This window comes from Amblyomma americanum, chromosome 7, assembly GCF_052857255.1.
Source record: "Amblyomma americanum isolate KBUSLIRL-KWMA chromosome 7, ASM5285725v1, whole genome shotgun sequence".
NCBI lineage: Eukaryota > Metazoa > Arthropoda > Arachnida > Ixodida > Ixodidae > Amblyomma > Amblyomma americanum.
The window spans coordinates 78,945,726-79,017,814 of record NC_135503.1 but is presented as its reverse complement, the minus strand read 5'-3'; the positions used below and the strand labels follow the sequence as shown (position 1 = coordinate 79,017,814).

General features: G+C 48.0%; 1 protein-coding gene and 4 pseudogenes across 1 annotated transcript; 1 reads left to right on the top strand and 4 right to left on the bottom strand.

Annotated features, from left to right (window-relative positions):
* Positions 1-5,850: 5,850 nt before the first annotated feature.
* Positions 5,851-6,642, bottom strand: LOC144097845 (uncharacterized). Its single transcript, XM_077630460.1, has one exon. The coding sequence runs from the start codon at positions 6,640-6,642 to the stop codon at positions 5,851-5,853; it is 792 nt and encodes a 263-aa protein (XP_077486586.1).
* Positions 6,643-25,848: 19,206 nt separating this feature from the next.
* On the bottom strand, positions 25,849-32,160 carry LOC144097844 (palmitoyltransferase ZDHHC20-B-like; annotated as a pseudogene).
* A 2,714-nt stretch (positions 32,161-34,874) lies between these two features.
* On the bottom strand, positions 34,875-39,669 carry LOC144097843 (palmitoyltransferase ZDHHC20-B-like; annotated as a pseudogene).
* A 12,553-nt stretch (positions 39,670-52,222) lies between these two features.
* LOC144097260 (uncharacterized) lies at positions 52,223-55,435 on the top strand (annotated as a pseudogene).
* A 1,594-nt stretch (positions 55,436-57,029) lies between these two features.
* Positions 57,030-59,718, bottom strand: LOC144097842 (uncharacterized; annotated as a pseudogene).
* Positions 59,719-72,089: the final 12,371 nt, after the last annotated feature.

The window sequence follows — 72,089 nt, the reverse complement described above, 5'->3', positions numbered from 1 at the left end:
GAGCATGGCGTCTAGCGTGGTCGTGGCATCCCTGCCATGGACGAGCCTAAAAGGCGTCATCTTGGTGGTCTCCTACACTGCGGTGTTGTAGGCGAAGACGACGTAAGGCAGGATGACATCCCAGGTTTTGTGTTCGGCATCGACATACATGACGAGCATATTGGCGATGGTTTTGTTTAGGCGCTCGGTCAGTCCGTTGGTCTGCGGATGGTATGCAGTGGTCCTCCGGTGGCTGGTTTGGCTGTAACGCAGGATGGTTTGCTTTAGTTCCGCCGTTAATGCTGTTCCTCTGTCCGTGATGAGCACATCGGGTGCGCTGTGTCGAATAAGAATGCGCTCCACGAAAAATTTGGCGACATCTGCTGCTATTCCGTTCGGCAGGGCTTTCGCCTCGGCGTAGCGGGTCAGGTAATCGGTCGCTATGATGATCCTCTTATTTCCAGATGTTGACGTTTGAAAAGGGCCAAGCAAGTCCATGCCGATCTGCAGATAGGGCCTTGAGGGAGGTTCAATGGGGTTTAGAAATCCTGCTGGTCGTGTGGGAGGGGTCTTTCGTCGCTGACAATCTCGGTAGGTTTTCACATAGTGTGCGACATCGGCAGACAGTCGGGGCCAGTAATACTTGTCTTGAATGCGGCGGAGGGTGCGAGTAAACCCGAGATGTCCAGCTGTCGGCTCGTCGTGTGAAGTCTGTAGAACGTCTTCGCGGAGACAAGCACGTACAACAACGAGGTAGGCTGTTTTGCTCGCTGCAAAGTTTTTCTTCACAAGGACCTCATTCTGCACACACAAGGAAGATAGTCCTCGCTTGAATGAAGCGAGGGATGAAGAAACCTTGCCTTCCAGGTACTCGATGAGGCGTTTAAGGTCGGGGTCCTAGCGTTGCTGCTGAGCAAAAGAGCTAGGGCTGATGAGTCCCAGGAAGGCGTCCTCATCGTCGTCCGGCGGCAGTGTATCTACAGGGGCTCGTGAGAGGCAATCGGCGTCAGAGTGCTTGCGTCCAGACTTGTAAACGACGGTGACGTCAAACTCCTGGAGACGCAGACTCCATCGAGCGAGTCCGCCAGAGGGATCCTTCAAATTTGCAAGCCAGCACAGCGCGTGGTGGTCGCTGACAACCTTGAACGGACGTCCGTACAGGTAGGGGCGGAATTTCGATGCAGCCCAGATGATGGCAAGGCACACCTTCTCAGTTGTCGAATAGTTAGCCTCGGCCTTGGAAAGGGAACGGCTAGCGTATGCGATGACTTTTTCCAGCCTGTCGCTTTTTTGAACGAGGACGGCGCCTAGGCCCATGCTGCTTGCGTCGGTATGAACTTCAGTATCGGCGTTTTGATCAAAATGGGCGAGGATCGGTGGGGACTGTAAACGACCCTGAAGTTCCTTGAAGGCTTCTGCTTGCGGCGCTTCCCATTTAAACGGCATGTCTGCCTTCGTCAGTTGCGTCAGGGTCTCGGCAATGCGCGAAAAGTATTTCACAAATCGTCGGTAATATGCGCACAGTCCGAGAAATCTGCGCACTGCTTTCTTATAGGCCGGCGGTGGAAACTGCAATAGCAGCTGTTTTCTGCGGGTCTGGGCGTACTCCCTTCTTGCTAACGATGTGGCCTAGAAACAGCAGCTCTTCGTAGGCAACGTGGCATTTCTCTGCTTTCAAGGTTAGACCATACGACTTGATGGCGTCTAGTACTGTTCGAACACTTTTGGGGTGCTCTTCAAAGTTTGAGGCGAACACAACGACACCATCTAAATATGCGATACAAATTTGCCACTTCAGGCCTGCCAGCACTGTATCCATTACTCGCTGAAACGTCGCTGGTGCGGAACAGAGACCAAATGGCATCACCTTCAACTCAAACAGCCCATCCGGAATGATGAATACTGTCTTCTCGCGATCTTTTTCGTCGACCTCAATTTGCCAGTATCAGCTCTTGAGGTCCATCGATGAGAAATATTTGGCGTTGCAGAGGCGGTTCAGTGTGTCATCGATGCGGGGGAGGGGGTAGACGTCCTTCTTGGTTATGTTGCTCAAGCGGCGCTAATCCACGCAGAATCGAAGTGCGCCGTCTTTCTTTCTCACTAGAACAACCAGTGCCGCCCATGGGCTGTTTGAAGGCTGGATGACGTCGTCGCGAAGCATTTCTTCGACTTGGTCCCGGATGGCTTGTCGTTCTCGAGGTGACACACGGTAGGGGCTTTGACGGAGAGGTCGGACGTGTTGGTCCGTTATAATGCGATGCTTGGCAAGCGGCGTTTGTCGCACGTTCGGCGATGTCAAAAACACTCACGGTAGCTTTGTAGCAGATATCGGATCTCGTCTTGTCTGTTCCGGGGCAGGGCTGGGTTGATGTCGAAAGTGCGCGAGTACTCTTGTTCACTCGTATCTTCTGCAGAGGGGTCGGAGAGGGCGAAGAAGTCTAGTACGTCGAATATTTCCTTGAAGAAAGCAATCGTCGTTCCTCTGTTAATGTGCCGTTATTCTTCGCTGAAGTTAGTCAGCAGTACTTCGGCCTGGCCATTGCGGAAATGTGCGATGCCTCTTGCGATGCTCATTCCTCGGTCTACAAGCAACTGCATGTTGCCCTCGATGATGGCTTCAGCGTTAATGGCTTTCGTGGCGCCTACGGTCACGGTAACACTTGAACGGGGTGGGACGCTCACTTCTTCCTCCAGGATACTCAGTGCAACGTGATTTTCTTGAGTTTTTATCGAAGCGATGGCTTCATCCGTCGAAAGCGTGATCAGCTTGGATCGCAGGTCGATGATCGCCTGATGCTCATTAAGGAAATTCATACCCAAGATCACTTCGCGGGAGCATTGCGGTTGCACAACAAAGGTCGCAGGATAGGTATGTCCTTTGACAGTCACTCGCGCTGTGCATCGTCCTGATGGCGTAATGAGGTGGCCCCCTGCGGTGCGAATTTGTGGGCCGTCCCAAGCCATTGTGGCTTTCCTCAGCTCTGCAGCGAATGTTTCATTCACAACCGAGTAATCGGCTCCTCTGTCGACTAGAGCGGTAACTTTCCGGCTGTCGATAGTCACTTCTAAGTCGGAGGTCCTGGCTCTTGCATTGCATGCCGCTCTCGGCGTCAGGTCATGACTTCGTCGCTTATGCGTGTCGCGGGTGGGGCGTGTGGTCAAAGCTCTCCTGGGTTGCGGAGCCGTTTTCAAGGCAGTTTGCGTCGTGGTCGGGGTTCTCATTGTGTGCGACGTCGGTGCAGCGAGTGTCGATTCTTCATGCGGCATCGCGGGTGCAACGTCTTCATGGGGCGTGTTCGGTGGAGGTTCTTCGGCGTTTCGCTCATGAGCAACCTCACCTCCAGAGGTTTCTGCCTTTAGTTTCCCTTACGGGGGCTGGGAGACCTTCCTCGTACCGCGGCTTCGTAGCTGCGGCGTGGCGACGCAAAGCGCGAGGTTGACGCCGATTGTGAGCACGAAAAGCGGTTCGGCGTAAACTCCTCTCGACGCAGGTACTCGTCGATTTCCTGCGGACGTTGTCCGAAGCGTGGTTGTGGGGCGTTAACGGCAAATCCTCGAAGACCTATACGTCGGTACGGGCAGTGACGAAGAATATGGCCGGCCTCACCGCAATGGAAGCACAACGGCCGGTTGTCAGAAGACCTCCAGGCGTCGCATTTCCTGGGGCTTCAGTGTCGGTCATAGCCTGGGCGGGCGGGCGCTAGGAGGCGGCGTTGTGGAACCAGTGGCTCATCTCGGGGAGGACGTGTGGGTTGTCGTTGGGGCTGAGCAGTCCTTACTGCAGCGGCGTAGGTCATGGCCTGGGGATCTGTGGCCGTCGGTGTGCCAAGTGCCTGTTGCACTTCTTCCCGCACCACATCCGTCAGAGTCGCTGCTTGTGGCTGTGGGGAGGATGGCAGCAATCGGCGTAGCTCCTCTCGGACGATTTCGCGGATAACTTCCCGCAAGCTGTCGCTGGTGGTGGCCGTCATGTCCGAACGGATTGCACAGGCAGTGGAAGGGCGATTGTACTGCCGAGCTCGGACGTCGAGATTCTTCTCAACCGTGCAGACTTCTTGCATGAATTCCTCGACTGGTTTTGGCGGCTGGCGGATGAGGCTGCCAGAGAGTTGTTCTTTTACGCCGCGCATTAAAAAATGAACTCTTTTTTCCTCGGTCATCTCGGGGTCGGCGCGGCGAAATAGGCGCTTCATCTCCTCGACGTAACCGCGGACGGGCTCATTCGAAAGCTGGATTCTGGACTCGAGGAGTCGTTCGGCTCTTTCTTTCCTCACGACATAGGTGAATATCTTCAGTAGTTCTCTCTTGAATAGCTCCCATATCGTTAGGGACAACTCGTAGTTTTCGTACCACGTGCGTGCGGAGCCATCCAATGAGAAAAACACGTGTCCAATTTTTGCCGCATCATCCCACTTGTTGAATGACGCCACGCGCTCAAATTGGTCCAACCATTCTTCAGGGTCTCCGCCTGGGATCCATTAAAAGTTGGCGGCACCCGCGGCTGCTGCATTATGATCGGTGTCGACATCTTCGGCGAGGTTGCGGTGCTCGTAGCAGCGTCTTTTCGCTGGCTGGTGCGGTCCGGCCGTTTCCCGAACTCAGGCTCCTCTTCCTGGAGACGTTGGCTGGCTCGCTGAGCTGCTGGCTCGTCCTCGCGTGCGAAGCGCTGAGGGCTGGCTTCTAGATGTCACGTAGTGGTGACGGCAGTCGAAGCAGCGATGAAGACGGACAAAAGGGTCTTCTAAAAGAAAACTGTTTATTGGGCTGACCTGCACCCAAAAGGGACTGAATCACTCGGCGGCGGCGAAGCGACAAGCGTGTTCGGCGGTCGTCGAACAGGACGCCTGCCGCTGTCAGCCGTGCTCAATTTTAAGCTGATAGCGAACTTTCGAGATAAAGCGTGCAAAGTTACTAGAACATTCCGGAACAACGTAGAATCAGCTCTGCCTGGCTGCGATCAATCGAAATAAATCTAATCGCGTCTTGCGTCGCAAACAAAGCGATAAAGTGGTGCGGCGGCAGATTTGAAAACGAACAAACACTGAAATATTCGCGGCAATGGAGTCTACGCTACACCTACATCCACATCAAAACGAAAACAGCCGTTCCTTTTCGGTGAGTTCGTCGCATGTTTGAGTGGACTATGGGGTGAATTTTTAAGTCCAATTTTCTTAGCGATAAATGCGTTTGTTCATTCTTCGCAAACGCCGACAAAGAAAGGGGCAAAGTATCTCTGTTTTTCAGGCAAGAATATTTGGATCAAGTTATTCTCATTGTCCGTTTAAATGATGCCACGTTCACTTTGTACTTGCGCTAGTGCGAATCCATCGCTTCTTAAGAGCCTCGGCGAGGCAGCAGTTCGAACACCGCTGTCTTGATTAGTTCCCGAGCAGCACAGGTAATCAGCCCAATATTGGAAGTATAATGTCAAATTCCGGTCTTAAGAAGGCCAGAGCAAAACCATCCAATTACTATGTTGGCCCGATTGCCTGTGCCGTATGGGGTGCGCTCTCAGATGTTTGGGACTCCGGGCCGAGGGCTACTAGTGTATTAATACTGGAGGTGGTGGCCAAGCACTGCACCCGGATGGCCAAATCCTGTTCTGGTGAAAGAGTGCTTCATCTTTGTTCTGTCTGTGAAGCTTTCTAATGATTTTACCATTCGCTAGCTCAGCGTTATTGGTCCCTGAAGAATCCGCACCATACATAGCGATGGCTGGGCCAAGACAACGTTTATTGCTTTTGAAGCGTGTTAATATGGGCGTTGTGCGAAACGGTTAGAGAAGGAGTGTGAGGAGGACAGCGGCGATAACAGTTGCCGTAAGTCTGAGTCACGACGTAATCTGGCGTGACGTCATTCCGATGTAGCATCTCATTCACCCTGCGGTACATAGCTGTCGGGGGGTTTTCGTGTCCGACTCGACCGGCGCAGTGCGAGCGTTGGGGTGCTTGGGGCAGCCTCGCGTATTCCTGGCCCCTGTCCCGGTGTCCCAACTACTTGGGGGCTGGCGGTTCCATCCTGGCGCTCAGTGTCATCAGAACCGTCGTCCAGGTCATGTTCCCCAACACGTGGCTTGATCTGGTCGGTGTGTCGACGAATGTTCTCTCCCTCTGGACCATCGGCGTTCACCATGCGAGTGCCGTCCGATGACGTGATTCGGGCTGGAATCCATGGATCGGCTCGCCCGAAGCTCTTTACCCAGACAGGTTCCCTCGGCCGCAACACACCAAGAACGTGGCGGTCAACTGGAGATTGCGAAGCGAGAGGCCCCGTTGGTGCCACTGCGTTGTCCAGTCTGGAACGGCGCTCATAGCCCATAAGGAGTTGCGCTGGGGTACTGCCCCCGGATTGCGGCGTCCTTCCGTACTTGTGCAGGATCCTTGCCAAGCGTGTTTTCAAAGACCCATGGACGTTCTTCTTCAAAAACACTTTAACAGTTCGCACGGTGCGTTCCGCGAGCCCGTTGGACTGCGGATGATACGGTGCAGTCCGGAGATGTGTAATGTTATTCAGCTTCATAAACTCCCGGAAGTCAGCACTTGTAAATTGCGGGCCATTATCAGAAACCAGCGTCCGGGGCAATCCCAACGTGCTGAACAAGGTGCGCAGGCTTATATGGTGGCGTGGGTTGTGGTGCTTTTCAGGGGTACGGCTTCGATCCATTTACTATGTGAATCCACAACGATCAGAAGCATGTGTCCATCAATCGGCCCGGCAAAGTCAATATGCAGCCTGGACCAACGCTCCCCCGTTTCTGGCCATGCGACCGGGGAGTTCTTGCGGGGCATAGGCGCTGCCTGTACGCATCTGGGACACGACTTAACCATGTTCTCAGTCTCGTTATCAATCCCGAGATACCACAGCAGGGAGCGGCCTAGCCGCTTCATTGAGCAAATTCTTTAATGGGAATTATTCAGTAGGTGTAACATTCCCGCTCTTGCGCTGTTACGCACGATTACGCGATGGCCCCTGTATAGAAGCCCATGGATCCACGTTGCAGCGACGAAGCGATGCAGCGATGGCGTAGAGGTAGAACATCCGCCTCGCGTGCAAGAGGACCGGGGTTCAAATCCTGGTGCCGCGCAATTCTCCACCGGGTTTAAAAAAAAAAATCCGCGTGTCGATGGAATTGCATAACCAGGCCTGGAGTGCGGCCTGATCTCGGTGACCAGAACCGACAACGCACTCTCTCACCAGAGCAGGATTTGGCCACCCTGGTGTAGTACTTGGCCACAACCTTCTATGATCAAGCCAATTAACCCTCGGCCCTCAGTCCCCAGCGGCTGCAGAGCAACTGACCACGGCGGCGGTCAGACCTGTGACGCAGCGGAGGGTGCTAAGAATCTCTGGCTCCGGACAGGCCGCCATTGGAATCTGAACCTGGCAACGTTTAACGCTAGAACTTTAGCCAGTGAGGCTAGCCTAGCAGTGCTGTTCGAGGAACTAGCGGGAATTAAATGGGATGTGATAGGGCTTAGCGAAGTTAGGAGGACAGGTGAGGCGTATACAGTACTGAAGGACCGACACATACTGTGCTATCGCTGGTTAGAGGATAGACGAGAACTAGGTGTGGGATTCCTCATTAATAAAAATATAGCTGGCAAAGTAGAGGAGCTCTACAGTATTAACGAGAGGGTAGCAGCTATAGTAATTAGGCTGAATAGGAGGTACAAGCTGAAAGTGGTGCAGGCCTACGCACCCACATCCAGCCATGATGACCAGACCGTTGAAAGCTTCTATGAGTACGTAGAATCAGCAATGAATAGAGTAAAATCGCAGTGCACTGTACTGATGGGCGACTTCAATGCGAAGGTGGGCAAGAAGCAGGCTGACGACCACGCGGTAGGTGACTATGGGATCGGCTCTAGAAATAGCAGGGGAGAGTTATTAGTCGAATTTGCGGACAGAAATAATTTACGGGTCATGAATACCACCTTCCGCAAACGAGAAAACAGGAAGTGGACCTGGAAGAGCCCCAATGGTGAGATTAAAAATGAAATCGACTTCATACTATGCGCTAAACCTGGCATCATTCAGGATGTGGCCGTCCTCGGAAGGGTGCGTTGCAGCGACCATAGAATGGTAAGGTCTAGAATTAGCTTAGACTTTAAGAGGAAACGGAAGAAGCTAGCGAAGAAGAAGACCATTAACGAGTTAGCCGTAAGAGGGAAAGCACAGGAGTTTAGGATAGCGCTGCAAAACAGATACTCGGCTTTAACTGAGGAAGATGATCTTGATGTTCATTCAATGCACGATAACCTGACATCAATAATTACGGAGTGCGCAGTAGAAGTAGGCGGTAGGACAGTTCGAAAAGATACCGGGAAGCTATCTCAGGTGACGAAAGATCTTATTAAGAAGCGCCAAAACATGAAGGCATCTAACACTACCGATAGAATAGAACTAACGGAGCTATCAAAGTTAATAAATAAGCGCAAGGTAGCCGACATAAGGAAGTTTAATATGGAGAGAATTGAGCATGCTATAAAGAACGGAGGTAGCCTAAAAACAGTGAAGTGGAAACTAGGCATAGGTAAAAACCAGATGTATGCATTAAGAGACAAGCAGGGCAATGTCATTAGCAATATGGATAAGATAGTTAACGTAGCCGAAGAGTTCTACACAGACCTGTACAGTAGCCAATGTAATCAGAGCGCTAATCAGAAAGACAGCAGTGCACAGCAATGCGTCATCCCGCCAGTAACGAAAGATGAAGTAAAGAAAGCCTTAGAAGCAATGAAAAGGGGAAAAGCAGCTGGGGAGGATCAGGTAACAGTAGATCTGTTGAAGGATGGAGGGGACATCGTGCTAGAAAAACTAGCCACCCTGTATACGCAATGCCTTATGACCTCGACTGTACCAGAAGCTTGGAAGAATGCAAACATTATCTTAATTCATAAGAAGGGAGACGCCAAGGACTTGAAAAATTACAGGCCCATCAGCTTACTATCAGTTGCTTACAAAGTATTTACTAAGGTAATCGCTAATAGAGTCAGGGCAACGTTAGACTTTAATCAACCAAATGATCAGGCAGGCTTTCGTAAAGGATATTCTACAATAGATCATATTCACAGCCGTGGTAAAAACAGCGCAGCGACGACAGACACAGAGAAGACAGAAGAAGACGGACAAGCGCTGACTAACAACTAAAGTTTATTGGAAAAAACACAGGTATTAATACACTCCTAAAACAACCAGGGAACACGCCCCTCTTAACTTCCTTCTAATCGTGCGAATCTAGATACTTAATCTCACATTCGTGAAGAAGCACTGACGGTGTGCTGACGCATGCATCACCATTCGCGTGGATGCGATACGCCTCACACAGTTCCCTTGTTAATTTATCCCTGTGCCTGCAAACAACTTTTGTCTCATGGAAAAGAGGGTTGCACATTTTTTTGTCGGGGGAACCTGGGATATTATTCAGGGGGCAATCTCTAAAATGTAATGCAAGGTTGGACGATGGGGGGCCATTTAACGAGGTATGATGCTGACGAAGACGGGTGTTCACACATTTTCCCGTTTGGCCAATGTATTTCTTGCCACAGGAAAACTCAATGTCATACACTACGCTTTCAGCGCATGACGTAAACTTCTTTTGGTGGTTTATTTTGCAGGCTCTACTCCCGGTTGGTTTCTGTTTTTTAGCCTTTGCTTTCCTATCTATTATGGCACAAATTTTTCCAAGCTTTTGCGGGGCTGAGAAGAGCACTTGAATTCCATATGTGGCGCCTACTCTTTTTAAGTTGTGTGACAAACGATGAAGATATGGTATAACCGTATGCCTCTTCATGCCTGACGGCTCTGATGGATGGCAACTCTTGAAAGATTTTAGTTTCCTCAGCAATTTATTGCAAGCAAGCACGATTACCTCTTCCGGAAATCCTGCCAATTGTAATCTACCAACCTGCTGATTAAAACTATTCTTCATTCCATGCACACACGATTTCGAAAGTGCTGATCCTAAACATGCAACGGCTATGCCACTTTTAACTAATTTAGAATTGGCTGAGCGATAACTAAGCAAGGGCTTCGCTGAGCGCTGTTGAAAAGACCAGCAGACATGATCAGGATTCAGGACCAATCTTAAGTCTAAAAACTGTAGCTCGTTGTTCTCCGGGAGTTCAAAGGTGAACTTTAAACCTTCTCCACAACTAACAAAAACCCTTAGTATTTCTTCTACATGGCCCTTGAAATTTGTAGGCTCTACAAAAATTAAATAATCATCAACATACCTGAACACCTGTTTTAAACAATCACTGAACTTAGAATTTATCGCCCTGTCAACGTGACACAGAAAAATATTACTTAACACCGTTGCTACTTTTGAACCTATGCATACCCCATCTTTCTGAGCAAACAGTTTTCCTTCCCACTCGACAGAAGTCGATTGCAGGTAAAAGGTCAGAAGTTCCAAAAACGACTCCACAGAAACACCACAATCCGAAATAAATCTCTCTTCGTCATTGTCATTAGTTATGGCTTTCTTAATACACTGCAGGAGCTTATCTTGAGGTAGGGAATAGAACAAATCCTCCACATCGATGCTAAACATGCCACTCGAACCCGGGTTACAGCTTTGCAAAAACTCAACAATGGTGACAGAATTCGGGACCAGAAACGGATCATCAATCACAAGACTACTAAGGTGCTTTTGCAAAAAGCTTGATATCGAATGCTGCCAGCTTTTATGCTCCGTAACTATACATCGGAAAGGAATTTCAGGTTTATGCGTTTTCGCAGAGAAGAAAATATCTAGATAATTTTTCTGCGAACTATTAACAGAGCGCTGTAGTCCTATCAGATTCATTTCCCCCAGTAACCGTATTGCTTCTTTCTTTTGTCTATTGAGGTTAATATGAACTTGCTTAAAGTTCTTTGCGATAGATTTCCCGGCTCTTTCCCTGAACAGATTCTCTGGGATAACAACGAAATGTCCTTCTTTATCCGATACCAGCAACCGAAAGTCCTCTGACGAGAGAAAGTTTACCAGTGGAGCAAAGCTCAACCCCTGCACGGACCCTCCAACTGTCCCCTTCAAAGCCTCAACACACTCCGCCACGCACCTCGGTTGTTCCTCCTTCCGGGCCTGGCAAGACTCACTCCTTCCAAGGGACAGCAATTCTTTTCCTAGGGATGGCTGGACACAAAATTTCGGGCCTCGCTGCAGAACCTTTCGGAACCTTTCTGGCACCTGCTTGTCGCCCAGGACCAATACCTTGCCCTCAGAACACGGAGGCTTCGTCTTCGCCTGTAGCCAAGGGCGTGAAGAATACCAGAGGAATTCCGTGTGTTGCTTCGCTAGGTCACACCAATCACGAAAGCGCCGCACTCTATGCTTGTCACTGCCACATGCCGCCCAAAGGCAGTCCTTGTAGAAGCGGTGCTGGTGCCACCATTCCGATGCAATTATGCGGCACATTCGGCGACTGTGTCCTTACGACGGAAGCAGGGTTCCGCACATCCCAGCCATCCCTAGGAAAAGAAGAATTGCTGTCCCTTGGAAGGAGTGTGTCTTGCCAGGCCCGGAAGGAGGAACAACCGAGGTGCGTGGCGGAGTGTGTTGAGGCTTTGAAGGGGACAGTTGGAGGGTCCGTGAAGGGGTTGAGCTTTGCTCCACTGGTAAACTTTCTCTCGTCAGAGGACTTTCGGTTGCTGGTATCGGATAAAGAAGGGCATTTCGTTGTTATCCCAGAGAATCTGTTCAGGGAAAGAGCCGGGAAATCTATCGCAAAGAACTTTAGGCAAGTTCATATTAACCTCAATAGACAAAAGAAAGAAGCAATACAGTTACTGGGGGAAATGAATCTGATAGGACTACAGCGCTCTGTTAGTAGTTCGCAGAAAAATTGTCTAGATATTTTCTTCTCTGCGAAAACGCATAAACCTTAAATTCCTTTCCGATGTATAGTTACGGAGCGTAACAGCTGGCAACATTCGATATCAAGCTTTTTGCAAAAGCACCTTAGTAGTCTTGTGATTGATGATCCGTTTCTGGTCCCGAATTCTGTCACCATTGTTGAGTTTTTGCAAAGCTGTAACCCGGGTTCGAGTGGCATGTTTAGCATCGATGTGGAGGATTTGTTCTATTCCCTACCTCAAGATAAGCTCCTGCAGTGTGTTAAGAAAGCCATAACTAATGACAATGACGAAGAGAGATTTATTTCGGATTGTGGTGTTTCTGTGGAGTCGTTTTTGGAACTTCTGACCTTTTACCTGCAATCGACTTTTGTCGAGTGGGAAGGAAAACTGTTTGCTCAGAAAGATGGGGTATGCATAGGTTCAAAAGTAGCACCGGTGTTAAGTAATATTTTTCTGTGTCACGTTGACAGGGCGATAAATTCTAAGTTCAGTGATTGTGTAAAACAGGTGTTCAGGTATGTTGATGATTATTTAATTTTTGTAGAGCCTACAAATTTCAAGGGCCATGTAGAAGAAATACTAAGGGTTTTTGTTAGTTGTGGAGAAGGTTTAAAGTTCACCTTTTAACTCCCGGACAACAACGAGCTACAGTTTTTAGACTTAAGATTGGTCCTGAACCCTGATCATGTCTGCTGGTCTTTTCAACAGCGCTCAGCGAAGCCCTTGCTTAGTTATCGCTCAGCCCATTCTAAATTAGTTAAAAGTGGCATAGCCGTTGCATGTTTAGGATCAGCACTTTCGAAATCGTGTGTGCATGGAATGAAGAATAGTTTTAATCAGCAGGTTGGTAGATTACAATCGGCAGGATTTCCGGAAGAGGTAATCGTCCTTGCTTGCAATAAATTGCTGAGGAAACTAAAATCTTTCAAGAGTTGCCATCCATCAGAGCCGTCAGGCATGAAGAGGCATACGGTTATACCATATCTTCATCGTTTGTCACACAAGTTAAAAAGAGTAGGCGCCACATATAGAATTCAAGTGCTCTTCTCAGCCCCGCAAAAGCTTGGAAAAATTTGTGCCATAATAGATAGGAAAGCAAAGGCTAAAAAACAGAAACCAACCGGGAGTAGAGCCTGCAAAATAAACCACCAAAAGAAGTTTACGTCATGTGCTGAAAGCGTAGTGTATGACATTGAGTTTTCCTGTGGCAAGAAATACATTGGCCAAACGGGAAAATGTGTGAACACCCGTCTTCGTCAGCATCATACCTCGTTAAATGGCCCCCCATCGTCCAACCTTGCATTACATTTTAGAGATTGCCCCCTGAATAATATCCCAGGTTCCCCCGACAAAAAAATGTGCAACCCTCTTTTCCATGAGACAAAAGTTGTTTGCAGGCACAGGGATAAATTGACTAGGGAACTGTGTGAGGCGTATCGCATCCACGCGAATGGTGATGCATGCGTCAGCACACCGTCAGTGCTTCTTCACGAATGTGAGATTAAGTATCTAGATTCGCACGATTAGAAGGAAGTTAAGAGGGGCGTGTTCCCTGGTTGTTTTAGGAGTGTATTAATACCTGTGTTTTTTCCAATAAACTTTAGTTGTTAGTCAGCGCTTGTCCGTCTTCTTCTCTCTGTGTCTGTCGTCGCTGCGCTGTTTTTACCACGGCTTAAAGATGCACCAACTAGCTCAGTTGTCGGTTCTTCTGCAGATCATATTCACACTATCAATCAGGTGATAGAGAAATGCGCAGAATATAACCAACCTCTATATATAGCTTTCATTGATTACGAGAAAGCATTCGACTCAGTGGAAACCTCAGCAGTCATACAGGCATTGCGTAATCAGGGGGTAGAAGAGCCTTATGTCAATATACTGGAAGATATATATAGCAACTGCACAGCTACTATAGTCCTCCATAAATTCAGCAATAAAATTCCAATAAGGAAGGGCGTCAGGCAAGGAGACACGATCTCGCCAATGCTGTTCACCGCATGTTTGCAGGAGGTGTTTCGAGGCCTGAAATGGGAACAGTTGGGAATAAGAATAAATGGAGAATACCTAAATAATCTGAGATTTGCTGATGACATTGCCTTGCTGAGTCACTCAGGAGGTGAACTGCAAATTATGATCAATGAGTTAGGCAGAGCAGATCGATGGGTCTAAAAATTAACATGCAGAAAACCAAGGTAATGTTCAACAGCCTAGCAAGGGAACAACAGTTCACAATTGGCAGCGAGAGCCTAGAAATTGTGCCGGAATACGTCTACTTAGGGCAGGTAGTGACAGCTGATCCGGATCATGAGAGGGAGATAACTAGAAGGATAAGAATGGGGTGGAGCGCATATGGCAAATTCTCGCAGATCATGAGTGGCAGTTTACCAATTTCCCTCAAGAGGAAAGTGTACAACAGCATAATCTTACCGGTACTCACCTACGGGGCAGAAACGTGGAGGCTAACGAAAAGAGTTCAGCTTAAGTTAAGGACAACGCAGCGAGCCATGGAAAGAAAAATGATAGGTGTAACGTTAAGAGATCGGAAGCGGGCAGAGTGGGTGAGGGAACAAACACGGGTTAATGACATCCTAGTCGAAATCAAGAGAAAGAAATGGGCTTGGGCAGGGCATGTAATGCGAAGGCAAGATAACCGCTGGTCTTTAAGGGTAACGGAGTGGGTTCCAAGAGAAAGTAAGCGTAGCAGGGGGCGGCAGAAGGTTAGATGGGCGGATGAGATTAAGAAGTTTGCAGGCAAAGGGTGGATGCAGCTGGCAAAGGATAGGGTTAATTGGAGAGACATGGGAGAGGCCTTTGCCCTGCAGTGGGTGTAGTAGGGCTGATGATGATGATGATGATGATGGATCCACGTTATCTCAGCTTTCCGGTTTAAGTATGGACGCAAATGTAAGTCCTTGGGCCCCAAGTTTCTTGGCCATCATTCCCGCACCCATTTTTGCACCTTTGCTAAGTCGTCGTCGTGCGAGGTGAGAGCGGCTAGTTGCTTCGCGGGCTCAACACCGTCATTGAGGTTTTCCGTGAGCAACACATACTCGCCATCTCCGATTTCTTCCAGGGTCTCTGGCTGAGACGTTGCGGACGTCGGGAGTCTGCTGAGGGCATCTGCTGGCACGTTGTCCTTTCCCGGCTGGTGTTTGATGACGTAGTCGTATGCACTCAGCAGCAGGGCCCATCGCTGGATTCGAGCGGCGGCCATCACTGGTACATCCCGATCTGGATGAAAAAGTCCCACAAGCGGCTTATGTTCAATCAACAGTGTGAATTGCTTACCGAAAAGGTACTGTCAGAATTTCGAGACCCCAAAAACTAGGGACAGAGCTTCGCACTACAGCTGTGAATAATTTCGCACGGCTTCCGTCAGTACCCGAGAACGAAAACCTACGGGCCGACGCACTCCGGGCCCGACATCTTGAGAAAGCACTGCTCCGATCCCATCCTCGTCACCACTGAAGATAGATAGATAAAAAGGAGGAGGGAAAGACAGGAATGTTAACCAGAAAGGGGTTCCGGTTGGCTACCCTGCACTGGGGAAGAGGGATTAGGGGGCTCAAAGGACGAAGAGAGAAGGGCAAAAAGGCAAAACACACACACACACATGCACAACGCTGTCACAATTTGTCACTCAATCCAGTCGCTCTCAAGTAGGCAAATAGTGCCTTGTATGCCTTGAGGGCAGTCGACTGCTGTGGCCACGGACCGAGGATCTTTTGCTCTGTTAATGGGCGAGGATCGAGGCGGTCCAGGGCACAACACAGTGTATGTCTTGCACTCGCAAATGCAGGGCACTCACAGAGAAGATGAGCGACGGTCTCCTCACAACCGCAGCTTTCACAGGCAGGACTGTCGGCCATCCCCATCCGGAAAGCATAATGGTTGGTAAAAGCAACGCCTATCCATAAACGGCATAACAATGTTGCGTCGCGACGTGCTAAGTTACGTGAAGCCTTGAGGCGGAAGTTGCAAAACTCTCCCGTGTTCCACGCTAAAAGTGTGAGCTCCAGCGCCAAAGGGCGAAGCCCACACGCTGCGTCAGATCTTGAGATTGGGATCCTCACTGGAAGTACGTCGTTGTGAGCCGAACGCGCAGCCGCATCGGCCTCGTGATTACCGTTAATACCACAGTGTCCTGGCAGCCATTGAAAAATGATGTCATGACCTTTGGAAACGGTGCCGTGATACAGTAGACGGATCTCAGCAACAAGTTGTTCCTGCGACCCTCGGCGTAGCGCAGCTTGCAGGGCTTGAAGGGCTGCTTTAGAGTCGGTGAAAACCGTCCAGTCATGTGGAGGTTCCTGACTGATGAACTCTATCGCAGCCCGTAAGGCTGCGAGTTCCGCACCAGATGAAGGTATTGGATAGGTCGTCTTCACTTTCATGAAGATGGATCTGGCCGGTATCACCACCGACCCCGCAGAACTGGTCGAGTGAACTGATCTATCTGTGTAAACATGTATGCCGTGACTGGGGTAAGAATGCAGTTAAATCAATGTCAGTTGTTTGAGAGCGGGTAGTGATACACCAGCTTTCTTCGTAATTCTAGTAATATAGAGGTGAACCCGAGGTTCATGAAGACTCCATAAGGGTGAGCACGGTCTTGACGCAGGGGTGAACTCCGATGGAAAATATGCGCGATGAGCTTCAATGACTTTGGCGAATGCAGTACGCGGCCTAATTATTGGGAGTGTTGCGAGGTGATGACAGAAAACCCGTGTGAAGTGCCGAATATGTGTTCTGTTACGTATTCGACGGCTAGACGCCGAGGGTGGCAGGACGACCGGCCCAAGGAACAGACGACCCACGCAGCGCCAGGAAGACAATGTCCTTTATTCGTTCGGCCACGCGCTTTTTGAGCGCTAAGCAGCCAATCAAGGAGTGGCAAAAGAAATGAATATATCGTGGCAAGCGGGCAATCTTATCTGTAGATTACAACGGAGAGTGCGACCAGCACCGCGAATGTTACAGCTCGGCCAAAGCTACCGTTTTCGGAAGGCGTTCAAGAGGATGACGCTTCTTGAACAACTGAAGGCGGGGACAGGAGGGCAACTAGATTGTCCAAGCACAGCACTGAAGCGTTTGCAAGATCATATTGTCCTTGCGCTTGGAAAAGACGTTGAGGTGCTGGGTGGCACAGGCGGGCAAGTTGAGCTGGACATCGGCGTAATGGTGGAGAAGGCACCAATCGTCTTCAGGCTCGAACAACAGGCCCGTGGAGAGGGGTTCAGACGTCCAGGAGGAGGTGACGCTCATATTTAGCACTGCTCGCCGAGTGCCGGAAGGCTGCCGAGCACGTAGCGACAGGGAGCGGGCCGCAGACCTCTGGCATAGGATTCATCCGTCAGCCGGCACGATAGGATCTGGAGCGGCATAGGGAACGAGCTAAAGAAACGCAGTAACAACGTCAGAAGTAACCTCGCGCCCATGTTTAGGAAAGCCCGGTCGATGAATTCACTGGGAGCAGAACACGTGAAAACCGAACACGAGAATGAAAAGACTTGCATTTACTGGCATGCACACGAGAACAAACAAATAAAGAAAAAGGAAACTATGGAATGCGGCTAAAGCATTCAGCATTGGCATGGCGTTTGCCTTTCTTGTGCCGCACTAGAAAATCGAACTGTTGAAGCGCTAGACTCTACCTCATCAAGCGACCATTTTTGTTTGACATTTGTTTTAACCACACTAAGGTGGAATGATCGGTTTCAAAAATAAAGGAAGAACCTTTCAAGTAACATGAGAGCTTTTCGAGAGCCCACGCTAAGCAAGCGCATTCTTTTTCTGTTGTGCTGTAGGCTTGCTCGCGTGACGTTAACTTTCGACTTGCGGAGACAACAGGGTGCTCCTCGCCTTTTTCGTTCACCTGACTGAAAACAACACCCATTCCGTGGTCACTGGCGTCACACTGAACTAAGAAAGGGAGAGGGTAATCTGGTGCCGCGAGAACTAGTGCGCTGGCAAGAATCTTTTTAATCGCAGCAAATGCGTCTTTACGCGCTGTATTTCAACGCACAATAGTAGGCTCGGTCTTGCGCAGAGCATCTGTAACAGGACTAGCAATATGTTCGAAGTTTGGAATGTAGCTTCTGTAATAGTCAGCTAAACCCAAAAAGGAACGCAAGTTAGTCTGATTTTGCAAAGGAAAGCTAGTGATGGCTTCAACATTTAATTCGGAAGGGCGTCGCTTCCCTTGGCCAATAACGTGCCCCAAGTAGTGGACTTCAGTGTTTGCAAGACAGCATTTGCTGAGTCTGAGAGTCAACCCTGCTTCGCGGATTCGAAGGAATACCTGCTGCAGATGGTCCAAATGCTGTTTCCAAGTACTGGAGAAAACAGCGATGTCATCGAGGTAGGGCGCAGCGAAAGACTCGGTGCCTGTGAGTACTTGATTCATTAGTTTTGAAAATACGAACTGTGCATTTTTGAGGCCAAAAGCGAGCACCAGAGGGCGATATGTACCTGTCGGAGTCATGAAAGCGGCGAGCTTACTGGCGTTCTCCGTCTGGCAGTTGCCGGAAGCCGCGTACCATATCTAACGTAGAAATGTACTGTGCCGCGGAAACTTTCTCGATCAAGGCTTCAACATTAGGAATGGGAAACGTCTTTGGTTTTGTTATCGCATTCAGCTTGCGATAGTCAATACAGGGTCTGGGTTCCTTGCCCGGACTTCCTACGATAAACATCGGGAACACGTGTTCGCTTTCCCCTGGCACAATTAGACCCAGTGTCAACATGTTCTGAACGGAATCGTTCAAGAGCTTCTCATGACGGGGCCCTTGTACGGAAGGGTTGGTCGTGTTCAATGTCGTGTCCCACAAGGTTTGTCCTACCGGGATAGGGACTGAACAAATTGCTGAAGTTGTGTACAAGCTCTTTTAACTCCTTTCTTTGCTCGATTGTCAAAGAAGCTTGTTTAGCGACAGATTCGAGTATTTCTTCTCTTTACAGGGAAGAGCAAGGGGTCGGTACTTGAGCGACTGGAACATTTATTGCCTCTGGTTCGTTTAGGACGATGCTCAGCGTTTCCATACGTTCGATAAATGGCTTCATTAGATTGCAGTGGTAGATTTTCACGTCGTTGCGTTTACCGGGCGTCGTTACCATGTAATTGGTGTCTGAAAGCTTTTGCTTAACCGTGACCGGGCCATCCCATACTACTTCCAGTTTGTTTGCCTTCGACGACTTCAAAATTAGCACTTTGTCGCCTTCCTTGAAGGTTCGAGTTCGTGCAGATCTGTCGTAATACACCGTCGCGCGTTGTTGCGCTTCTGCTATGGTTATTTGCGCCAATTCTTGCGATTCACGAAGGCGTTTCAACAAGGTCAGCACGTACTCGACAACGGATTTGTCTACGAATTTGTCTTCCCACTTTTCTTTTAGCAAGTTGAGCGGGGAGCGAAGCGCTCGACCGTAAACAAGTTCCGCCGGGGTGAATCCAGTTGCTTCGTGAGCGACTGAGCGCAGAGCAAAGAGCACTGCGGGAACCGCTGCGTCCCAGTCGGTGCCCTTCTCGAAGCAGAGCGCACGCAGAATGCGCTTCATTACCGAGTGAAGTTTTTCAACTGAATTGCTTTGCGGGTGGTAGACAGAGCTGTGGTGAATGGATATGCCACATTTCTGCAAGAATGTCGTGGAAACCGCGCTTGTAAACACAAAACCTTGGTCACATTAGATTTCGCTAAGAAATCAGATTCTGGAAAAGACGCCGAGTAGCGCGTTGACTACAGCTGTGGAGCTTAATTCCGGTAGCACCACTGCGTCTGGGAACTTTGTGACAGGGCAAATGAGTGTTAGCAAGTATTTGTTGCCCGCCGATGTTACTGGTAATGGACCAACGATGTCGACTACCAATCTGCGAAAAGGTTCGCCAATCAAACGCATTCGGACCAAAGGCGCCTTGAATTTTTCGTTTGGCCGTCCGGTCCTTTGGCAAACGTTGCACGAACGTACCCATTGCTCTTATTCCTTGAAGCACATCGGCCAGTAGTAGTCGTTCAATAATCTGCTCTTAGTTTTATTTATCCCTAAATGGCCAGCCCAGCTATTGGTATGAACCAGATCGAAAAGTGCAGCACGATACTTCTGGGGAAATACCAGCTGTTAGAAAGGGCGGCCTTTCTAGTTTTCGAATGTTCGGTACAAGAGGCCGTCTTTTACAGTGAACGATATAGTCCCTTTTGGTTCCGTCTTGACCTTTCCCAGCACGTTTGTAGTGACTCGTCGTTCGCTTGATTCGTTTTGAGAACGCTTCTGTCTACGTTTGCAAGAAGTTGGAAACTGTCACTGACTGGGCTTATCGTTTCGTCTCCGGGCGCGGAGGCGGCCGGAGAGTTATCAACGGATGGTGTGGCTGGAACGGCTTCGCTCGTTGCGGCAGCTTGTGACGAATCACTTTGCTCTGGAACGTCGGTGGCACGAGTAGAGTTAGTAGCTCGCGCTCTTGTGTGGGACCTTGTGACGACCATTACAGGGTTCGCATGTAGTTCCATTCCAGCGTTTTGGAAGTCCCTCATTGATCTGTTAGAAAAAATATAAGGGATTCTCTGCGGCAGCTTGTCTGAAACAGCGGCTTCACTTTGAAATTTGCCGAAGGCGCCCGTCATTTCAACTTTGGCTACCGGCAAGCACTTCGTGTCGGGCTCTAGTGCCTGACGCACCCATACACACGATCCGGTGAAGTCTTCGGGCTTAACAAACGACGGGTGGACGATATCAAATGTAGCTCCTGTGTCACGTAGAACCTTGCAACTGACGCCATTCACCGTCATGTCATAGGTGTAAGGCAAATGTAAATCGCTCTCTTCAGTTAGCAAGTTAACGGACACAGTTGCTTGTCGGCACCCTACTGCGATATGGCTTGGTTGTTGGCATTTGTGACAGACTAACGGTCGCTTTTCTTCAAACTTCGAACCTTTTGGTTCACTCGAGTTGGCCGCATGCGTTTGGGCGGGAACGCTCTCGGATTTCCCTTAGTTGATTTCTCTCTCTCATTTCTGAAACTTTTTGAATGCTCCCGACGGTTTCTTTTGCACTTCTGAAGTTAGCATTCTGCGCGAACAGTACTCGTCAGCCAAAGTGGCTGCCATTTGCAACGTAGCTGCGTTTGGCTTGTCCTGAATCCACAGGCGCATTTGCTCCGGAATGGATGCAGAGAATTGCTCTAGCGCGAACACTTCAATCAGACTTTGCTTGCTCTCGTATGCGTTGGCACTTTTAAGCAATTCTTCCAACAAGCTCATTGATTTATAGGCGAATTCCGAGAATGACTCTCCTTGACTGCGCCTCGTGTTACGAAACTTCATCCTTACGGCTTCTGTAGGCAAGCTGTACCTTCGCCTCAGCTGAAGCTTTACTTTATTGTAGTCACGCGCATCTTCCTCTGGCATTCTCGTGATTACGTCTGCTGCTTCGTTTGGAAGCAATGTCAAGAGGCGTTGCGACCAGGTCCCTTCTGCAAGTGCTGCTCTAGTACACGTCCTCTCAAAATTGACAAGGTACAAAGTGATGTCGCTACCAGCCCTGAAAGGTTGCATGTATCCGCGCATGTCGAAACTATCAGTTCGTTCAAGGCTATGCAGCTGCATCTCTTTTAACTTCAGTTCTATCTCTCTTTCTTTTAGCTGTTCGGAAATTGTCTTCCAACATTCCTCAACTTCGTCGTCTTTCGCTTCGCATTTGGATATTGCTTCAATAATTGCAGGTTTACGCATCGACTTCTGTACAGGGATACCTAACTCTTCTGCTAGCAACACTAGGTTGGGTTTCGTTAACGATGTGAGGTTCATGACTGCTGAGAACAAGTGCTACTCTTACACGTACTAATATTTAGCAAAGTCAAAAGCCTCGACTACCAAGTAAATGCCGCTAATGCTCCCAATGAAGTCAAGTAAGCCGTGCTCTCACCAAACCGGACGCCAAGGTCACCGCCGACGTGCGCTACATCCGCTGTCCGCAGTCCGCTTCCGCTGTCCGCAGTCCGCTGCCACTAGCTGTTACGTATTCGACGGCTAGACGCCGAGGGCGGCAGGACGACCGGCCCAAGGAACAGACGACCCACGCAGCGCCAGGAAGACAATGTCATTTATTCGTTCGGCGACACGCTTTTTGAGCGCTAAGCAGCCAATCAGGGAATGGCAAAAGAAATGAATATATCGTGGCAAGCGGGCAATCTTATCTGTAGATTACAACGGAGAGTGCGACCAGCGCCGCTAATGTTACAGTTCTCATGGTGTCAACAGCAATGTATGTAGTAACCGGATGTTCCCGAGCAACAAGAACAGTTGCTGCTCTTGATGCACATTTAGGCAGTCCAAAGCAGATACGGAGTGCTTGCGCTTGCACACTTTGAGGAGTCTTGATATTTATCTTTCTAATGGAACTGAATATCGGAAGTCTGTACCGCATGTAGCCCAGAAATAGGGAACGGTACAGTTGCAGCATAGAGCGCACTGATGCGCCCCAGGGCTATCCCCCGAGGAAGGAGAGGACGTGGACAATCGCAATTAGTCTCTTTCTCATTTTGTAGACATGCGGACTCCACGAGAGGTTCCTGTCAATGACAACACCAAGGAATCTGTGGCTTCTCTCATAGGGAATGGCATCACCATTAATGCGAATGGTGTAGCGTGACATTATTTTGCGTGTGAACGCCACAAATGAACACTTTTCGGTCGAAATGTTCAGGCCCTGCAAGCGAACATAAGATGTCAATATCGATGCCGCCTTTTGAAGTCTTGCACGAACTTGAGGACTGGTCACCCCTGATGCCCAAATACAGATGTCGACTGCATATACCGAGCTCTGAGCAGATTGTGGCAATACGTCGACCAGGCCGATGAGAGCAAGGTTGAAGAGAACTGGGCTCAGCACTCTACCCTGAGGGACTCCGCGCGAATTTCGGTGTAAGGACGTTGGTCCGTCCGCAGTCAGGACGAAAAACGACCTCTCTGATAAATAGCTTCGTATCCAGCTGAACGTGCGGCCTCCGATCTTAGCAGCTTCCATTGCGTCCAAAATGGACTGATGCGTTACGTTGTCATACGCGCCCTTGATATCCAAAAACAATCCCACGGTCAATCTTTTCAAACTTTTGCTGTGGTGCACCGACGTTACAAGGTCAACCACGTTGTCAATAGAAGAGCGGCCCCGTCGGAACCCAGATATGAAGGTTGGATAAATCTGATATCGCTCCAAGTACCATTCCACGCGTGTGAGCAGCATTTTTTCCGTGATTTTGCCGACGCAGTTGGCGAGTGCAATTGGACGGTATGATGAAAGGTCGAGCGGTGATTTCCCCGGCTTAAGAAGTGGAAAAAGACGACTGGTCTTCCAATCATGAGGAACTATGCCAGCAGTCCATGACTTGTTATAAGTGTCCAAAAGAGCCCGTCGAGCTTCTTTGCCAAGGTTGGCAAGTGCGGAGTACGTCAAACCATCGGGCCCTGGTGATGATGACCTTCTACAACAAGCCAGCGCAGCATCAAGTTCTTCGATGGAGAATAGGGCATCCATCCGAGAATCCCGTGAGGTTGGAACATTGTTGCAGTGCAGCGTTGCGCCTGGATTCGGAGGGCCTGTTATTCTTGCGCAGAAATTTTCAGCTAGCCACACTGCGCCTTTGGTGGAGCGCTACGGATTTGAACGGGTAGCGCTGTTGAGGGCACGTGCGCAGACCCCGAATTATACTCCAAACGCGTGACAAAGGCTTCCGTGGATCAAGTGTTTGGCAAAATGTCCTCCACCGTTGTGTTTGCAGTGCCTGAATTCTGCGCTGAATCTTCTTCTGTATGCGCCTAGCATCTCTTAGGCCTAGGCGCGACATTGTGCGTCGGTATCTGCGCTCTGCCCTGCGCCGTAGTGATCGCAGTCGCTGCAATTCGAAGTCAAAATCGGTGTAGTTAGCGACAGGGTTAAAGGGGCAGGTGGCGTGTTCCATGGCCTCCTTAATTTTTTCTTCAAGACCGGTAGAGAAGCCCTCTGCGCAAGCATCCTCCATAAGTAATTTAAAAACTGTCCAGTCAATGCGCTGCCTACACGTGGCTGGGGAAAATGTGGAATGGCCGGTAATAATCAGATAGGTTGGGATACGATCGCTGGGTTTCTACATCCGAAAACCACCGGACGCTGTTGTTAAGGCACTTTGAAACGAAAGTCAAGTCCAAACAGCTGCTATAATTCAACCCCCGTATATAGGTCGGGCTTCCGTCATTCAGACACTGGAGGTCATGATCAGAGGCGAAGGACACAAGCCGTCTTCTCCTAACGTCCATCCTAACGCCTCCTCACATGGTGTGATGAGCATTGAAGTCACCCATAATAACCCACGGGGCAGGTGTAGCTGCCATCAAACCACTCAACCTTCTGGCGTCGAAACGACTTAATGGCGCCAAGTACACCGCCAGTAGCGTAAACGTCAGGTCACGGCTCTTCGTCAGGCAAACGTACTGATTGTCTTCGTTCGGAGGAACTGAATGTTGCACATATGTAAGTTCACGTCGAATGTAGACGTTGACTTTGCTGGATCTGTTGCACGTGGGTGATGAAAATGCCTCGTAACCGGATATTCGCAAAATTTCCGGGGTCTTCGGTTCACCAATCACAAGAATGGGGAAGTGATTCTCGTAGACGTAGTGCCGTAAATTGGAAATCCGGGACTGGAGCCCACGAGCATTCAATTGGAAAATGAAAGCTTGCTTGACTTTCTTTTGAAAAGACAGGTGCGAAGGAACCATGATGCCGTCTACTGTAGAGCCGCAAGAACTGGATGTAGCGCGTCCAGCACTTGAAGTGCGCTATGTGCTGCTGGCGTGTGTAGGCTGGAAAGCAGAGCACGCCTGGCATTCATTACTGTCGTGAGCATTGAAATTACTTGCATATCTGGGCCATGGCCTTGATCCTGCCTGTTTGCTGGATCAGTCGTAGGCGCTGCACACTGCCCTGAGTGCGCCAACATCCCTGACGCAGTAGGCGTTGAAGGCTTTGGCAGTGGTGGCCACGTTGCATCTGAGGCAGCAGGTCCAGCCTCACCAAGCGCCGGGCTCCCTTGATTTGATACGGTTTTTGGTGGAGGCAGACAAGCTGCTGTTGGGTTTGGGGCATTATTGTCAAATGTGACTGCTTTCTTTGACGACCTTCGGCGGCGTGAACGACGTCGTCGCACCTTTGCGGCGGCTTGTTTGTGCGTAGAATGGTCTCTCACCATTTGCTTCAGTACCGCCCGCTCGGTCTTTAGACGGGGGCAGTCTTTCGAGGAAGAGTCATGAGGGCCGTGGCAGTTGGCGCACTTCAAGGTAGTCGCGCGGCAAACATCACCGCTGTGTGACTAGGAGCATCGCGGCCACACGATGGAGTTGATTCAGACGCCGCTCACGTGGCCGATCTTCATGCACTTCCTGCATTGAAGTGGCTTAGGCACAAAAAGGTCGAACTGGATGACGAAAGTGCCCAACCTTCACGTACGATGGTATGCAGTCACCCTTGAAGGTCAGTTTGATGCATGGAGATCTGCCTAACTGTTGAACTTGAATGATGGAAATGCCGTCGGTTGCCGGCTTGATCAACATGGGTAAATCTGCATCACAGATGGCGATATCGACGTTGTAGATTACGCCAGCCGTAGTGCCGCTGTCCTGGAGAATAAGGGGGCGTACACTGATGTTGCCGAGTTTTGTGATTGCGGTTAAATTCTCTAGTGAACTTCGCTCCACCACATCAATGGCAATGACGTTTTTAATACACAAATCGGTATTTTAAAAACGCAAACTACGACCCAATTGCCAGGGTGCTTTTCAGTAGAATATTCTGCCGCACTATGACATTGTCACAAATTTTAAGGACGCTAAAGCAGTTCAAAAAATGTTTATATGTTCGTTTGCCATCTAACTTTGATGATTCCTTCCCTACCCCCCTTCCCCCACCCCCGCACAGCACATGTCACAGTAGAAGCTGCGTTCACGAGAAGCCTGTGGAGACTGAAGTGTAGCGCAGTCACCGCACTTAAATGGAAGTGAATGCCGGTGCCACTATTATCGGCGGTAAATCCTTCTTGCTCTCAGAAAGCCGAACAGACGCCACGGCTTCCGTTGGTGGCACGACGATGATGGTCGTCGGAGGAAGAAAGGAGAGACTGCCGCGAGGCGGCGCCACGAAAGGAGTCAGCGTGAGGCCCCCTAGCGGGCCCTCCATCGATGGAACGGGCCTGCGGCACGAGATCAAAACCGGCCACTCGGGGACCTCGTCCGCCAAGGGCAACGGAGGGACCGGAACAGAGGGCCTGCGCTGCTCGACCACCACCGAGACGGGAGGCCCGTAGACGTTACGGTCCGGGTGCAGCCGCGTGGGGAAGCGGGCGCCGTCTCCCAGGGAGGTGAAAACCGGCAGGAACCAGAGGGCCTTGCGGTGGCCAAACACCTAGGCGATGTTGTCCCTGAAGCCAATGTTGAACAATTCTCTGCGCAAAGAGCCCCGATGGCGTCCTCAGAAGGTGTACGTTGTCGCCTTTCTTTTGTGTGAACGTTCAAGGCGAGTGGAGTCCCCGCTAATCAGTACTGATTGCAGTGTCTCTGGCATAACTTTTTTTCCGCGGAAGCCGTTTTTACGCTGTTGCTCTAGTACCTCGCTACCTCTCCTCTCAGTGAGTCAAGCACACAGGATGCTCAGAATTCGACCCCACTACCAGAGCATCTCCGCATCCCTCCCTCTGTGTATTCTGATTTCACATCTTTCGCAAGGTTCAAGCCAGTGTCCTCACCACTCCGACGCGTGTTTACCTCTACCACTTACCTCCCGATCCCTCTTGCCTAAGATACCTTCCTGTATGCTAACCTAGAGCACCATTTTTTTTCTTTGTCCTGTCGCCATCCAAGCCCCCATTAAGCCCGCACTCCCCCTTTCTGTTGCTGTGTCTGGCTAATGTCTTTTCTAGCAGAGGATCACCAGGCCCTGGTCAGTCAACCCGTTCATCTGCTCTGCGCTTAATTTGCTACCTAAATAAAGTATATTCATTCTACTGTACTATCCAGGCTCAATAAAAACTAATTATATCGACTTAGTCTGCACGTAATCTTTTTGTCAGCAACGCCATCTCAAAACGTGTAATACGTACAAGCTGGGCTGTCGACAGCTTGTTCGATACCTGTCATCCTTGAACAGATGGGGGCGCAGTTCTTCGAGGGTAGTGACGTTGTGGTACTCCATGGTGAAGTGCAGGTAGAGGATGAGCCAAGCACCAGAACAAGCATCACGCCGAAAGCGTAGAGGAAGGTGCAGTTGAGCGTGACGTAAGTGGAGGCGTTGCTGGACCAGGCGCCAGCCACGTGAGGCGTGGCACTGGCCAGTGCGAACACGCACAGGGCCACCACGTTGAAGATGGTGAGCAGAAAGAACTTGTAGGTGCTGAAGCAGACGCAGTTGTTGAACCAAGCGCAGTGGTGGTCCATTTTTGGAACGCACCTGCGAACATGCGCCAGGTGAACTTTTCGTCGCGCGCTTGTCCGCACTTAGTATAATGGCACCTGAGCACGTCCACACGCGTCCGATACTTATATCCGTTAATACTGCTTTACAAAAAAGTCTTCGATCCCATTTGGCTCAGGGCTGCCTAGCTTGTCTTTATATTCGGTCACAGCAAAGCTACCAAGGCGGAGCACCATAACTGCGTTACTGTGCGAGAGGTTCTGACCCGGACCGGCCGCCTAGCATGTTGCTTTCTGCACTTTGCTTGAATCAGGGACTGAACTATTTCTAAGTGGGTGGAGCAAGCCTTCCAGTTTGTATTGTAATTTGTTTCATTATTTATTCAATGTCTTGTTTCCGTAATTAATTTTCTATTTCTTGTTTATATTTGTCTTACTTTTCATTTGTCTTACATATAAAACCAATAGAAATAGGCAGCTTTATAAAGTTGTACAAACGAGGAGCGATTGGGTGCTTTAAAAAAGCTTGTGCGATCTGTCTCAATTCTGCTAATCTTTCTCATGAACAGTGGTCAGACAATCTTCTGTTGTGACGACAGGATTTTTTAGGTTACTGAAACGAAATGCTTTACCAATAGCTACGAAGCCAACTAGCTGAGCCCCACTGCGGCCCCACTGTGCTCTATATAAATAACGTCCGAGAATTTAATTGAGCCGTTTGCCAGAAATCTGACCTGAGTGCAGTCAATTGGATACCGTTAGGAGGGGGGGGGGGGTTACCACTCTGGAGGAATGTTAGGAGGGCGACCACCAACTTGACCCCCCCCCCCCTTCCCGGTTACGGTGTCCTTGGCTTATATATATTATTAGTCGAAGGTTCTAGATCGGAAGTGGGTATGCTCCTCCTCGGATAGTCCAGGGTTGTAATGAACTTGACTGAGCAGCGCGCTAGGGTAATCAGCCATTACTGGCCCTCACGACTAGCGCTGTCGCATGCTCTGAGAAATGGAAAAGTTCAATCTGCGTCGCTCTCAGTGGGCAAATCAAAAGCGCTGTGAAGAAAGGGAAGGAGGGACGGCAAAAAGGAAGTAGGAAACAGGCGCCGCAGTGGAGATCTGCCCGACTAAATTTAACCCCATGCATACTGTGCATTTGCTTCATTTATTTCACTCTCTTTTCTCACTCATTTCATCCTATCACAAAGAAAGGTTTCTCGACTTTTCTTTATAACGTTTTCCTTCCTGCAATGTAGCAAGAAGAAGGAAATGAAAATTAATTTTTGGGGAAAGGAAATGGCGCAGTATCTCTCACATGTCGGGTGACACCTGAACCGCGTCGTAAGGAAAGGATAATAATAATAATAATAATAATAATAATAATAATAATAATAATAATAATAATAATAATAATAATAATAATAATAATAATAATAATAATAATAATAATAATAATTTTTGGGGGGGAAAGGAAATGGCGCAGTATCTGTCTCATATATCGTTGGACCGCTGAACCGCGCCGTAATCGATGGGATAAAGGAGGGAATGAAAGAAGACAGGAAGGAGAGGTGCCGTAGTGGAGGGCTCCGGAATAATTTCGACCACCTGGGGATCTTTAACGTGCACTGACATCGCACAGCACACGGGCGCTTTAGCGTTTTACCTCCATAAAAACGCAGCCGCCGCGATCGGGTTCGAACCCGGGAACTCACGATCAGTAGTCGAGCGCCCTAACCACTGAGCCACCGCGGCGAGTGAAAGGGATGAAGGACGAAATGAAAGAGGACGAATAATAAGGTGCCGTAGTGGAGGGCTCCGGAATAATTTCGACCACCTGGGGTTCTTTAACGTGCACTGACATCGCACAGCACACAGGCGCCCTAGCGTTTCGCCTCCATCGAAACGCAGCCGCCGTGGTGGGGTTCGAGCCCGCGTACTTCGGATCAGTAGCCGAGGGCCCTAACCACTGAGTCACCGCGGCGGGCTAAAAAAAGGACATAAATTGAAAAATATCAATTGGTTTTCGGAAAAAGTGAATGGCACAGTATGTATCAAACATATCGGCGGACGCCTGAACCGCACCGTATGGGAAGGGATAATGCAGGGAGTGAAAGGAGAAAGGAAGAAAGAGGTGTCGTAGTGGAGCACTCCGGAATAATTGCGACCCCCTGGGGATCTTTAGTGCTTCGGGAAGACTAAGTAATTTTGAAAAGTAGGCTTTTTTTCAAAAGCAGACTCCTATAAGAGTGCGTATTTTTATGACGAAACCAGTGTGCCAGCACCCGGCAATATAGCCCGCAGGGTACATTGTCGGCATTTTGACCCGATTGGCTAATTCTAGTCACATAACCGCACACAGCTAATGAAACGACATTCCTGGAATTCTTCTTCCAACTGTTTGCCGGAAGAATATATCCTGCGAAAAAAACTGCTGGTAATCAAACCTAACCCAAAGAATCACAGAGTGCACGTTAAAGAACATCAGGTGGTAGAAATTTCCGCAGCCCTTCACTGCGGCGCCCTCATAGACTGAGTCGCTTTTTGACGTTACCCCCATAAACTAAACTAACTAGCTACCTAAAGGGGCACACTCCCCGGGGGGACTAATATTGATTTGTCCTGTTTCTCTTTCTCTTTTATAAAAACAAATACCCTCACAAACGAGAGGGAGAAAAGGATGCACATCAAGTGACTACAGCGAAACAATAATAGGACACCAGCAAATTTTAAATTCGTTTTTGAGGAAATGAAATGCCACAGTTATCGTCTCACATATATGGTGGACACCCGAACCGCGCCGTAAGGGGACATGAAAATCAATTTCGACCACCTGGGGATCTTTGACGTGCACTCACATCGCACAGCACACGGGCGCCTTAGCGTTCTGCCTCCATAAAAACGCAGCACCCGCGGTCGGGTTCGAACCCGGGAACTCCGGATAAGTGGTTAGCGTGCTCGGCTACTGATCCGGAGTTACCGGGTTTGAACCCGATCGCGCTCGGCTACTGATCCGGAGTTCCCGGGTTCGAACCCGACCGCGGCTGTGGCGTTTTTATGGAGGCAAAACGCTAAGGCGCCCGCGTGCTGTGCGATGTCAGCGCACGTTAAATATCCCCAGGCGTTCGAAATTATTCTGGAGCCCTCCACTACGCTTTCATCTTTCACTCCCTCCTTTATCTCTTCCCTTACGGCGCTCGTCAGGTGTCTAACGATATACGAGACAGATACTGCGCCATTTCCTTTCCCCAAAAACCAGTTATTATTACTAATATTATTATTATTATTAAAATAATAGTAATTGTTTTTTTCCGGAAAGGAAATGGCGCAGCATCTGTCTCATATATCGTTGGACACCTGAACCGCACCATAAGGGAAGGCATAAATGAGGGAGTGAAAGAAGAAAGGTAGAGAAAGGTGTCGTAGTGGAGGTCTTCGGAATAATTTCGACCACCAGGGGATCTTTAACGTGCACTGACATCGCACAGCACAAGGCGCCTTAGCGTTTTTCCTAAATTAAAACGCAGCCGCCGCGGTCGGGTTCAGAACCGGGAACTCCGGATCAGTAGACGAGTGCCCTAACCACTGAGCCACCATGGCGGGTTTATATTCAAATGATTATTGCTTGTTGGGGAAAGGAAATGGCGTAATATCTGTCACATCTCGGCCGACACCTGAACCGTGCCGTAAGGAAAGGAATAAAGGAGTTAGTGAGAGAAGACAGGAAGAAAGCCTGCTGTGTATTTTTCTGGCGAATCTGCCGGCTGCCGGCAATATAGCCACTTCCTTTTTACAAAGGCTGTACATAGCAGGGCCATAGCGAACTCTCACCTACAGCACTGGGAGCAGTGGTGCGCTCGGTCGGGCTTCACCTGCTGACAGCGTTCGCAGAAGCGCACGCCCCCGCTGGGACCTCGCGTCAGGACTCCCTGGTTATGCGCCAGGATGTCCAGGAACTCTCCGCGGGCCTCGTCGTCGGCGCATTGCTCCAGCAGACGCTGGTCGCTCTCGCTGAGGCCGAAGTAGCCTGGGATGGGCGGCACTGAGATCACGGTGGTCTGCACGAACGAGCAGAGGCACAGCAGCAGCAGCAGCAGGTGGAACACGGTGCTGAAGGCAAAGCGCTGCGCGCCGTCCTTGACCAGGGAGCCGCCATACTGAAGAAGGTGATCATACGCTTAGAAGAGATTGGGTACAGGGTCATAGCCGTTGTTTGTGACAATAACTCTCTGAACAGAAAGGTAATGAAGATGTTTGTCAAATGCAATGCTTCGTCATGTTTGTCCACATCCGGCAGATCCAGATCGGCCATTACTTTATGTGATAGAAGCTGCACATCTTTTGAAGTGTATCAGAAACAATTGGCTGAATCAGAAAAATGGGGGACTTGCTTTTTCTACCCACGCTTTAAGCTTTCAAACAATGATGTTCGTCCTGAATGCAAAATGACTGCCTCCTTTAAGAATTTGAGAGATTTACATAAAGAGGAGTCATCTCTTCTGATAAAGTCTGGGTATGGCTTGACATCCAAGGCACTTAATCCGAGCAACTTGGAACGGCAAAATGTGAAGCTGGTACTGCAGGTTTTTAATCAGCACGTAGCCACAGCCCTGGCAGCTCGAAGTGGTGAAGCTTATTTTCAACATGCGGCAGCAACAGCAGATTTCATCAAAATCATTCTTCGCTGGTGGAGTATTGTCAACGTAAAAACGCCAAATAAAGGCTTCCATCATCGTACTGTTTACGAAAAACCCATGTCTTGCAGTACAGAGGACCCAAAAGTAGCTTTTCTGAATGGTTTCATTACCTGGCTAGACGTCTGGGAATTTTATGGGCATGACACTGGAGTCGTTAGGACTCATTGAGTGCCCCAAGGCTATCTGCTCAATCCTTACTGGCATTGGCAAAGTACTGCAAAAGTGAACTTCATTTTAAGTACGTCCTACTAGGGAAAGTTCAAACGGATCCTCTCGAGAGTCGTTTTGGACAGTACCGGAAAATGGCTCGTGGGCAGTACCACATATCTGTTCGACAGCTTTGTGAAACAGAAGGCAGGATTCGCCTTCAAAATGCCCTGCCAAAGATGATCACTGATGACTTCAGAAACACCGAAGAGACAAACAGTGTCAGAGATGTAGGAACCTCCTTTAGTGTTCAAGTTGTAGACGCTTACCTTGATGCACTAAGAGAACGAATGCCAGTTATTGGTTATGTTGGCGGGTATTGTGCGCATGCTACAATGAAAGTTTTGAAGTGTGAAAGTTGCCGAGGACACTTGGTCGTTACCGGAAGTGAGACGGAAATGAAAGAAGACACCCATTCCTTAATCGCACAACTGGACCTAGGAGGACTCAAGTTTCCCTCTGCCCTTGTGATTACAGTAGTCATCTACACGGAGGTTGTACACAATACACATGTACACAAGACAAGGACGACAGAAACGTACAACGCCGCGCTCGTGTTGTACGTGAGGACTATTAATCCCGCCTTGATTATTGTTTTATAAAGGAAACGGCAACAGAGTCTTTCAATTCGTCGGTTTTCTCGTGATACCCGATGACCGCTTTCCGGTCATGACAAGATCACGCTCAATTTTTGATGGCGGGGACAAAGAGCGACGTTTTTGAGCTGGACATATCATTTCTATGTCAAAGCGGCAAGCGTTACAGGGAGTTTGTGAATGACATTCGTCAATAATGGCGTTGGTGTAAGTGGGGTTGAAGGTTCGGCTGAGTCAACAGGGGCGTAGGAGGAAGGACATGTTGGCCGAGTTTGGCTGCTCAAAATAGATGTCGCAACCTGTGCTGATATCACCCGGGACAGGGCTTTGCTGAAAGTGCTGATCGTATACAATCGAAGACACCAGCAAAACCCTTCTCCAGAGCAGCAACAGCTGACTTTGTCAATCCCACTTCTACATCATTACCAGCTGCGCAGACAATTATTGCATATGAGGGACTTTTTTTATCCGGCAAGGCGTACGCATCTGCTCGCGATCACTTGCCCCGCCGAATAATTTCCAGGTCAGCCTCCTCATCCGCACGCTTCGGACATGTGGAATCATCAGCTGGGTTAGCACAGCGTCAACCGCAACAGCTAGAAGAATCAGAAGCGTGGGTATCTTATGCAAGATTGTCTCCGCAAATGTCAGCGTGTTGCCGACTTACATGACTTGGTGCTGTGGTCAAACCGCCGGCAGTTCCCACAATAGAATGACCGTGGTTGCAGCGAGTCTGCGCTATAGACAGGGCCAAATCTTTAGTTCAAAATGACAAAATGACCCTGAAATAGTCTCAATAACTGATTTTGTGGGCACCCCAGGACCAACAGCCTTTCCTTTACAGCGGAAGACGGAAAGAATGCCAACACCGGCACTTTGAAAATCCTGAAAAACTTTTGGGGTGAAGCTCAAGGATAAACCCTTAGTGCAGGCAAGCTGTTAAGGAATAAATAGTCTCACCGGCAGTGAGGTGAAATGCGCGTACTGGAGCAAAACCACCTCACAATCTAAACCAGAAGACCTGCACACTATACCCCTCCTGCCAAGCGGTCTTCCTTCTGAAATTTCCAGATGGCGTCTGGTCACAGGCTTCAGTTGCTCCTGAATGATACGAGAGTTTTTGAGTTTAATGGCTTCATCTCCAATAAGGACTAGCGCCACAGGGATCACCTTGACACCATTAATACTGAAAGACTCCAAAGGGAAGCTTTGAGACGGCACACTGGCGAACCAGGATGCTGGAGCTTCCCTTGCGGAGGTCGAAGCTATGGTCAAAAGCCTAGCAATTCAACAGCCCTAATTCCCACAGGACAAAAAACATGGCTTAATACCTCACCCGCGGAACGGCCTCACCTGGGACCGATTACGATCGAGGCGACAGTGCAGCAAAGCTCTAGGAGACACCGCACACAGGTTGACAGGTCGCGGCTAACATGCTCCTGTTGACACACACAAGTACCAGAACCTTGTAAGTTGCAGCCGCAACTCTAATGGTGGGTGTGCTAAAGCTAGTTGATCAGCACCTGGTCTTTGTCCACTGAAGAACAAAGTCATCGTCTACGAATATCATTTCGCCCTGTCGTAGACCATTCATGTAATCCGGGCCAATTCGACTCATTTCTCCACTTGCTGCTGCTTTCCGTCCCGCCTTCCTTCTCTTTGAGTCCAAATGTTACCATGAGGGCCCCGTGGCGTATGAATTTTTTATTGTTAGATATCCCGAACAAAATTAGTTTCTTCCCTCTGATCTCAGCTAGGATATTAACTATTGTCATTATTCTATGACCCTCGCTTCTAATTCACGTGAGTATTAAGTTTTCTTTCCCCTCCTGCCTCAAATTGTCGCTATTTCACGATACTGGCAGCTCTAAGTATCTCGCTGTAGCAAGTTTTTAATACACAAATCGGTATTTTACAAACGCAAACTGCGACCGATTCGCCAGGGTGCTTTTCAGTAGAATATTCTGCCGCACTATGACATTGTCACAAATGTTAAAGGACGCTAAAGCAGCTCAAATAATGTTTATATGTTCGTTTGCCATCTAACTTTGATGACTCCTTCCCTACCCCCCTTCCCCCACCCCCGGACAGCACATGTCACAGTAGAAGCTGCGTTCACGGGAAGCCTGTGGAGACTGAAGTGTAGCGCAGAGTCACCGCACTTCCACGGAAGTGAATGCCGGTGCCACTATTATGCGGCGGTAAATCCTTCTTGCTCTCAGAAAGCCGAACAGACGCCACGGCTTCCGTTGGTGGCACGACGGTGATGGTCGTCGGAGGAAGAAAGGAGAGACTGCCGCGAGGCGGCGCCACGAAAGGAGTCAGCGTGAGGCCCCCTACCGGGCCCTCCGTCGATGGAACGGGCCTGCGGCACGAGGTCAAAACCGGCAACTCGGGGACCTCGTCCGCCAAGAGCAATGGAGGGACCGGAACAGAGGGCCTGCGCTCCTCCACCACCACCGAGACGGGAGGCCCGTAGACGTTACGGTCCGGGTGCAGCCGCGTGGGGAAGCGGGCGCCCCCAGGGAGGTGAAAACCGGCAGGAACCAGAGGGCCTTGCGGTGGCCAAACACCTCGGCGATGTTGTCCCTGAAGCCAATGTTGAACAAGTCTTTGCGCAAAGAGCCCCGATGGCGTCCTCAGATGTTGTATGTTGTCACCTTTCTTTTGTGTGAACGTTCAAGGCGCGTGGAGTCCCCGCTAATCAGTACTGATTGCAGTGTCTCTAGCATAACATTTTTTCCGCGGAACCCGTTTTTGCGCTGTTGCTCTAGTACCTCGCGACCTCTCCTCTCAGTGAGACAAGCACACAAGATGCTCAGAATTCGACCCCACTACCAGAGCATCTCCGCATCCCTCCCTCTGTGTATTCTGACTTCACATCTTTCGCAAGGTTCAAGCCAATGTCCTCACCACTCCGACGCGTGTTTACCTCTGCCACTTACCTCCCGATCCCTCTTGCCTAAGATACCTTCCTGTATGCTAACCAAGTGCACCATTTCTTTCTTTGTCCTGTCGCCATCCAAGCCCCCATTAACCCCCCCCCCCACTCCCCCTTTCTGTTGCTGTGTCTGACATGTCTTTTCTAGCAGAGGATCACCAGGCCCTGGTTAGTCAAGCCGTTCATCTGCTCTGCGCTTAATTTGCTGCCTAAATAAAGTATATTCCTTCTACTGTGCTACCCAGGTTCAATAAAAACTAATAATATCGACTTAGTCTGCACGTAATCTTTTTGTCAGCAACGCCATCTCAAAACGTGTAATATGTACAAGCTGGGCTGTCGACAGCTTCTTCGATACCTGTCATCTTTGAACAGATGGGGGCGCAGGTCTTCGAGAGTAGTGACGCTGTTGCACACCATGGTGAAGTGCAGGTAGAGGAAGGAGCCAAGCACCAGAACCAGCATCACGCAGAACGCATAGAGGAAGGTGCAGTTGCGCGTGACGTAAGTGGAGGCGTTGCTGGACCAGGCGCCAGCCACGTGATGCGTGGCGCTGGCCAGTCCGAACATGCACAGGGCCACCGCGTAGAAGATGGTGAGCAGAAAGAACTTGTAGGTGCTGAAGCAGACGCAGTTGTTGATTCAAGGGCAGTGGTGGTCCATTTTTGGAACGCACCTGCGATCATGCGCCAGGTGAACTTTTCGTCACGCGCTTGTCCGCACATAGTATAATGGCACCTGAGCACGTCCACACGCGTCCGATACTTATATCCGTTAATACTGCTTTACAAAAAAGTCTTCAAACCCATTTGGCTCAGGGCTGCCTAGCTTGTTTTTATATTCCGTCACAGCAAAGCTACTAAGGCGGAGCACCATAACTGCGTAACTGCGCGAGAGGTTCTGACGCGGACCGGTCGCCTAGCACGTTGCTTTCTGCACTTTGCTTGAATCAGGGACTGAACTATTTCTAAGTGGGTGGAGCAAGCCTTCCAGTTTGTATTGTAATTTCTTTCATTATTTATTCAAACTCTTGTTTCCGTAATAAATTTTCTATTTCTTGTTTATATTTTTCTTTTCATTGTTCAAAGGTGTACTCGTCAATACATATAAAACCATTAGAAATAGGTAGCTTTATAAAGTTGTACAAACGAGGAGCGATGGGGTGCTTTAAAAAAGCTTGTGCGGCCTGTCTCAATTCTGCTAATTTTGCTCATGAACAGTGGTCAGACAATCTTCTGTTGTGACGACAGGATTTTTTAGGTTACTGAAACGAAATGCTTTACGAATAGCTACGAAGCCAACTAGCTGAGCCCCACTGCGGCCCCACTGTGCTCTATATAAATAACGTCCGAGAATTTATATCAGCCGTTTGCCAGAAATCTGACCTGAGTGCAGTCAATTGGATACCGTTAGGAGGGGGGGGGGGGGTTACCACTCTGGAGGAATGTTAGGAGGGCGACCACCAACTTGACCCCCCCCCCTTCCCGGTTACGGTGTCCTTGGCTTATATATATTATTAGTCGAAGGTTCTAGATCGGAAGTGGGTATGCTCCTCCTCGGATAGTCCAGGGTTGTAATGAACTTGACTGAGCAGCGCGCTAGGGTAATCAGCCATTACTGGCCCTCACGACTAGCGCTGTCGCATGCTCTGAGAAATGGAAAAGTTCAATCTGCGTCGCTCTCAGTGGGCAAATCAAAAGCGCTGTGAAGAAAGGGAAGGAGGGACGGCAAAAAGGAAGTAGGAAACAGGCGCCGCAGTGGAGATCTGCCCGACTAAATTTAACCCCATGCATACTGTGCATTTGCTTCATTTATTTCACTCTCTTTTCTCACTCATTTCATCCTATCACAAAGAAAGGTTTCTCGACTTTTCTTTATAACGTTTTCCTTCCTGCAATGTAGCAAGAAGAAGGAAATGAAAATTAATTTTTGGGGAAAGGAAATGGCGCAGTATCTCTCACATGTCGGGTGACACCTGAACCGCGTCGTAAGGAAAGGATAATAATAATAATAATAATAATAATAATAATAATAATAATAATAATAATAATAATAATAATAATAATAATAATAATAATAATAATAATAATAATAATAATAATAATAATTTTTGGGGGGGAAAGGAAATGGCGCAGTATCTGTCTCATATATCGTTGGACCGCTGAACCGCGCCGTAATCGATGGGATAAAGGAGGGAATGAAAGAAGACAGGAAGGAGAGGTGCCGTAGTGGAGGGCTCCGGAATAATTTCGACCACCTGGGGATCTTTAACGTGCACTGACATCGCACAGCACACGGGCGCTTTAGCGTTTTACCTCCATAAAAACGCAGCCGCCGCGGCCGGGTTCGAGCCCGCGAACTCCGGATCAGTAGCCGAGGGCCCTAACCACTGAGCCACCGCGGCGGGCTAAAAAAAGGACATAAATTGAAAACTGACAATCGGTTTTCGGTGAAAGTGAATGGCACAGTATGTGTCACACATATCGGCGGACGCCTGAACCGCTCCGTATGGGAAGGGATAAAGCAGGGAGTGAAAGAAGAAAGGTAGAGAAAGGTGCCGTAGTGGAGGGCTCCGGAATAATTTCGACCACCTGGGGATCTTTAACGTGCACTGACATCGCACAGCACACGGGCGCCTTAGCGTTTTTCTCCATTAAAACGCAGCCGCCGCGGTCGGGTTCAAACCCGGGAACTCCGAATCAGTAGACGAGTGCCCTAACCACTGAGCCACCATGGCGGGTTTATATTCAAATGATAATTGCTTGTTGGAGAAAGGAAATGGCGCAATATCTGTCACATCTCGGCCGACACCTGAACCGTGCCGTAAGGAAAGGAATAAAGGAGTTACTGAGAGAAGACAGGAAGAAAGCCTGCTGTGTATTTTTCTGGAGAATCTGCCGGCTGCCGGCAATATAGCCACTTCCTTTTTACAAAGGCTGTACATAGCAGGGCCATAGCGAACTCTCACCTACGGCACTGGGAGCAGTGGTGCGCTCGGTCGGGCTTCACCTGCTGACAGCGTTCGCAGAAGCGCACGCCCCCGCTGGGACCCCGCGTCAGCACTCCCCGGTTCTCCGCCAGGATGTCGAGGAACTCTCCGCGGGCCTCGTCGTCGGCGCATTGCTCCAGCAGACGCTGGTCGCTCTCGCTGAGGCCGAAGTAGCCTGGGATGGGCGGCACTGAGGTCACGGTGGTCTGCACGAACGACCAGAGGCACAGCAGCAGCAGGTGGAACACGGTGCTGAAGGCAAAGCGCTGCGCGCCGTCCTTGACCAGGGAGCCGCCATATTGACGAAGGTAATCATACGCTTAGAAGAGATTGCGTACAGGGTCATAGCCGTTGTATGTGACAATAACTCTCTAAACAGAAAGGTAATGAAGGTGTTTGTCAAATCCAATGCTTCGTCATGTTTATTCACATCCGGCAGATCCAGATCGGCCATTATTTTATGTGATAGAAGCTGCACATCTTTTAAAGTGTATCAGAAACAATTGGCTGAATCAGAAAAATGGGGGGCTTGCTTTTTCTACCCACGCTTTCAGCTTTCAAACAATGATGTTCGTCCTGAATGCAAAATAACTGCCTCATTTAAGAATTTGAGAGATTTACATAAAGAGGAGTCATCTCCACTGATAAAGTCTGGGTATGGCTTGACATCCAAGGCACTTAATCCGAGCAACTTGGAACGGCAAAATGTGAAGCTGGTACTGCAGGCTTTTAATCCGCACGTAGCCACAGCCCTGGCAGCTCGCAGTGGTGAAGCTGATTTTCATCATGCGGCAGCAACAGCAGATTTCATCGAAATCATTCTTCGCTGGTGGGGTATTGTCAACGCAAAAACGCCAAATAAATGCTTCCATCATCGTACTGTTTACGAAAAACCCATGTCTTGCAGTACAGAGGACCCAAAAGTAGCTTCTCTGAATGGTTTCATTACCTGGCTTGATGTCTGGGAATTTTATGGGCATGACACTGGAGTCCTTACCCAGGACTCATTGAGTGCCCTAAGGCTATCTGCTCAATCCTTACTGGCATTGGCAAATTACTGCAAAAGTGAACTTCATTTTAAGTACGTCCTACTAGGGAAAGTTCAAACGGATCCTCTCGAGAGTCGTTTTGGACAGTACCGGCAAATGGCTCGTGGGCAGTACCACATATCTGTTCGACAGCTTTCTGAGACAGAGGGAAGTATTCGCCTTCAAAATGCCCTGCCAAAGATGATCACTGATGACTTCAGAAACATCGAAGAGACAAACAGTGTCAGAGATGTAGGAACCTCCTTTAGTTTTCTAACTGTAGACGCTTGCCTTTATGCACTCGGAAAGCGAATGCCAGTTATTGGTTATGTTGGCGGGTATTGTGCGCATGCTACAATGAAAGCTTTAAAGTGTGAAAGTTACCGAGGACACTTGGTCGTTACCTGAAGTGAGACGGAAATGAAAGAAGACACCCATTCCTTAATCAATCAATAATTTTTATTTCTTCCTCACAAAAAGATTAGCGGAGGACGAGGAGGGCTCGAAGAAAAAGTGGAAGTTTCCACTTGACGAGCTTCGGGCCCCCTATTTATGAGGCATATACAGTGGAACATTAAGAAACATACATCTTTATACATTAGAAAGTTTAAAAGTCAGTATGTGTAATATGCAATACAAAAATAATATACTCATTTTAGAGCCACAAATAAAGGTCAGTATGTACAAGGAATGCAGCCACGGTAGCACACCAATTCTACAAGAGAATTTCTAAAATACAACAACAATTTCATACACGCTCACTGTCGCGTTACAAAGGACTTAAGCATATTGTTGGTAATGGTGCTTATGTTAATTCCTTGACAATGAAGGTGGTTTAATAGGGTCGGTAGGGCATGACGGAGCATTTGTTCAGATAGTCTTAAGCGTGAGTAAGGAATTTTCCAAATTAGATTAGTGCGTGTATTGTAGTGTCGTGTTTGAGGGGTCAAGTTAGCCAGTGTACGGAGAATTTCAAGCGAGTCATGCTTATATCGCTTTGCAAGGTAGAATGAGTACATATGATGGATGGAAAGAATGTCAAATTTAGTGAAAAGTTCGGATGTATGTTCACGATAATGAACATTTGCTATGCTGCGGATCGCTCTTTTCTGTAGGACATGTATGCGATTTAAATTACCAAGTGTTGTTTTACCCCACACTAAGAGACAGTAGTTAACATGTGAAAGGAAAAGTGAATTGTAAATGTGTAATTTAACGGCCGTCGGTAAGAACGATTTATATTTAGTTATGACCCCAGCAGCTTTTGCTATCTGTGTGGTAACGTGGTCAATGTGCGTGTCCCAGGACATATTTTTGTGAAAGTGGACACCAAGACATTTTACAGAATCTACGATTTCTACATCTGCGTCGCCTAAAGTGAACGTCATCTCTGGAGCGCTGGCTGCTTGTCTGGTAGTGAAAATAATGGCCTTTGTTTTATTAGCATTAATCTGTAGAGAGTTTATTTCGCTCCAGGTGGTCAGTTTTTCCAGAGTGCTGTTTATTTCGGATTGAAGAGAATGATAGGAACGACTGCGAAAAAATATTGTCGTGTCGTCTGCATATGTTACGTATTCTGCGTTGCTACTAATGCACGTAATATCATTTGTGTACAAGTTAAATAATAGGGGACCAAGTATGCTGCCTTGGGGGACACCTGCTTTTATTGGCTGGCAAGAGGATAGAATTTCCTGTATGGAAACGCACTGCATCTGGACCGGGGAGGACTCAAGTTTCCCTCTGCCCTTGTGATTACAGTAGTCATGTACACGGAGGTTGTAGTTACAAAGCTTGTGACACAAAGTGCCTGCACACAATTTCTCCATAGGCCCAACCAAAGGAATGTCGTTCGGCAGCTGACGCTCAACTCTCTACCGAGGCTTGAGAACATAGATGCATGTGAAAAAGGGCATGCCTACGAGCCCATTGTCACACTTGTTGCAAACTGTGCAGCAAACATAATGCTTAACAACTTATGCAAACAAAGGAAAGATCAACTTCATATTATAAAAGAACAAAAGGCAAAAGAAGAAAGCCCAAATCTTTCTTGAAAAGTAGTTTTCCATAACTTTAACTGCCACCGGACATTTAATTACTTTAAATTGCACTGTAGGTATTTTATTGCAGCTTGCGGATGTGATTTCTTTGGCGAACTTCTGCCTGTTGTAGTGCAATGAACCTTCTTTTGTTTCTGGCATGCATGCTTTCTAGCCCAGAGTTTAAATGACAGTTCTTTGTTTTTAATCTGAAATTTTAAAGTATTTTGGCAATTAAGTGTAATGTTCTTTTTTTTTACTGAGCTGTACCTCAGACAGTGCCTGCTGTGGTAGGTGAATGACTTATTTGTCACACCTTTTCTCTGTATGTGCTCTTCTTGTGCAGTGTCTATTATTGTACTATTGTTGCAGTGTCTATTATGTATTATTGTATTAGTGCCTATACTATTGCGCAATGCAGTTTGTGCAGTGTATTCCTTGTGCATTCCTGTACCTGCAGCAGTGAAATAAGCGGTTCTTTGGGTCACTTTTTTATCATAACCTAGTCCACAGTTTAGTCACAAGTGTGTTTAATGTACTGTGGTTTCTTTGCATGTCTTCGACTCTATAAAGTAATATGTGGTGTTTTATGCCATTGAAGGGCGGCCACCTACCCTGAAAAATGGATCAAATAATATTTTCTTCTAACCTACAGTTAAGATGCGAGTATGGTTTTCGTTTTCTACCTCCATGCCCAGCTTTCTGGGACATCTACTACTTGCACCATCTACCGGCAGTGGCGGTGACAGGGAGCGTAACTGAATGGGAAGGGGTACAAAAAAAATCGTAAAACGTGAACAAAAGCACCTACAAAAAATGCTTCGGGGATTTTGTAAGATACACTTAGCTGATGAATGTGCCGAAGTATCAGTCCTGTGCTATTAATACACGAGCTTCCCAGCGCGTTTGAATATTATACGATGCTGCCTACGGTAGGGGGCCAAAGTTTTGGCATTTTTCCAGACTTTGAAACTGTATAGCACCGTAACACGGATAGATATCGAAAATGCTTCCCGGTTTTAGGTATCCAAATATATGGTGTTTAAAATGGTGTGCAACGATCTGGTATAGCTTTGATCAAGATGCTTCCTGAGGCCTTTTAATTGAAACCTGATATTGCCTAAAATATGAAAATGGCGCCCGGTAGCGAACTACGCTGCAGAAATGGTTCGGACTGCTGAAGTTGCGTCCATTTCGACGCTTACCTTTTTATCATGTGACTTTTGCCTTGCAGACAATAACACATGTCATAGCTCGAACCCAGTTTCACGACCGGAGCTTTAAATAAAGAAGGTTGTTACGATGACCATGCGTTAACGCAGATACATAAAGTATTCGCGGCTGTTCATATATGCCTGTCGTGGAGCAACTTTGCAAATTGTCAGCCCTTTGCTATTGTCTAAAAAGTTTATTGGGGCATGTGATCATGATATATTAGGGTATGAGAGCTAGCTCGCCTGAATTTTAGCTCTTCTTGTTACTTTTAAAGAGCGTAGCGGCATTCAAACGGCCGACATCAAAAAGTATTCGCGGATATAAATGTTTAAGTTTATTCTTTTAACACATATTTAAGAAAATTTGATATAGCTTTACCCAGAAACATTCAGAAGCTGTTCAGCTGTTGTCGGGCAGAACACAGAATTTGGAGTCTAGAAGCAAATAGCGTCTAAATAGACGTTCAGGTTGTTACTGTCACGATCACCTGTAATGTTTTCAAATTAGTGACTCTAGCGTTGTCCGAATATGGTGACTCGAGTTTGCACTTCGAGTTATAACCTGGGTTCAGAACCTTTTGTTTTCGTCAGCTAATTTTAATAAATGTGCTAGTTTCTGCAGAAAATATATTAGTATGAATGTATGAATGAAAAATTTCACGCATGATCACTATTCATACTTTTATTGCTCCAGCTATTGGCGACTTTTTTTGTTGTTCTTTCATTCTGACTTCTGTAATATCCATGCATGATGTATTGCCGGGATCCATCCTGTGTAACACAACTGAAAAAATGAGGCTTCGCTTTTGAGGTACGAAAATTCGCTTTTAAAGATACCGCAAGATACCTCCAACTTTTTTCCATGTTTGCAAACAAATTGGTGAATTTAATTGTGTGCACTTCTTTGCTACGAAAAAGCGCTTTTACATGGACGTCATCAAGGAAGCAGTTCATAACGGTATATATAAATGGCAAATATGGTGGCTGTCGCAATTTGCGACGCTGCCAGCCGCTACGCTGCTTCGTCGGCCGATTCTCATGATATCGCAGTTAATTCTCCCGCACCTTCCAGAGTGACATCGCAAGGGGCCGCCAGGTGCAAGAGGGTTAACCACGGATTAACAGGGTTAGTCGCGATGTCATATCAATCGTCTGAAGCGACTGTCTTGAGAGCCTCCTTTGAAGAACGTTTGCATCTGTCCATTGAGGCTTGTCTGTAATCATTTTAAGCAATAAATTTTTCTATTTCACCAGTATAATAGATGAGTTACGTTATCGCAAGCAGCTTGCTTTTAAGATTCATCTTCTTCAAAATGCTATGAAAACGTGTAAAAAATTGACCGCCAATAGCAAGATCAAAGGATGTCAAGGGGTATAAATTAGAGGGGTAAGAAAAATAAAAAACTAAGTGTCCTGCCCACGCCAGTACAAATAATACATTGAGACTTTTAAAAGAATGAAAACTATAAGTGCCCCCCGTTATGACGGCCAATAAAAATCAAGAGAAACAACCCCACAAATACAATCAAAGAGAGAGAGAGAGAGAGAGAGGCGGTTGGGGGGGGGGGGGGTGGCAAAGTCTTGCACAGGGTGCCGGGTTATATAAGGCCGGCTCAGGACCCAGCCGCTGTGCCCACATTTCAGCGTACGCGAAATGCAACAACGCTCCGGCTGTTTACCCCCGGGGGGTCTAATTAGTTCGAAGCGCTCCAGTGCGCTGTCCCTCATAGCCCGTAATGAAACGAATTTGTATTATTTCATTGTAGCTTAATTTTCCCAGTTCCCAGGTTACTCTGCCTGCAGCAGCTTTGATATCTGTGGTCACGTGAAAAACTAATTATACTGCACTGAACAATGCTATCGCTTACTTTCAAAGCAGCAGCGTTTGGTAAATCCAACCAAATACAATTATAATAGAGAGGTAGAGCGCAACAAAAATAACCAGACGCTAAAAACAAATGTATACCAATAAAATAAGTCACGAATTGCATTCTATGTTACAAAGTTAATGAGAATGTCAAATATGCGGGGATGTCATTATAGCACGTAGCGGAAAGCACAATGTCAGCAAATTACCATGAATGAAGGGGAAGCCTTCATGACGATTACACTCATGGGAAGTGATCTGTTACGTTTACAGTAATATTCGAAGCACTGGAGGTTATATTTCTTTTCTCCTTTGCACATTTGGGGAGGAATTCGAGCAAATGTAATAGGTCTATTTTCATGGCGTCGCTGTCAATAAACATGCACTTGTCACACTATCTGATAGCTGGTGCGGAAGGGGTTATAACTTCCCCGCAAAAAGGCAAGGACAAGGGCTATAGTGCCGACATAAAATATTTTATTAAACACTTTTTATACAACACTTGGAAACAAAATGTGTACAGTCAGAATCACATAGTGTCATTACCTTGTGTTCATGTTACATGTACAACCAGAACGATGCACTCCAAACGTAACGAATATGAATATAACTAAACACACTTCACAGCAACATGGCATACAAAAGAAGCAATACTTTGCGAAAAGAATAAAGAACAAGGCAAACTTTTAATCGGTTGCCAAACAAAATGAGTGAGCAGAGAAGGACATACAAATGAACATAAATGATGGCATTGAATGTGCGTAGTACTGCTGTCGTCACTTTTCTCGAGCCTGTTTGTGCGCATTGTGCACTTGATGCCAGTATCATATGATCTACGCCCGATACGCCAAAAAGTTCCCGCAGAACTTAAAGGCGTGTGTGCATGTTCATTTTCAAAGCACCCCCCCCCCCCCCTCAAGTACTTTTTCTAGCTTTACAGATTGCGTTATAAATCGGTTTTCCATGGTTTGTTTGCATAAAAGAATTTTCTTACGCAAAAGACAAGCCAAAAGATCGTTTTAAAAGTGACAACGGCAATACTTACAAAACACACTTATCACATTTTTATTACACCAAAAAATTGCTCAGGGCATATATGGCAGGTAAACAGTCACATAATACAAATACACTATTTTTAGTACACACTGAAAACTCTTTTAGGGGCAGGTTACATAAGGAGTCAGGAACAGTACTCTTCATCTCCAAGCAGTGATGCACTTTCTAAACTATAGGTACAACACAGCACTATAAATATAGGAGGAAGCACGCAAAACTAAAAGGCACATCTCACCACATAACTGTTATCTTCCCCTATGGCTACAATCATTGTTTTTCTCTTTCTTTCCTTACAAGGTTGCGAAGTTTTTCTATTGATTTGACTTTCGTCGACATTCCCATAGCCCGAAGCTCCGTGCGCAATTCCCCTGCATCCCTGTCGTCCACATTTTGTAGACAGTTTCCTTCGCTCACTTTATCTTCTGCACAGCGTAGCCTCTTCGCCCGTGTCTCTTGAATAAGTCCCTCAAACCAATTTTCTTGGTCCCGCTTTTTATACGCACGGCTTAGTCTGATATTATCACTCCCTTCAAGCCTTTTCGCCAGCTTGAGAGTGTCAGCGGCTGCATTCCACTTGTTAGACTTCCCATGGTGTAGATGCTTTAGCACGTCGTTTTTTTTCTCTAACCCTTGGCTTGAAAACGAACCAAGGCACTTGAACCTTTCGTGCTTTGCGGAAGCGTGGTGCGCGAGAATATGAATGTAAGGCGTAACTCTATCGCCACCATAGCCTTTGCAACCTTGGGCTCCTAATTCTAAGAACGTGTGAAAGAATTCTGAGGTTTCTCTTTTTATGCTGCGACCTTTAACATCATTTTCCAGGTGGTACAAAAATTTCCGCATAAGCTTCCAAAGGGGCAAAGTTTTTTCCTTTGTTTGAGGGTGCAATTTCCCGGCCAGTTTTTCAGGCAAAGCCTTCAGCAGGCGCTCACAATCGCCCCCCGATACCGACGTGAATGTTTTTCCCTTGTTTCCTTCATTGGCTTCCCAGATGTGAAATTTAATCCCACAGTTTTTTATGGCGTCAACGATGTCCTGAACATGTATGGTCATACAACGTGGGTTGCGGACTTTTTCACGGTAATCTCTGTCTTCTGCTTCTGAAAGCAATCCATCTACAAGGCGCATAACTATTCTTAACTTCATGTGCAATACATCAGGAATTATTAAATCAGAGTCGAAGTTAAACAATGGCACGATTTTCATCCCGTTCACCTCTGCGCAGCAATCAGTTTTCATGTTCTCAAGATTGCGGATCAAAGGAGGCTCATTAAAGCTCCTGTTACTTGTCAGAACTGAGAACCTTGTCTGTGGGTTTGCTCGACAAAATGGACAAGGATAGTGTGATGCAGCAGACTGCAGACCCTGAACAACAAGCAAAAATTTTAAATCTGACCCTAGACAGATGCGAATCGGAATCTCGTGGTCCCCTACAGATATGCTACCCCTTTGTGCGACAACATTAATTTCTTTTATCAAATCCCGAAAAGCCTCTCTTATTTCAAAATAACCCTCCGAGATCTCCGCCACACCGAGAAGGCGATGAAGGTTATGGCTCTGTAGCTGCCGCATTTTGCAAATGATGACGAATGATAATGTTGTCCAGGTCGTGCGTCTACTCACAACGTAGCCATCACCCTCTATTTTTACAAGGAGTGCCTCGGTGGAGATCTCTGTCACACTTATGCCTACATCTTTAGCTAGCTCTTGCGCAGCTAACGCCAAGTCTTCCTCAAATGAAACCTGAGCGCCAGGTGAGGTACCTGGTGTCTTGAAGACAGTTATCCTGCTATCTAGGTGCTCTCTGTAAGAATTTATTAGCCTTATGGTAGGCAGATTAGGGACGCTCGCGGAGAGGTGCTCCCAGAAAACGTTACTGACAAAATGTACGTCCAAGAGGGCTGCAACTTCTCGCAAGCTTTGTTTGTTTGGAGAAAAAAGGGCATTATAGTTAACTTGACCATTGCTGCAGAAACCTCTTATTACACCGCAATTACAAATAATTTCTCCATTTTCCGTGAATGTTACTTTATGCAGCAGGCCTTTTAAGTCAGTTACGAGAAGCTGGCATACATCCAAACAGTAGCTCTCCAGTACTGCGTCAAGTGCTTGCGCGATGGAATCTCCAGCGGCATTAAGCTTCCTTCGGTCGGTTTTTTTGAACCCTCGCTGACCATTATTCCTTTGTTCAGTAGCATTGTAGTTTTTTCGGATTTCAGCTTTTCATTCTCCTGCTCTAGGTTACGAAGCTTAGCCTTATAAGAAGAGACGGTGTCTCTCAGCTCATTTATGGCCTTTTCTGAAACTGTTCCTCCTCTTTCGTGTTCTTTTTGCAGAGCAGAAATTATGATGTTCTCTATGGATTCTCCGGTATTCGTTTCAGGTGGGCTAGATTGAGACTCGAAGTGAATCATTATGAACCTTGTATTTTTTAAGAAGGACGATTTCGCACGGCCTTTCAAATTCCTGTAGCGCCTATCCGTAATATTTCACAGTGACGTAAACCGGTCTTCAAAATATTTACCCATAATGGGAAGCCTTACATTCGGGGGCAAAAATGATTGCACAGCTTCAAAGTATGCCTTTCGAAGAAGGTCTTTGTTGTGTCTTGTCTTTATAGCCGTCTCATTGGTCAGCGTGAATGTGACACTGCAACTGTCAAAGGTAGCAGACAAGATTATATGGTTATCTGGCGTGGCCGTTTCGTGGAGCTATAAACAACAAACTAAATAAAAACTAGAAAATTTGACGAACAAGAAGTAGTAGCAGTGGAGTAGAGACAGTCACACTCAGTGAGCTAAACAGGTGACAGTTTGTAAAAAACAAGCCAAAATAACGCGAAAACAAAACAAATAGAACAAAAGTAGAACTCCATGGGAATAAAAACTTATCACTGTATTACGATGCGCCAGCAATGATCTTTGTCACGATAAAAACCTGCAAGGTCTCCCGAGGAAATCCGCAAGGAAGCCTCTTGCAGGACTTCTGAAGTGTCACCCCACCCTTAATTCTGATTGGAAACTCAATCGCCACCGTGTTCCCAAGTTTCGTTTCCCGTATCGACCATGCAGACGGAAGTTGAAGCCTGGAGAAGTCTTGTTCCTCACAGAGTAGTCATTTTTTTTTCTAATGGTTAGCCTTTCTCGTGAAAAGCCCATCGATAAATGTCCTGGTCAAGTTTCACCTTCAGGAGACCGCTTGATCGACGGCAGTTGGACAGCTCTTTTTGAATTTCGTACACGATCTCTTCAGGGGCAGACTGGAGGCGTCGATTCGATGGTTTCCTTGGAAATGTGAACTCGCACAGACAGGGCTCGTTGAGATTCCTCTTAGGCTCCAGGGTACAATGCCATTCGGAGTACCCTTTCCAATGGATCAGGCATCCTTTGCGCTCATTGAAAGACAAATTGGGACATTTTGTCAATACTTTAGGAAACGATTTCATTTATCTGAAAATAGCGGGAGGTGGGGGGGGGGGGGGGGGGGGGTGAAACCAAAAGTAGGGAAACTGAAACTGAGTCTCAGGATTTTATTTTTTGTGGTACTTATTAGGTTTATAAGATCCGAAAGCGCACGTGCACCTTATTACGATTAAAACTGGCATGTTATCTCTATGAAACAAAAAAATGCTGCTGCTAATATGAAGGCGGCAGAGCGTCATCACGACAAACGCTAATACAAATCGTCCTTGGCAATCGCGAGAAAGGCTAATACCTGTGCTACACAGGCACGTTCGAATGACACCTGAGTCGAATGACAGTCGCAACTTGGAATGGCATTCGGACTCGACGGACATCCGCGGCGCTACACGACACTTTCCAAACACATTTCAAATTTCCTCAGCTCGTTTTCAGTGTACGACGACGACGGTGGCGGTGGTCACACTAGTGCGACAACGACACTATCATGGTCAACAGCAGCGTATATGACTGTAGTGGGACAAGTTTTTGAGGCCAACGACACCGACGAATCCGACCAGCGGACTGTCAGTCTTCATGTCCTCGGCAGGCCGGCGGCTGAGCGAAAACACGCTGATGAGGCGACGGTGTGAATATATTCGCCCTTCTACATTATCCATATTGTTAATAAACGAAAGGAACGGGTATATTTCACATGTGCACACTCGAACACTCACCAGCTATAAGCGCTTGCCAAATTAATTTTAATCGACGGCGACTCCCTTCCCTTCCGCGACGACTAGGCCTAGCGAGTCCGCAGGGTTACGTCTTCGAATTCGGCGGTTGTGAAGAGCGAATTCACAAGTTTGAGCGAACGTAAATGATCGACCAGTGTAGTTTTGACAACAGTGACCTCAAATCAACTATTGCTCACATCGCAGGGCGCGCATACGATGAAGGGGAAGCGCCGGTGTGACCCACACCGCCGAGCACTGCTTTACGACCACCAGCAGTCGTCGCCGTTGCTATTTCGTGGATAACAAGTTATGCCTTTTGAATTACCGCGAACGGTCCCCAATCATACTTCTGAATAAAGCAGTTTAAAATAAACTACTCATCGCGTCGCACGAAGTCGGGACCATTAGCGACAAGCGCCGATCGTACACGATGTCAGTAGCCCAGCTGTCAAGTGTTTCTCAGGCGAGCGATCGTATCGGCGCTTCCTCCCACAGATCGTCGCACTGCCTTAACAAGCCACGGGTACAACCAGTACAAAAAAGATGAGATTATTTAATAGAACTAAAGCGCAGAATGTGTTTAAGTCATGCAAACGAGCGCTAGCTGTTCGTACGCAGCGATGTAAACAGTAGTATATGCGCGAAGGCGTCCTCATCGGCACACTGCTGGGGAAATTTCATGCTCACGCGGTAAATGTTCTTTGGTGCACTGTTCTCTTCAAGCACTTCCGTAGACAGAACGCGAGCTATTTGCTAAGCAAAGAGCAGGAAAAAGCGAGCAGCAGTTATCAAAATGAGCAGCAACAGAGCCGAAAGCACTCGCGCGGCTGTGGGCGGGGCGAAGCGATGACGGCGGCAACGCCTATTGGTCGGTTCGGGCTGCGTTCGCGTTTTGACGGCATTCCAAAATCTGGAATGTCTCCGCCGAGCTCCGTCGACTCGAATGTCATCCGAACCGAATGCCGTTGAGAAACTTCATGTAGCAGCGTAAGTTCGGCAGTCGAGTCGAATGACATTAGGTTGTAAGGCATTCGAAGCGCCCGTGTAGCAGGGGTATAATACTAAATTCGGTATACTATGGTCGGTGCAACTTACTAATATCAAATACTAAATTGAGCAACTATTTGCCGGCACGCAATACTACGCAAAAATGTTGTGACCCATAACAGAAGCTCAACAAGCATTTTTATAACAACATTACAGAAAACGATATGTACATGAACTTGTACATTTTTGTGAATGATACGATGTTGCCTTGCTCGGGACTAGTCCGGTGCAAAGTGGAGCAAGTGCATTTGAAAATGGGAATGCAGTTTGCACCTCGTTCCTAAACCGGGTGAAAACAGTCACAACTATTAGACTAAATGATGCGTGAGCGGAGTCAATATAAGTGACCCTCAATGTTGTTTTATTCCCTACCATATGCATACTGTCTTTAACAAGTCTGTGTGTTTGGTGATAGATGAATCATCCACAATTAAAGCAGATAACCTTATACAATGCGTAATTATTTTTTGTTCTTGCGTTGTCGTTATTTTAAATGGAGCGAGTTTTCCAGAGGACCTTTTTAACAATCTCTCAAAGACCATCACTTAGGTTTCAAACTTAGTGCTGCAGATGGAATAAATGCACTTTATTTTTCTGATGAAGTATATGGCTGCACATACCAAAATCAAACCACAGGTAATGACTAAATGTACCCAGCAGTGCGTTACAAATATAAAAAAAGGTTTTAATGTTACAATATTTAAACAAAAAAGTTTAAAACTTACCGTTTTCGCGATGACTCTCTCGACGGAGTGGTACATCAGTTGCTTCTGGCAGAAAGGTGAGGCTGCAGTTGCTGGGTGTGGACGAATGGTGTTCAGCATCTCGATGGTACTGTATTTATAGTACGCCAGCGAACAACCTATCATAAAAACAGCGGCAAGGATTCGGGATCACGTGCAAGGCTCACGTGCTTTCCCTTTTGTCCCAAGACGCCTCTCGGAAACTAAACATGGCGAAAGAATGGACCATTTGCGGAAAAGCGAGCGCCTCCTGTCGTGAAAACGGGGAAGCTCCACCGGCACTTTTGGTTGGAAAGGGGCTCTTTGAGCAAGCATGTTAGAGGCAGCGTTCGGCAGTTGGCGTGCACTTGTTTTGTTGTTTTAGTGCAGTTTATTTGCCGGAAACGTGCGTTTGCCAGCCAAAGACGATGATAGAGGAGGAAAACATCCCATTTCCGTTTCAAGAAACGGGGTGGACCCGCCTCGGTGGCTCAGTGGTTAAGGCGCTCGGCTACTGATCCTGAGTTCCCGGGTTCGAATCCGACCGCGACGGCTGCGTTTTTATGGAGGAAAAACGCTAAGCGCCCGTGTGCTCTGCGATGTCAGTGCAAGTTAAAGATCACCAGGTGGTCGAAATTATTCCGGAGCCCTCCACTACGGCACCTATTTATTCCTTTCTTCTTTCACTCCCTCCTTTATCCCTTCACTTACGGCGCGGTTCAGGTGTCCAACGATATATGAGACAGATAATACGCTATTTCATTTCCCCCAAAACCAACTTTTTATTATTATTAAACGGGGTGGAGCGAAGATTTTTCACGTTGTAGCGTGAGAAACGAGCACGTGTGGCAGTACCTGAACTCCGCTACCTCAACTGTTCGCCAGGCTCATCGCGGCTGGTCCTTCAAGGAGGAAGGTTACGTAAAAAACTTGAAGGTGAACCTTGAAACAGCTGACGATGAACTAGGCCTGATGAGAGCGGCGTGCGCACCGTCTATGAAGACCGGTGTTTACGTGACAACGACATGGTTCGTCGTTGGTACGGGCCACATCGTTGGAGCGCACTGCGATTGTGTTGCTGGGTGCGATATTTTATTTATAAACGTGTGTCTCTCTAGTGCGGATACCGAATGACTAAATGAAAATGTGCATGAATGTGCGCCTATGCGCGAGCGAGTTTAACAGTATAATGGTGTACAGTTCTAACGCGCACAGGTGTTTATGTTTACGCTTTCTTTATAAGGCAGGAGTTTTTGCTAAATTCGTACAACACCTTTTGCCGCTGGGCACACTTTACTGATTAGTAAACGACCCGTTGTACTATCTCGTATACTGCTCGTGCTGATACTGCCCGTTGCGCGCTAACGGGCCGCAGGAGAGAATGCGCGGATGTACGCGAGGTTGCGCCGTTGCGCTCTCCCGTGCTCCCGCTGTTCAGATAGCAGAGCTTGACATTGTAGCATCTATGGTCAGTGTTTATACTAGTATATCTCATGCGGTGTTTACCCAATACGCGCGTGCGTTGATGTCAAAACTCTTCTGGAATGACCGCGCTGTGTGCACTTGGCAGCAAGCGCGAAATATAGCAGGAGCACCACTTTCGGAACGTGCTGGATGCGCGCTTTACTGGCCTCATCAACGGCTTCGTCTTTTGCGCCTTGTATCTTGTCGCGGCCTTTATTACGTGCAAGTCTCGCTGCTGCAAAACGCGTGCTGAATTTAGAAAGAAACGCGTAGCAGTTACATGGCTGGCCTGAGATTTTGTGCGCAACAGTGAATATTGCGTTTCTTTGCTCTTGTAGACTCAGCGAAACCTGCCAACATGTGGCAGGGCTGCTGTTCAGTGCGGCTGCGAGGGCAGAAGATGCACCGTCTTACACGGATGTACTTTGCAAGTGGATAGTCCCTGCTGAAGGTATAGCACACATTCCACCTACTCACATATCCAATAATGCTACGTTGCCGTTCTTGCTGTACACTAAGAGCCTTGTGTTTCAACTAGGTTCGTAGCTATAAAGTTCTTAGTGCATGCATATTATGATCACGATAAATATCTATGGCACAAGGGCAGCTTGGCTAAACTGTGCGCATAAATTGGTTAACTCAATGTAGGGTCAAAGACCAGTTTTAGATGCTTTCTCCCCGGAAAAACTAAGCACCAGAAAAGGGGGGGGGGGGGGTAACTTGGTCGCATTCATGCACGAATGGCAACATCGGAGATTGAACCCCAAGGTGTTCCGTATATAAGGTGGATGCGGAAACCAATAGGCCACTGCTACAAAGCACATTGTTTCATGAGTTCACATGTCATTGTTTCCTTCACAAAATGTGCAACTGCACAGTTGCATGATTATTTATACAGTCATGTCAATTTATTCAACAGTGTTACATTGTTTACTCAATAAAAAACATAGCGGAAATAATAAACTCGAGTTTCTCATGTATTGAACAGCCATGTTTATAGTTAATTTTGTTGCACAACTGAAGCAGCCTATTTTTCCTTCACTTGCAGCAAAAAGGGCAGCTCCAAGGAAGCCCTTGGTCGAAATCAAATTCCAAAAGTACTGTGTCAACAAGCCTCCACGTGGGAAGCGGAAACGCCATTATGGCCCCTGCCCCATTACACCACTCCCTACTTCCCACGACATTGAGTAATTGAGAAAAAAACTAGCATCCGCCGGTCCAGACCTGCAAGCACTCCGGTACTTGTGTCCCACCGACCAAGCCAAGACAAGGCCACCATGCAACAAAAAGGCTATAGAAGACAGCGACGACCTCTGGAGCGAGCCTTCAGCGACTGAGGTGCAGTCATATATGCAGACACTCAAGCCACTAAGCCGAGAAGAGAGGCATGATATATGCAAAGAAACGGTCGCCAAGCAGCCAACAAGAAGTGGCATGCAGCTAGGGTTGTCCGGCTAACAGCATCACTCTTTAAGATGATCTGCCGTTGTACCAAGCCAGATGGTTTACTAAAGGGACTACTGTACCCTTGTAATAGAGCCACGTCTGAAGCGATTGCATATGACAAAGAGCACGAGGCAGATGCTGTAGAAGCCTATGTAAAGCTGCAGCACGCTAAAGATTTGAGTGTAGCAGTGCAGGAAACTGGCCTTCATGTCCATAACCAGTATCCCTTCATAGCTGCCTCACCAGACAGGATTGTTGTTTTAGATGGAGAAGAAGGCCTACTTGAGGTTAAATGCCGCTTCTCCAAAAAAGGTGTGGCATGCGAAGAAGCCTGCCTAGACAAAAACTTCTGCTGCAGGCTAAGTGAAGACGGTGTGGAGCTGAACCGGGACCAAGCCTACTTTTACCAAATTCAAGGCCAGATGGCAGTTACGGGCCATAACTGGTGCGACCTTGTCATCTGGACCGAGGGAGACACGCCAGAAGACCCGCCATACCTCTATGTAGAGAGAATAAAGTTCAATGAAGAATTTTGGAATCGGGAGCTACTGCCAAGACTCCTGCACTTCAGCAAGCATGCACTGATACCAGAGATTCTGACAAGGAGAGTCAAAAGGCTTGGACGACTGTACACGTCCGGCACGTATGTGTCGCACAGCAAATTCATAGAGGGGCATTACGTGTGCATACCTCTTGGAGGTCTGCGTATAAAAATAAATAAATTAAAGTAGCACACCAGACTACCTATCATCATTCTCATCTAGGGCACAAGAATTTCATCTTGTGTTTTTTTATTTTTCAGTCTCAAGAGTTGCAATATAGAACTGTCAAAATGTCTCCTCACAATCGTGGCACAAGCATATGTCCAAGCATACTTTTCGAACTCGAGCCTTCACTCCAGCCTTCATTTTCAACTGTTCTGACCTTTTACGTTTTCTGCTAATCTGGAAACTTCTAGCTGTAAAATATTGGGTAGTTCACTTTATCTCAATGTTTGTGACGCATCTAATTATTCTGAACTTCCTACTGTACTGACTCCCCACATGCTTTGCTTTATTTTTCAGTCTCAAGAGTTGCAATATAGAACTGTCAAAATGTCTCCTCACAATCGTGGCACAAGCATATGTCCAAGCATACTTTTCGAACTCCAGCCTTCACTCCAGCCTTCATTTTCAACTGTTCTGACTTTTTACGTTTTCTGCTAATCTGGAAACTTCTAGCTGTAAAATATTGGGTAGTTCACTTTATCTCAATGTTTGTGACGCATCTTATTATTCTGAACTTCCTACCGTACTGACTCCCCACATGCTTTGGTCTAAGTGGAGACCAGCAGTTTTGTAAACAAATAACAAAACTTAATGTTTTCAGCACTTTATATGCGTTTTTTGATGAAAGAATCTGGCAGGTTAATGCGGCAGTGTTAAGGAGCTCGTGTCGCAGAACAGCCGGGGCCAGCTTTGCAACACGATAACTTCCAAATAAAAAAGAAATTGTGGAGATACGAGGAATCGAATCCACGTCCTTCAGATTGTGAGGCGAGCACGCACAGAACACTACGTAGGCTCATTGGTTCGAACTGAATAAAAGGGGGCGTAGTGAATGCGTTGTAGTCTGTGACTTCGTGAAAAGTCTGTGTACTGGTGCATACATAAGTAATTCCCTGGCAGCGCTGCAACATGCTGTCGCATTCCACAATTAAAGGCTAAGCTTAGGCGTCCCACAATTTTTTTGTTCCCAAATATAGTCGGGAACAGTGTAGCAAAGGTAGACTGCTTGTTACATTACATTTTAAGACTGAAGGTATGGTATGTGGGGTTTGAAGTGGCGTATAGATGAGAGATGTATTGAAAAGCATGAGATTAATTTCAACAGCATCGGGGTTCTCGAACGTAACGTCATGCAGCACAACGGTGATTACAGTACGCGTATAAATGCAAGGTAGATTGAAAAAAATTTAACCGTAACGGTTTCCCCGGTTATATCAATTTTAGCCAAACTGGCAGAAACCATGCTGCATTCCAACAGCAGACAAATTTTTATTGTTGCATCACCTGCAGCTACCAAAGCATTGTTCCCTAACTTTGTCAGATCAGTGGTAGAGAGAGGGCAGGCAGAAAGCTTCTTGACACTCGCAAAGTCAACAACCGAGGGGAAAACTTCAGGGTGCTTGCCAACGTTTCGACAAGAGGAGGCAAGTCGTCATGTCGAAACTTTGGTAAGCAGCCCGAGGCTTCCACCTCCCTTGTTCCTTTGTCAGCTCTAGCCGATTATATCCTTCATATTTCAAAATGCCCTCCTTCAGCAAACAGACAACTCGTGCCCATATCAAACTGTCTCTCTTATCAACGGTAGCCTGAAATTGCTTAAGAGGCAGCAAACTTCAAAAACCTGCTCAACGATATCAATCATTGAGATTGGAAAGGGCCTGTCTAATATATGAAATCCTTTGACTCTTGAAATGGCTCTTTCAACGTGCACTCTTGCAGAAGCTATGCGCCTAGTTTCATCTACTGCTTTTGCAGGTATCTGTTAATGGTGCGACTCCCGAAATGGAGACCGATAAACTTTTATACCTGGTGGCAAGTATGGGAACGTAAAGCCTTTGTCCACCATTGTAGCGTCACCTGCATCCAGCTTGTCAAGAAGGCCACTGGTTTCCAGAATAGCTTTATCGGAGCTAGAACCCCCCCATAGACGCGACACATGTGAGATGTACCCATCTGGTGTACAGCCAATAAGCACCTTATAGGTGTTGTAGTGTTTGTAGGGAGAGAAAGTTTGGCGTTGTGCATTCATTGCTGAGGGCCGCTGCATTCTCACCTCCGTGGCATCAAGGACAAGACGGTGTCGGGAAAATCGTGGAAGGAGTTAGGTAGGTGGGGTCCTATATCTTCTCGAGTTGGGAAGGTTGCCAGGTGCCTAAGTTCTCGTTGTAAAAAGTTGATCCACGTGGTGAAAGTGCGGCTAACTTGGCTTTCAGATATCAGGAAATTCCGAGCCAGCTCTTGGCCTTGCATACCTGTCCTGAGCCGTACTAACACCATCAAACACTCTTGACCCAAATAACCTTGTTTTCGATTGCCCCAGGGGTCATCCTTCTCCTTCTTATCAGAGCCCCAGTACATCATTTCCCTAGCACGCGGTGCAAAGTATTCTAGTAAAGTGTGAAAAACTTCGACATTTGGCAGCCCATTATAATACATGCACTTCTTCGGAGTGTCAAGCATACTCAAGGAGAGAAAACTTGACATGGCTGCATCCAGCCGAATCTCGAGCTACGAATTTTCATTCTGCAATCGGAGAATCAGCTTCTGTGACTCTCTTATTGTCTGCTCCAAGTCTTTCACCCTGTTAAGAGCGCAGACTTTACAACAGCAATCTGGCCAGGTGTGCTCCTTGATACCTGCAAGCAGCACAGAAAAAAAGCGCACCTAAAGCACTTTAGAGCTTCCTCTGCAAGCACACTAGAACACACTCTCTAACAAAAGAGCTCTATAATTAATCTCTAGTTGATGAGTTTCTCGCAGCAGAAGCAGGCCATCTGCAACAAGCAGCCGCAGCGTTTGCACCATGGTGTGAGCAAAAGCTCAGAAAAAGCATTTCAATCTGCAAAGAGCATGCAAACACCATTTTCAGGCTGCTGCAACTCTACTGTGTCCTCCTGAGCCGTTGTGACGTCCCGAGGAGAACTTGTGGGCCCGTCAGGATTTTCTGCGAGCAACACAATGGCTAGCACTCAGAATCTGGAAAAACCTAGGTGGCTTCTCGGTCCAGCACAGACCCACAAGAACAGCAACGGCTGATCAAACATGTGCAAACTCACGATTTGCAGGCAACTGTAGTGCCACTGAGTCCTCATCTACTCTGTTATCCTGTGCCGCAATTGTGTTCATGTCAAGATTCCCTGCAAGCAACAACAGCTGGCACTCAGAAGCTGGAGAAACCCTTCGTGCATAACATTGACTGTGCTATGTGAGTATACTGCAGCAGAAGCAAGGCCAGGTGCAACAAGCAGCTACAGTGTTCACAAAACAATATGGGCAAAAGCTTAGAGCATTACAGTCTGCAAAGAAATGCAAGCTCACCATTAGCAGGCTGCTGAAACTCTGCCATATCATCAGGAGCAGCTACACGTCTTTTTGCAGCACGCGCTGGCGTTTCAAGTTCCCCTACAACCATAAAACAGCGGTTATGCAGTAAACATACTGCTCAATACAAGCAATGAGGGTGAGACATTTACAGCAGCCACATATTGTAGGTCAGAGAAATGCAGTGAAAATATTTTCAATCAAGGCATTGCATTGGCGTTCACAATTTTGAAAATGTCCAACTTCGTAATCTAAAAGCGCTTCATAAACGCGGGTATCATTGGCAATATTTATCGACTGGGTAATAAATCTACACGCGGTATTTGCGCGGCTTTCGCCGGGCGGGTTCTCTAAACCACGCAACAGGGGACGGCCGCACTACGCTAGCCACTGCATATCACAACGACAAGCGTTTACAGGCCCATCCCACTGACGATGAAAGCGACCACAAAATAAGAGACGCGAACAATGCATTACATGTGCTCCCCAGTTCTGCGGTGGTACTTCTAGACCCCGCGAGAAATCAACAGAAAAAGTAGCGCTTACCTTTATGTCGTTTCAGCCATCGGCTATGACGAAGCACAGCAGCATCACCGGGACTCCTAACGTAGTTGAACACACTTGGAACGAAGTCAGGATGGTTCTCGAATTTTGACGGCCGCCCTGCATTGAACGTTGTTTCTAATCGTACAAACCTATACATAAGCGTTTAAAAGTGCCGTACCTGTTATAAAATGCGAGCTGCAGATCCGAGAATGTTCGTTCGGCTGCCATGGCGAGCCATCTGCATTCTTTCTTCTCACAGCCGTTATCCACGCCGCTCTCTTTAAGGCGCGGAGCCTCACGCACGGGAACGTGAAGAACTTTGTGCTTCCTTTCTCAATGAAGTAATTTGTGCAACCGTAGGCCACGCTGTGGCCTGGCATTTTTATAGACGCGGCAAAAGCGAGGCAAGGAGCTCACATTAGTCGCCGCACTACAGCGTAGGACTGCACGGCCGGCTCGTGCTTTCCAACCAAAACCAAATCGTCTATAGAGGGCGCTGGCTGCGCCGTCGCCGCGCATGCGCATAAAGTTTTTCCGCAAATGGTCCACTCCTTTTTTTTGGAATTTTGCTTTACCTTCCGACGAATCCGGTTGTGTAAACCAAAGCATTGTCACTTTCTTTACAACGGAGAGAGACCTATCCCTGGGGTAAACAGCGTGACGTCAAAAGGGAAAGGCCCGATGAGCAGAATCGTAGTTTTTCATCTAAACTGGCTTTGCACGTGACGAGCGCCTGCTACCCATCCATGTCAAAAGGCGCATTCCAGCCGCCTGAGTCGAAGCGACAAAGGCGGCTACGGTAAAAGCCAAATACCTATGTGTCCCCCTCATTCCCAGCCCATGTTCCTTCAGCTGGTTGCCGACGCTATTTATCGCTCGCCATTTTTTTTCTACTTTATTGCCGTGCTCCCTGTTTTCCTCTTTTTTTTATTTTGGTGCGTCTCTGTCCGGAACTCTGTCAGGCGCGGCAGTCCTATACCAGTACTGTCGAATGTGGGCGAGTAATTCTCACTATGCAAGCGGCTTTGCCTCCCCAAATCTCTCGCGGAGCACAGAAGAATGCAGCTGGTCGGCCCGACGATTAAGTATCGCTGTTTAGTTATTGCGGCGATAAATTCATCCCCATGGCATAAAGTGGAGATGTGCTAACACCGGCGCATTTCGCGAGAGACTTTGGGAATTGGATCTTTTTAAAGACTTTGTATCTATTAAAGAATTTTGAAGACTTGGTTCACTTTCGATGTTTACAGCCTTCAATTTATAGTTCAATAATAGTCTTTTAAATGAACTTTATCACGGACATAATGTCCGCCTTGGCGCACAATCCACCTGCACGGACCACGACGATGCATCTTTTACGGCTTTTAAAAGAAAAATCTGTATACATTAGAAAAAAAAAGCACGCGCTATTTGCTGCAGCCAACACGATATTAATGAACGACCGTCACGTCCGCAGCTTGGCAGCGTTGATAACAAGGCACAAAACAAAGAAAAAATTCAATATACACGCAAAAAATTTTGAAAAGAGTATGATACAAGCAAGAACGCGAATTCAGCTTCTCATAACGAGATGAAGGGTAAATGCTTACTCATGTATTCTCTCTAGTGAGGCTATCTGTTTAGTTATTTTTTTGTTAAAAGATATCAAGAGTGAGTTAAGAACGAATTCTTCTCACAAGCGAGACACTATCCTAAAATCGGGTCGCAAACACTCACTGATAGCAGTGCATTGACAAGGAATCGCCGTTCGAAGTCTTTACTTTATTGTTATGGTGTCGCCGCCGGCAACTAATACAGCAAACTGTATCATCACTTTTGCAGGAGCATAATAGTATGAATGCAAGCATGCAAATACTCAGAGAGTAGTTCTACCATCCTTCCTTTCCGCAACCAAGCGTGCTAACGACTACGCTACTTCCTGCCAATGCATATGTAGTTCTGCTTGTCTAGGACGCTGGAGAGTGTTTGCAGAAGGGCGTCGAATCAGATGGATGCCTCCCAAATGCCCTGCAGTGTCTCCAGCCTTTAAGATTCACAAGCAATTGTGTACTTAATTAACATCTTAACCTCACATCAGTGACACAAGCAGCAACGCCGCGCTAAAGGCTTTCGCCTCACCACACTTTAGTTCGACAAAGTGCCCCTGAATTTTTTTTTTCTGGTTCTAACGTAATAATTGTTTGCAGCCTGAGACTGCGATGCAAATGTTACATTTGCGCAGGTAAGAAGCGTATTACACTCCGCGTATTCTGTATAGCAACGTTGCGTCCATTTTCGGGAGGTTACGTTGCTGCATGTCCCAATTTTATCCACAGATTCCCTTCTGAAACTATGCTGCAAATGCACAAACTGCATGCAGTGGGAGACCGAGACAGGCAACCATAGCGGGATATAAAGTCGGAACCCGACGCATGGCGTTGCAGCGCTTCTAATATTGTCGCAGCACTGAAGTCAGTGTTCTGAATAACAGTCCGGCCCGATTACGATGTACAAGAGCTGTAGTACACAAAACATGGTGAGCACGGTTAGTTTTTTTTTTCTTTTCCTTCGGGCTAGTCTGATTTGTTTTATTGGGTTTTAACGTCCCAAAGCGACTCAGGCTATGAGGGACGCCGTAGTGAAGGACTCCGGAAATTTCGACCACCTGGGGTTCTTGAACGTGCACTCACATCGCACAGCACACGGGCCTCTAGAACTTCGCCTCCATCAAAATTCGACCGCCGCGGCCGGGATCGAACCCGCGTCTTTCGTGTCAGCAGCCGAGCGCCATAACCACTTAGCCACCGCGGCGACTCTTCGGGCTAGGATAATTTAACAAACAAGCGCAATCAATGGTACATGGATTTGTTTGATAACTACTTAACAGAACCAAGAAACAATCCTACTCATGCTCTGTGCAGCTTGTTGGGAGAGCAGTGGTAGTGGTTTCAATGTACATGCGGGATTATCCTTACTGTGGTCTGTCGGCAATTGCTCCATCTGAGCCCCTTAATTTAAACAATGTGTTTCTACCACTGTCCCGCAAAGCCATTTTTGGCCGCTCAGTTTATGAACGCTGAGGGTACACGATGAGAGAGACGGTGTCCAAGAGAACGTTCAGTCTCCTCAGATTACACAGGAGTGTCTCACTACGGTCACAAAAAAAACCTAGAGTGCGCCGCTATTCGTGGTTTCACCAGTTGATGTTAGATACGCTATGTTCTGGACACGAAGTCCTGTATTTATTTATTTATTTGTTTATTTATTTATTTATTTATTTATTTATTTATTTATTTATTTATTTATTTATTTATTTATATACATAATACTGCAGACCTCTTGCTTGGGTGCAAGCAGCAAGGGCACAAAGATATAACATACAAGGGCAATAAGTCAGTAATAAAAGAATGCACGACAAATAAAACTGAAGAATATCCCTATACAGTAACTAAAATACATCATCAAAGGCCTTCAGAAAGTCAACACCGGATATCACTCTCTCATAGAGGGCATTGCAGTCAGTAACCGTCTTCAGAAAAAAAAAGAATGAAAATTTATAACCGTTACTTTTCACGAAATATAGCGCTGAATTATATTCGTGCTGATGAGGAGCTCGACGTGTTTCTGAAAACTGTACATGGCATTACGCCAATAAAAGAGCTGGTTCACTGATCCGCCACAAAGATAGGCGACAGCAATTACACAACCAAGACGGCATCTTGCAACTAACTCCAAAAATTATTGTCGAGATTCGCCTTTTGAACGCTTCCATTCCGTTCGACCAAAAAATTCTTCTACAAGTATCTGACATCCCTGCATTCGGCGTCCTTGATTTTTTTATTTTTATACATATTAATTTGGCTTCTAATCACGAGCCTAAATCCAGGAGTTCACTAAGGTAGCACTTTGGGCTAGTTGTAATGCAGCAAAAAGATACGGCGCCGGTGAGACATGACACACGGTATCACTGCGTCCTGCTTCTGCTGGGATGTATCTCTTCTCTACCTTAGAACTCGTCAAAAAGAACCACGCGTTTTCACTCCACACAGCGTCCCTATCGAACGGCCTCAACAAGCCCTTCAGCCATCTTGCCTTTTCCGTCCCCTCTTTCTCTTCTAACTGGGCGCCTTTCTCAATATCCTGCTCATGAGCATGCGTTCCTCAGGCGCAGCGAAGGCTTCACGCCACATTGATAGTTTTTTTTCGCCCACAAAGCCCTACCTGCTCCTTCCTCCTCCTACAGTGTGGAATCCGAACAATGGTTAACCGCCCAACCCAACCCCGCCGCTGTGCGCCATCCCCTCTGCCTGCGTGCGGCTGTGAGGCAGGAAAGGGGAAAAGAAAAAAGAAAGAAGGAGTTCGGGGTGAAGCGGCCCGTGGTGGCAGTTTGTCGAACTAAACGGCCATGTCCCTGAAAGCTGGGCTTGTTGGCATTGCAATGTGCTATTTTCTGCTTCCTCTCATTCATCTGAAACTTGTACCGTGCCACAGGGCCTACTTTAATATACAGATTGGTATTGTAACTGTGTTTATCTCTTATCGGTGCAACAACTTGTTTCAGCTGTCAGTTGTTTACAATTTTATAGCACGCAGTATAAAAGGCAGCCTCCGTCTACATTACAGCGCAATATGGTTTTCTATCATGTATTTTTCCCGCGAACGATGTGTAGTCGTAAATATCCGTAAATATGCATTGAGACAGAGTCTGCTGTGATAAATAAATATGAATAATTCTGTCCGTAATCTTAATTATTTGTCTTTGCCCTGATAAATCGCGCGGACCTGGCGGTCAACGAGCCTGTCTATGGCATCAGTTCCCGCGAGGCGAGCGCGCGGCAATCGCTCGCGGCCCTCAGCCGGCGCGCAGTGACGTAGTTGACGTCGCGTCACGTGACGCGCAGGCCTGAAAGCTGCTCAGGGGGTAATGTTGGCCACACAAGGTTAACCCTCGCCGTCAGGAAAAAAGGAAAAACGAAGAAGTGAGTGCGAGACAGGATAGATGTGAGAAATGGGGTGGTGGTGGTGAAAAACTTTATAAAGTAGAGCAAGCCTTAATTGTTACATCCTAGTGATGGGATTGCTCTTGGATGCATATCGTGGCCGGAAGGTGATGCTTCTCAGCGACTTCCAAAGCCCAGTCCACTAGCTGCCGTTGGGCAGCCGGGTCAGAACTGGACACCGCAGCCTCCCATCGCTCGAGGTATGTGAGTTGCCAATCGGCTGGTGGAAGCAGCTCAGAGCAAGAATAATGTGTGCAAAATCCGCTTTCGGAGCGCCGCAGAGGGTGCATACTGGCGTCAACAGTCCCGGGTGAACCAGGGCTAAATGGGCAGGGGAGAGGAAGGTGCGGGATTGTAGTTGTCGCCACGTCACCTGCTGCAATTTAGTGAGAGACTTGTGCGGAGGGGGATACGTTAGCCGTTGCTCACGGTAGTGTAGAGTGATCTCGTGATACGCGACAATTCGATTTCGAGCGTCGCGTATCACGAGATCACTCTATACTACCGTGAGCAACGGCTAACGTAGCAATAGGGTAGCAAAATGAAAGACTGAGGGGAGGATAGGAACAGGCCACTGCCTATTTCCCCCGGTCGGATCAGGCCGGAAGTGCCGTGCGGCCAAAGTGGTGTGTTGCCTCCGCTGAGGGGCCTTAAAGGTCCACACGCTCAGCCTCCGCTCAGCCACCAGTATCCCCTTTTCCCCGGACACGGCGATGCCGGGGATGATGGTGAGCAGTGCATCACAGCGGACCCGAGCACCCGCGCTTCGCCGTGCGTGGCATTGCCGTGTCCTGAAAAAAGGGGTTCCTGGTGGTTGAGCGGAGGCTGAGCGTTTGGACCTTTAAGGCCCCTCACCGGAGGCAACACACCACTTTGGCCGCAGTTTCCTGTAGACGGCACCTCCGGCCTGACCCGGGAGATCATGAACAGTGCATCACCACGGACCCAAGCACCCGCGCTTCGCCGTGCGTGGCATCGCCGTGTCCGGGGAAAAGGGGTTCCTGGTGGTTGAGCGGAGGCTGAGCGTTTGGACCTTTAAGGCCCCTCAGCGGAGGCAATACACCACTTTGGCCCAGTTTCCTGTAAACGGCACCTCCGGCCGGACCCGACCGGCGGAAATTGGCAGTTCCCTTTTCCTATCCTCCCCTCTCTCTTTAAATTCGCTACCCCTTTCTCACAACTATCCTGTCCCCCACTCACTTCTTCGTTTTTCCTTTTTTCCTGGCGGCGAGGGTTAACCTTGTGTGGCCAACATTACCCCCCGAGCAGCTTTCAGGCCTGCGCGTCACGTGACGCGACGTCAACGACGTCACTGCGCGCCGGCTGAGGGCCGCGAGCGATTGCCGCGCGCTCGCCTCGCGGGAACTGATGCCATAGACAGGCTCGTCGACCGCCAGGTCCGCGCGATTTATCAGAGCAAAGACAAATAATTAAGATTACGGACAGAATTATTCATATTTATTTAATCACAGCAGACTCTGTCTCAATGCATATTTACGGATATTTACGACATGAACACTGAACATTGAACAGTGGTGAACACATCCCTGCGGATGCTCGGGAACCCGTGGTGTCGCCACTCACCAACGCTGCCTGCAAGCTTCAGACGCCCCCCTGCGGGGAAATTACACACGAGTACAGACATCAAATTCTAGTTGTGTTCTATATTTGGAATGATGCGCAGCACATTAGAAAACATGAATAGCCACATGGATTCCTCCAACAAGCGGCGAATAAGTTATTGCTTAATTTTTTTCTCTCATTGAGCTTCGGTTTCAACGACCGACCTTCGGTTGTGACAACAGATAAGCTCAGGTCACGTGAAGCATACAGAAAGATGGCCGCTGCTTTGTTCGCCTTAATGCATACCAACTCTTATGCAAGCCTGCACATGAGCCGGAATGACAAAGATAATGATCAAGCAGCGATTAGATAGCAGTTTTTAGATGGCTCACGTGGCCTAGTTCAAACCGTATGAGATGACACAGCCGTCGCTCGACTGTTGAAGCCGAAACGCCACGAGAAAAATTGGAGGGGGCACTTCAGATCCGCCTTAATGGTATGACGCGATAGCGTAATGAGTTAATTCCCGTAAAGGCAAATGGTAACTATCTACATTCATAGATCCCTGGGAGTCCTCATACCGCTCCTGGCATAGTGGTGCAGCGGATAAGCGATGCGCCACTCCCTTGCGATGGCAGGTTCTGCCAGCGGTGGGCCTTGTTGGCTCAAGTTGCTCTTTCCGAGCGACTGATCAATAATTTGTGACTGCCACCGGCCACGGTTCGCAGGATGGGATGACGGCGCGAAGTCACGTGACCTAGGTGGCTGACCTGCCACCTTGGTTGCGCTCAGGGCACCGCCTGCTAGAGTCATGCTCGTTATTTTTTGCTCAAAACACCGACGCCAGATTTTCTGGGTAACGGGGTCTTTAACGCAATCGTGTTAAAATTCAGTTGTGAATTATTCAGCTGGCGCAAGTGAATTCACTTTGTGGCTTGCCCTACTGTCTTAAGCACCAAGAAAAAAGCACGCACACAAAAATATGCCGCCACTACGTCTTCAAGCATTTCAGTGTATAGTAGATGTGAGTGGTCTGCTGCCGGAACGAAGGAAAACCAAGTGCATGCTAAACACGAATCTTTTAGCTTTATTCAAAGATTCTTCCCATCACTTCTGGTTCGCCAAGTAATCAGCAAGGAGCATGTTCACTACAGGAACACGCAATACTACTTACAGCATCGTGCAGCATCGCGCATAACAGAAAAACCACCACCCATAAGCTTCTACAACGAAGCAATGAGCAATGCCGACATACAACAGAAAAAGGCAGCCTCATCTTTTCCTTCTACTGTTGCCAGATGTTGCGCCGTAGGCCTACCATGCCGTTTTTATCATTACATGCTAGGCAGTGGCGGTCTAGGCGCAGCCAGACAAGGAGAGGCGACAAAGACGACAAGGTTCGCCATGCATGTACTGCCCAGCTTACTAACCTGTGCAATAACAGCTGTGGTCAAAGGGAGCAAAACAGCGTTTTCATGAACGACAATGCAAAAACACAGGACACCTAATTCCATTGTGTATTGGCATAGCAATGCGAGAGCACACGAAGCTGTTGATTCCTTTGCTGGAAGTGACATCATCGTCAGCCCAGCTATGCCTACTGCAGGACAAAGGCTTCCCCCATATCTCTCGAATTAATCCCGCTCTGTGCCAGTCACAGCTACCCCATCCCTATAGACTACTTAATCTCATCCGCTCACCTAAAATTCTGCCAACCCACCGTGTCATCCAAGCGTGGTATATGGGAAAGGGGCGCTCGCGCATCGTCACACTACAAGGCCCACCAACTCTTCCAGAACGAATTTACTACTATGGCTGTATTCGGCGGCCTCGCCCTTTCAAACCAAGTGCCGTTTATTGCTACAGCTGTTTCAGACCAGGCCACATGCGCCGATCATGGCCTTTTGCAACGCAATATGAGGCTCGACCACAAGACAAAACGTCTTACAGGTGCGGACTTTGCAATACTGACGACCACGAGATCAACTCTCCAACTTGCCCAACAAAACCGAAAGTAACTGAGAAGGTTCGGCGTGGGATCCGTAAGCAAGTGCTTCCTAATTAAAACAGAGCCCAGATACAGATATCCAGCAGGTTTGCGGCTCTCCAGTGGGATGAAAGCGACAAGCCGGAGCTTTCTGAACCCAATCCACTTGCAGCCCCGGCCCAACAGTCGTACAGTGATAAAGTGCTCAAGGATCGAAGCCGCCTTCAAGCTACACAAAAGCACAGCATACTGGAATCTCTGCGTGAGGACATGGCAGCGGTTGCCGACCAAATATCACGCCTTTTAGTCGAGGTCTCTAAGCTACGGCAACGCCGTGAACTGCCTGCTCGCCGTAGACATCAAGCGGAATCCCACTCCACGCCAATCAACGCTGTAGCGCCTTCGACTACGTCCAGCTCTCATGCGTTTTTCGCAGACTCCACCAGGTCACCTGCAGCACTGCAGGATAGCTCAACGACATCCTTCCTCCGATTTATGGTAAACCAGTGATCTAACCTGACATCAGTTCTATTACAACGCTTGGAAGCCTAATCGAAAAGGGCGAGTACACGTTGTTGTGGCGGCTCCAATGGCCTCTCCTGCAGAGGACTCTCCACAAAGCTGGGAGAGCTCAAATCTCGACTTCGCATGAGCAACCTCAAGGTGTGGGTCCTCCTACTGCAGGAGACAAATGCCTTGACATCCATTCGGGGCTTAAATGGAAACATGTCTCCTTCAATGAACGACCGTCGTGTGCACGCTGTTGCCCCTCCGGGAAAGGCGGCGGTGCACGTTGATGCGCGTTTTCCTCAAGTTCGCCTCTCTCTAGAAAACTGGTGCACCTCATATCAAGAGGCAGTCGCAGTGGCTGTGAAGCTTCCCAAGGCAACTGTGGTGGTCGTGTCATACGATGTAAGACCCGCCGGTGGAGCTCCCTCCCGCATTAATCTGGGGTGGTTATAACTCTACGACGATAACACCCAGAGTGGCCTTTTTTATTCGGTAGTGACTTTAACGCCCCTTATCCGGACTGGGGGTACCCCACTTCCAACCCCCGTGGTAGGCGTGTGCGGGACGCATTCGCGGATGCGCTGTTTGTTTCACTCAAGCATCCAGAATCAGCAACGCGGACTGTGCGCCATGCTCCCAGTCCAACATATGCTCCGGACTTTACGTGGTGGTCAGGACCCTGGACTCCCTCGTGGCACCTCGAGCCAGACTGCTGGGGTAGTGACCACCATCCTATCATCATCGGTCTCCATCCATCAAGGGCTCGCGGACTACGCCGTAGGTGTTCTGTGGTTAATTGGGACACGTTTCGCATCACCGTCGAAGATCTCTTTCTGCAATCATCTACACTACTTGTGGACTGCATACAAACTGCGCTGCATAAGGCTACTACTGTCACCTGGACGGACGTGAATCGCCCGGTGCCGGATGTGGGTCTGCTTAACCTGTGGGCTGCTCGCCGCAAGCGGAGATGGCATCTTCCCAATACCCGACTTCTGCGCAAGCACGGACAAGGCTGGATTACCTTACTGCCAAGGATCGCAGATATGAACGCGATCTCTCGCGACCGCAGTGGTATGCGTGGTGTGAGCAGTTCTCAACAGTCATCGAATGCTGCTCTCTGGCGAACTTTCCGTGCAATGGAACATGGTTCCCTTCGTCCTGCCGCAGCGGTCACAGAATGTTTCGGAGCTAAATTGGCTCTGGATGATTTCGCCAGAGAGGAAGCGCGGAAGTATTTCCCCAAGTATGACGTGTTGCCTCCAAGGTCATAGAAGCCGCCTTGGCTGCCATTCCAGCATATGTCGATAAGCTCCCATCCAGAGCTGACGCCGAGGAAATTGCAAGCCCATTTTCAATGCCTGAGTTACTTGCAGCAATAGACGAGACCCGTCGGAAGACTGCGCCCTGTCTGGACTGCATTCCGTACGAGGTTTACAAGAACTTAAGTTCCGCTGTACTGCCTCAACTCCTCGCCACCATTAAGAAGGTATGGATAGAAGGCGTCGTGCCAGAAACCTGGAAATCGGCTATTGTGATCCTCTTACCAAATCCGGGGAAGCCGCCGACCGACCTCGGAAATTTCCGGCCTATATCGCTTACGTCAACATTATGCAAGCTTACCGAAAAAATGCTTGCCACACGACGGTCGTGGTGGCTTGAGCACCATGGTTTCTACCATCCCGCCCAATTAAATTCACTTTCGTACGTACATAGGTACAGAATTAAGATGAACTGGCTGTCTTGGCGTCAGCAGTTCTGGCCTCAACTCGCAGCCACAATGTACGTGCTGTACTGGCCATGGACGTTGAAAAGGCGTACGATATAATCAGTCATGCTGCCATCATGGAATCGCTTCACATGCTGCATTTCCCCGTTAGAGTGCGCTATTTTGTTAAATCCTTCCTTGAAGGCCGACACTTTGCCATACGCCTTAGTGCTGAGGCCGTCGGATCATTTGTGCCTGTTCGCGGCGTTCCCAAGGGATCGGTGTTATCGCCAACATTATTTAATATTGATTTATCCCCCTTGCTTGGCGCTTACATGATGACTCTGAAATTAAGTTCTTATTGTACGCTGGTGAAATAACGGTATGGAGCACTCACAACGATCTGATGACTCAAGCAGCAGGCCTACAATCAGCCATAGATATTACGTCGACTCTTGCTTCTTCAATTGGTCGGCAGCTTTCAGTGAGCAAAACCACGTACGTGTCAGTCGCCAACCGCTGGGGGCGCCGTAGACTCGCTGCAACACCAATTCGTCTCCATCTCTCCGGAACTCCAATTCAAGAAAGTTCGACCGTAAAAATCTTGGGCTTGACAATACACGAGTCAGGAACAGGTACTGCTTGGCATTCCCGGGCTAAAAAGCAAGCAATTTAGGCGTTGAGGTTGATTAGACGCATTGTTCCTAAAAGAGGCGGAGCCCGTTCCCATGTTGCACGACCGTTGGTGACGTCAGTTGTGCAACCGCGCCTCGTTTACCGAGCCCAATTCCAGCATTTGACGAGGGCTCAATGGGATCGTCTAGAAGCTCTTAATCGAGAGGCAATGAGGGTCGTCACTTGCCTTCCCCGCATTACCCCGATCGTGGCGCTCCAAGAACACGCGTACCTGAATACACTAGAAGAGCTGGTGCAGCAACGACGCGATGCTCGCCGCGTGAAGTCAAAACTTACACACACAACGTGTGCACTCAGGGCATATGCTTCGTCGCACTCCATTCTACAGCCGCCCCTGCAAGTTCTTCCTCCCTGGCGTTTTGTGCAGCTAAGCGACACCAAACCAACTGATCTACGTCGGCCATCATCTACGCGCGCGGCATCGTCGTTTCGCGACCGAATTACAGATCAAGACGCCAATCTGCCGCATAGCTCCATTGTTATGTACGTTGGCGCAAGCAACCAGGCCTGCGAAACAACAACGGCAGTTTACTGTCCTTGCAAGCCTGCCCTGAACAAAACATCAAGGTTTCTCCTCTCAGAGCCTCCTTCCTCCTCTTGTGCGGAGATGCTTGCGGTTCAAGAGGCACTTTGCTCTGTGGCCGCCGTTCCCATGCTACCACGGCCCGCAATGTCATTCGCACCGACGCCCTTCCCGTCGCACGCCTACTACGACGAGTCAGTCGCACCCCAGAAATCTTGCAAGACATCCATCGTCTAGAGGCACGCATCCCGCAGCAAAGCCGTAATGAGTGGGTTCCGCATGACCTGAGCGCACAATGCCGCGCAGATACTGCGACCCGCCTTTCGGCCCCAACCTCGTCTTTGCCTCGAGTCCTCACTCTGAATGGCACCACCCTCCTTTTCACAAGAAAAGAACATCTCCGGCGCTGCACATGTGCTCTAATCCCTCCCTGTGCGGTAACCCTTCCACGTGGTCTTACCCGTGCAGAGGAGGTTGCGCTTCGGAGGATACAGGTCGGGGTTGCCCTAAAATCCAGCTGTGACACGCAAGTGGCCGCATTTCAAAGATTTATAACCCCCGCCCGGGTGCCCACTCTGCAAGATCAGAGACTGTGAGCCGGATATCCTCCACCTGTTGTGTGTTTGCTCGTCGCTGAAGCCGACGAGACTTCGGCACCTGGCGGCGGTGGGTCTCTCACCGGCCAGTCCGGATTCCTATATTGCCTGGACACAGGGTCCATATCATCGTCCACTACTTGATTTCGTTAGATCAGCCCATTTTTTTAAATTTATTTAAGCATCTTA

Excerpts from the sequence above, each read along its gene's own strand:
- LOC144097845 (XM_077630460.1), bottom strand. The coding sequence starts at position 6,642 with ATGGATCGAAGCCGTACCCCTGAAAAGCACCACAACCCACGCCACCAT.